Genomic DNA, 70,882 nt, shown 5'->3' with positions numbered 1-70,882 from the left:
CTGACTGCCCCTCTGAATGAGAGCTACTTCCCCCTTGCCTTCAAAAGGCATACCAGTCAAAAAGCTGGGAGAGAGCATCAGGGAAGGCCGTGTCTGTAAATTCTGTGGAAGAGACAATCAGGTGGCCTTGGGCAGGAATTATCTTATTAGGAAGAGAGAGCAGAGAAGGGTCCCATCACCGGCTAAGAAAGCGGGATGCCCTGTGTGTCCAGAACTGCGTTTGAAAGGAAGGGAAGGCAAAGCATCTGAGCCAGTGCCCCCCTCCCCTTCCCGAACGCGGATGAAAGCAGCTCAGAACTCCCCCACGAAAGAGCAAATTCCTTCAAGTACCACTCAGGAGTCTACCAGGCTGATGAAAGGCAGGCAGCGCAGACAAGAGGGAGCAAAAGATCAAAAACACAAGAGGCCTCCCAAGCACCGCAGCTTTAATTCAGAGCTAAATGACTGAAAAGAAGCTAATGGGCAAGCACCAGTCACTTATGGGAAAGGCCCTGCTGAGCTCCATTGTCTGGCCATCTGTCACTGCATCCACCCAGGCTAACCATGCGGCCTGCTCAGCTCAGCTCCCATCTGACATCCTGCGACGGGGAGGCAGCTGCCAGGCAGGCCAAGGCCACAGAGAGGAGCAGAGAGAAAACAGAGCCCATTGCAGGGGTGCATGTGCGCGTGGTGGTGGGAAACGGAAATATCTGTGAAGGGCTGTGAGGAACATTGAAAACACAAAAAGCACTGGGTATGTTATTCCCTCAGGACCATGTACCCATCTTGAAAGGCTTCTGCAGCTTTTCTAAAATACATTTTAGGGATGACTAACTAGGGAACAAACCTGGCAGTTCGAAAGAACGTCAAAGTGCAAGTAGATAAATAGGTACCGCTCTGGTGGGAAGGTAAACGGCATTTCCGTGCGCTGCTCTGATTTGCCAGAAGCGGCTTAGTCATGCTGGCCATATGACGCGGAAGCTGTACGCTGGCTTCCTTGGCCAATAAAGTGAGATAAGCACCACAACCCAGAGTCGGCCACAACTGGACCTAATGGGACCCTTTCCCTTTCCCTTTAACTAGGGAACATGTTTCATACAGTGGAGGGGAAGTAACAATCTTGCAATGCGTTGTTCTGAAATGTCAGTCGCTTCACACAGATAACTTTTAGAGCGAAGAAACCGAGAGGGGAATAGAGCTCCACTAGCCAAGAAGGAGCTCTTTCCCAGTAGACTAGACCTGGGGAACATCAAGCCCACGGTTCAAATGTAGACTGTGAGGTTTCTCTGGTCCTCCTCCTCTCCCCAGGCTACGCCCCTCACAGATCCTGCTTTGCCCCCCCCCAGTGTTTCTGCAGGCTGGAGTGTGAATTTTCAGGCCACATTCAAGGTTCTTGTATTAAGTGACTAGGCTCTTGACATCTTGGGTCCAGGGTACCTCAGAATACCACCTGCTCAGTCACTGAGATCATTGGGAGGAGTCACTGATAGTGTTCCCTCACGGCTCAGAAGATGTACAGCTCATACCCGCGAGGAGCCAGGCATTAAGTATTGTGAGTCCAATTTTGTGGAACTCTGCCCCACTTGAGGTCAAACTGGCACCCTCCCTGTTCCAGCACCTCTCAGGTGGGCTCCATTGCCATTCTAAGAGAATGAGGGAGGTATTCATGATGAGTTCCTGAACCTCTTTTCCTAGAAAAATCCATTGTTCATATCAATTGTTTCAGTGAAATTAAGCATGATATTCCCAAAATAAAAAGTGTTCATGACAAACTTTATCCAGCAGGACTTGTATCTCCAAGATGGCTCCATTATATCCCATGATAAAGAGTAGTCATGGCATTTGAATACAGGCAGCGACTGTTGCATTTTATATGTGCGCAATTGCACACACATGCATCATCCACACCTGAAAGTGATCCGAAAAAATCACAAAATGGGTGGGGCGGGGGCAGAATGAGGTGTTTGCAGGCTTTTTCAATAGTGTTTCAAATATACGCGATTTCACTCAAACGCACAGTGCCTTGGAATGTAACCCCTGCATAAATTGGGAGTTGCCTGTATGGTGGTACCTCGGGTTAAGAACTTAATTCGTTCTGGAGGTCTGTTCTTAACCTGAAACTGTTCTTAACTGAAGCACCACTTTAGCTAATGGGGCCTCCTGCTGCTGCTGCGCCGCTGGAGCCTGATTTCTGTTCTTATCCTGAAGGAAAGTTCTTAACCCGAGGTAATATTTCTGGGTTAGTGGAGTCTGTAACCTGAAGCGTCTGTAACCTGAGGTACCACTGTACTGTTTAGTGGAATCTCCTGCATATTTCCATTGAGGAAAGCCTTTACTTTACCCAAAGGCTATTAGCAGTTCAAGACTGCTGTTAACACATTTATTTACTCTGCAACTGTGTTTGCAGAGAATGTATTATAATGGGTACCGCATATTAAAATGTTTCGTTTCTTCCTCCCAAATGTAACGAGACGTGTTTTCCTCATTACTGCCGGGACAAGCTCCTTGATCCAGCCAACAAAAAATGTAATATTTGCTTGCAATACAAGTCAGAGGACACAAAGGTTATTTTGCCCTGGTGGCAACAAGATGTCAAAGTTACTTTGCTGCTCGTGCTGTAAACTGTAAATTGGACAACTAAGTTCTCTGTAGTACCTGCTACTGCAACTGCTTCCGACACATCTGACTTGCATGAGCATTCAGGTTTGGAGAAGCCTGTACCAATTAACACAATTTATATGGAGTGTCTCTCACAACAACTGCAGGAGGATATAGCAGAGACAGAGAATCCAATTTCCACTGTGAATTATTTCTACTGGGATTTTTTTTATTTTTTTAAAAAAATGCTGCCTATAAGAAGCCTTTGCAAATGGCTCCCCCTTGTGGATTTTTAAATTAGAATCATGCACTGGGTGGTTCTTCTACTCTTGGGGATTCAGGGGTTAATATGGTTAATACAGTCAGGGGTTAATACAGCACTCTGGATTCAGGCAATGCTGCCAACCCTTGTGGCAGTTGAGGAGCACAATATATACATAATACTGCAGAGGCAGAGGCAGACATGCATTACAGGATAACAACACTAATGAGGTGGCAACAGCACAATCTGCCATGCGTTGGCTCCAAGAAGATCCATTTGACACAGAATGCCCCCAATGACTTGTGAGGGGCAGGTGCTGTTTTTCCTAAAGTTGTTTCCATGCGACTGTCAATCATGTTTCACGCGTGATCAGTTTTCAAATGCAGAGCCTCTCAATGTGAGCTCTGGTATTCTACAAAAACGAAAGCACAGCTTAGCTCCCACCAATCCCTACTGGAGAGTCACTTGCAAACAAATTGGTACCCGAGGTGACAGTTGCCCAGTGCTGCATTGTGTGGATTGCTTTTCTACCAGCCTGTGAAGTAGCCAGTAGTGTGGGGTCTTCCAACATTCCTTCATTTACTGAAGTGGCAGCTCTTCACACTGAAGGAAACCTCTTATCAGGTTTGCTTATCAAGCATCTCAGGGAAAGTAGCGTTAACAGCAACCCGATTTCTAGAGGTGAGGTATCCTGGCATTTCAGATTGCTAAAGTTTTAACCACTCCACCTCACCTTAAACAAAAAAAAGCACAAAAAATGTTTACCTTCAAAGATAACACCCCCATATTTGTTCCCTGCATTTTGGTAGACTTTGGCATTCTAGCATCTAGAACAGACATAGGCAAACTCGGCCCTCCAGATGTTTTGGGACTACAATTCCCATCATCCCTGACCACTGGTCCTGTTAACTAGGGGATGATGGGAGTTGTAGTCTCAAAACATCTGGAGGGCCGAGTTTGCCTATGCCTGATCTAGAACAAAGCATCTCCCAATGTGCGATCTTTGCTCAGATTTTATTTATATTCTGTTCTACTTAGGGTTATCCCCCAACATCTCTATATACTATTTTCCCTCATTAATGAGTTTCTTGTCTCAGGCTCCTAGCAACTTGCATCCAGGGGCTTTCATCTATCTGCTTTCTCTCTTCTAATCATTTGTGAGGGAGCTTCCTTCTTTTGCACCCAACCTGGACTCTTGGCTGCTTTCAAGCACCTGCTGGTTCCACTCTCAGCTATAAAGGCTGCTTTAACCTGGAAAGGGGTTCTTTTCCATCAAGCAGCCATTCCCATCTTGGTGCCCTCTAGATCAGGGGTCACCAAACCTTTTCAGCAGGGGGTTGGTCCCCTGTCCCTCAGACCTTGTGGGGGGCAGACTATATTTTGAAAAAAAATAATGATGCAAGAGCACCATGAGCCCTGGTGGCTGCTTACCTGTGTCTTGCGAGCAGCAGGGGCTGGCGGTGGCGGCGGGGGCGGGATGATGAGTGGCGCGTGAAAGGGCTCCGGAGAGGGGCTGCTTAAAATGGCAGCCGTTCAAGTACTGCTGCTACTGGCACCAACAAAGCCCAGCCCCCTTCCTCCTCTAGGCAGGGCAGGGAGAAGCCAGGAGGAGGGAGGGAAGAGGCTGCACTGCCGTGTGAGGGAGGGAGAGGGAAAGAATGCACGCGCTGGCAATCCATGCAGCGATTCCCGGACCATCTGTGGGCTGAATTCAGAATGCAATTGGGCCTGATCCAGCCCGCAGGACATAGGTCCCCAGATGTTGTTGGACTACAACTCCCATCACCCCAAGCTAGCAAGGCCAGAGCTCAGGAATGATGGGAGTTGTAGTCCAAGAACATCTGGGGACCCACAAGTTGAGAACCGCTGCTTTAGATGGTTTTGGATTACAACTCTCATCACCCCCACCCATTGGTTATGCCAACGGGGAGGTGTAGCTCAATCTGGATGGCACTAGATTGCAAAAGGCAGCATTCCTCCCCCCCCCTCAATCCACGTGGCATTCTTTGCATCCTCGTATGAAATCCATTTCTTCTTAGATGGTCCATCTAGATTGGTCAAGTTCACAATGCAATCCTATACATCTCTATGAAGAACACAAACTTGTTTCTCTAAGGTTAAGTTCATTTAGGATTTCAGTCACAGCTCCAAGGGCTCATTTATAAAAAGATAACTGTACTCACACATACTCCTTCCTGCAAACCTGAATGCGTGCACTTATACATATTTCATACACACCTGCACACCTGAAATATGTGCCAAGAAGGTACACATGTGACTGATTTGGTCCTCAGTAGGACTTGTCAACTTAGTTGTTTCAGAGCACTCTCTCGAAATTCAATACAAAAACCATCGCCGTTACAGGCTAAAAATGCAGATGGGATAAAACGATAGAGCGCTCTTTCCCAAAGAACAGGTATGGCAGCTAAACGAAAGTGTGAAGCAGGGAGCTGCAAAAGATAAATATCAGAAGCAAATGTGCAAATCAGAGATGGATAGGAAAGAGCCCCTGGTGTGAGAAATAAGACACCCTGGTGTCAACATTACTATGCAGAGCGAGCAGAAGCTTGCTGGGGAATGAAGACGTGGAAAGTGTTTTGTTTCTGCTCTACTTCACCTGTAATCCTTACCCATTTTAGTTACTGTGCCGCTAAAGGACAGTGAATTAGGTTTTCAGCTCAAACATCTAAGATCAGAGGAGCTATTCCTTTTTCCACTTCCAGAGTCCTACCAACCTAATGCCAGCGGTGGCTGAAATTTGTTGCTGGTTCAGCAAGATCTAGGACTGTCCATCACTAGCAAAGTTATAGACACTGTCCAGCAGCGACCCAGATCACTCGGGCAATCATCTTCTACATAGCAAAGGAAGCACTGCCTACAGTGATATGGTGGTGATGTCTGAAGAGCAGAAGCTCAACATAATAGGCTCATAACAGCAGACCCAAGGAGTGTCTTAAATGCAGGAGAGAGAGAGAGCACAGTGTCATCAAGGAAGGACTTTGGGGCAGAGGTTCAGAGACCCACTCAGCAGAATGAATCAGAATGGCCCTGAAATGCAGCAGGGCTGGCTTACCACACCTGGAAGGAAGTGAGTGAAGTAATACACACCACCAGCTAAAGAGGACTTTATGGGCTTATCCACACTTGGCCTTTGCCCCGTGCTTTCAAGGCACAGGTCTCCACTTTAAAGCTCTCCCCTAGTGCTCTTTTTTCACCCTGGAAACCAGCTCATTAAAGCTGAAACACAACAAATGACAATTCAGATTTTCCACAGATTGCTGTTTGCTCCAATTCAGCAGTAAAGACCGGGATTTTGTGCAGAAAGCTCAAAAAAGAAGAAAAAAGAAGAGTGTTCTGACATGGAGGTTTAAAGCATGGACCTTGCCTGGAAAGTATGGAGGAAAAGTAAGTGTGGAGAAGCCCGAGCTCATTCACTGATCAGAGCAAGGAGGGTCTGTCAATTACCCTGGCACTCCGGCAGATGACATCACTCCTGCCCTGAAAAAAATCCCAGAGCTGTGTTCCCTGGCACCATTACATGCTAATTAGCTGATGAAACAAGTTGCAAAACGTTGTTTAGTGCTGAAAAAATATGAAATTCCTGCAAGATATACAGTGGTACCTTGGGTTACATATGCTTCAGGTTACAGACTCTGCTAACCCAGAAATAGTACCTCAGGTTAAGAACTTTGCTTCAGGATGAGAACAGCAACTGTGCTCCAGAGGCACAGCGGCAGCAGGAGGCCCCATTAGCTAAAGTGGTGCTTCAGGTTAAGAACAGTTTCAGGTTAAGAATGGACCTCCGGAATGAATTAAGTACTTAACCCGAGGTACCACTGTACACAACCCTTAAGGAAAGACACCTAGAACATATTAAACACGGTAGAAACAAATTTATTGTGCAAAATATTGACCAAATAACATGGTAGCCTTAGAAAATGACTGTGTTTCATTTGTCTTGTGAATGTGCATAGAAAACCTATAACCTGTATCTAAAAGCTAGATTTGGATTTTACTTTTATTTCCTGTTTCCAATAATAATAATAATAATACCTTTATTGTCAATGTACAACCTGTGTACAATGAAATTAACCGAGCCTCCCTCCCCCCTGCCAAACACTCGCTCTCATTGCACTCTGTGTGCTTGTCGCTGTTTCCACACAGCTTCTTATTCAAACCACCAGTTTCTCATCGGGAAACCTGCTGCATGATGAAGACCACCCTAGTAAAGGTTTCTTCCTGGCTTCAAAATTGTACTTACTTAGTCCAATTCTACCACAAAGAATTCCCCGAACTTCAAATCCTGGCAGCAAGTGCGTATTCCCAAGCCTCAACCATGAATTCTAATTCTTCTTCTATTTTGGCGATCACTCATAGCCGAGTAAGATTGTCTTCCATAAAAGCCTAGTTCCAGCTGCTTACCTGTGAGTCAGGTCAAGAAACCTAAGAAAGTAGCACCCTACTAATAGTTCCTTTAAATGAAAAAAGATATTGTGCCACATGTGACGGCACAGGCTGTAGCCTGGGTAGCAATGGCTGCTTACGTAGCAAAAATGCCAAGGCCTTTGAAAGGCACTAGTGGTCAGAGGGGAAATCTCAACAACATTTCTGAGCCATGGAGAAAAACTATGCAGCTCCAGAATTTGTCTAACCGACCCCAAGACAGAAGCAGAGGCTATTATAGATTCTGTTAGCTAAACTGCACACTTGTGATGAGGAAGCCGATTCACCCAAAGGACTGCATTGCCTCATGGACCACTTTCTGGTGGCCACATGCTAATGGTGGGCAGGTCCAACAGGTTTGATTGGTCCAAAAGTTGGTCAACCTACCGATGCAACTTCGTACAATAGACTACATTCCAGCTATGCAAACAGCAGGGTTTCTGCACTAACACCATCCCATCTCTGCATTCAGGAAAGCAAGGGGCACTGCCACCATTCAAAGGCACATTCTAGCCAGGCAAAAGCACCTGAAGGGCAGGTAAGAAATTTAGTTTATCAACAACATAAATATATGGAGAGCAGGAAATTGATGTTCAGTGTTGAGCAATGGGTATTCAGCACAGGCTTGGTGCTGCTTTTGAGGGAGAGCTTAGTTATTACAAGAAATGGAAAATTGTGGAAATTTTGTGATGGAAGCAAATGGGGTGGGGAGGGAGGTGGGGAGGGAGGGTTGTTGTTCACCAGAGAAGAGAATGCATGTTTTCTCTCTATATAGCTCACTATCAACAGAGGTGGTACATTAAGCCAAGTGTGAGATATGCTATTGCTGTTAGTACAGGAATAAAGGAAGTTGCCTTATACCAAGTCAGGTTATTTGTCCAGCTAGCTCCAGCTCAGACTAGCTTATTCCAGAAATCCTTGTCTTAGACTCTGTGAAAGGATTCTGTGGAACTGTAACAACCCTTCATGTGGATCATTGGACTCTAATAACAGACAGGTGGAATAGATACCTATACATGTATGGACCTTATGCATGAACTGACTAGAGAATGAACTGATCCACTGGGTCTTCTGCTTTTTTTTGTTGAACTTTATGAGACTTCCATTGAAATCTACAATTTGATACAATGAATAGTATACCTTATTTATTCAAAGTACACCCGGTTACGTCCTGTGTGTTTATTGAGTATGTTTCACGTAACCATAGGTTTGTTGTTGTTGTTTATCTACTCTGACTGACATCAGCTTTCCAGGGTCTTGGGCAGAAGTTTAGTCAGTAGAGCATGAGACTCTTCATCTCAGGGTCATGAGTTCAAGCCCCACATTGGGCAAAAGATTCCTGCATTTGCAGGGGGGTTGGCTAGATGACCCTCATGTTCCCTTCCAACTCTTCCAATTCTGTGATTTGTTGCCTGATCCCTTTATGTGTAGATGCCAGGGATCGAACCTGGGCCTTCTGCACACTCATAATGTAAGGTAAAGGTTGTGGGATGTAAACACAGGAGCAGTCAATGACAACATTCCTAGAGTGTACATGTTAGAACATGGGGAGGGATGTCTGTCCAGCAAGCAGGTAAACTTCCTGGGGACGGACTTCCTCCGCATGTGACCAGAGGTGGGTGTGGCCTCACCTGTGCAGGTAATGATAAAAGCACAGGGCAGGCAGCCACTCTCTCTCTTGCCTCTTGCCTCTTGCCTCTCTGCCATCTTCATCTTCTGAAGGAGCAACATGCCCTCTTGGCTCCCAGCCAAGAGAGGACAGTACTATCTTGCTACAAGATAGATTCTAAGTGCATGTAACCTTTTTAAGCCTGCCTACCTTCTGGGATCATATTGTGAACAGAACGTGAGTAAACTCTTTTATACTTTTATAAAGACTGTGTCGTGTCTTGTATTTTAAGAGGGAACAAAGGGGAAATTACCAGAGTAATTATTATAGAGGTTCTAGCGAACCTGTGCAAGCGTTACCGTTGCGAACTTAAAGGGGAATGTCTATAAACTCTGCTGATATTTTGGGAACTTGTTAGCACAAGTTGGATAAGGATATAATTAGTCAATATATCCTCTCCTGCGCCCCAGAACATTCCCACAAAGGTAAAGGGACCCCTGACCATTAGGTCCATTCGTGGCCGACTCTGGGGTTGCAGCGCTCATCTCGCTTTATTGGCCGAGGGAGCCGGCATACAGCTTCCGGGTCATGTGGCCAGCATAACTAAGCTGCTTCTGGCGAACCAGAGTAGCGCACGGAAACTCCATTTACCTTCCCACCAGAGCGGTACCTATTTATCTACTTGCACTTTGATGTGCTTTCGAACTGCTAGGTTGGCAGGAGCAGGGACTGAGCAATGGGAGCTTACCCCGTCACAGGGATTCAAACCGCCAACCTTCTAATCGGCAAGCCCTAGGCTCTGTGGTTTAACCCATGGCGCCTGCCACTAATCCATGCAGCCAGTCTGTGCTGCTTCTCAATTCCCAGCAGGGGGAGGCTGCCCTGCACATGCTTAGAGGTATTCAAAATATTTCCACTTTCTCTATTGAGTCACTGACTGATTTTGGGCTAACCACTTAACCCTGCTCTTTTGTCTTCCAGTGAAGCAATGACCTCTAACTTCTATAACACACGCACACACATCATTCCTTAACAACAACCCAGCCTTCACCCTTAGGTTCCAGGGCAGGTTACAATTAAAACTTAAAAACAATTTGAAACAACTTAGGGTCACAGAAATAAGGTGGGTCTGCTTCCAGGGACAGTTCAATGTGTGGGATATGACCTATAAAGCCCTACCCAGCTGAGGTCCAAGCTATCTGCTGCTTCAGCTGCTTAAGCAACAAGGTCTAAGAGCGCTCTCATGTTGAGTCATCAGTGGGAGTGATGGGAGGCAAAGCTCGCTCCATCAGCTCTGCTGAAAGACAAGCTCCCCCAGGCACCTCCTAGTCTTGAATGACGCCAGCTAGTCATTTTAAGAACTGGTGCCTGAGTTTGATTCCCTGCCCCCTTCCTTCCACACCCTTTTTTCCTTGTGTGGCATAGCATATTCTTTTTAAGATTGTAAGCCTGCAAGGCAGCGTCAAGGCAGGGGCTGTCTTGTTTTAATGGATAATATATAAGCCACTCTGGGAGCCTGGCAGGGTTTTGAGATCTTCGGGAGAGACCCTTCTCTTGGTCCCATCACCCTCCAGGGCAAACTTCGTAGGGGCACAGAAGAGGGTATTGCCAATGGCTGCTCCCAGACTTTGAAACTCCCTACCCCCCACAAGAAAAGGTGGTGTTAATGATGATGGTGGTGGTGGTGGTGGTGGTGGTGATGATGATGTTGGACTAGATGACCCTTGGTGTCCTTTCCAACTGTACAATTCTATGATTCTAAAAAGAAAGAAGGAACTGGTGAGGGAGTGAAGCACCATGAGGAGAGCACAGGCATTGGACAGGTGAGGGAAGAACAATTCCAGAAGCACAGAAACCAGGTGAGTATAACTCATGAAGTTCCTAGCTTGTGGGTGGCTACACATCTAATTACTGAAGCATTTCAGAATCTAAGAAACACAAGAAACTATGAAACATTGCTCAAAACCAACCCCATTGTTTCTATGCAATTATTTTCGAAGACACAGTAGTCATGAAGTCCTACTGGAAACATGCAGTCAGCAAGTTGTTGATCCTGTTTTCTGGAAAAGCACCCTAGATTCAAGCATGAGGCTCAGCCAAGCACTTGAGTCTACCTGATCAATGAGCTGGAAAATTGAATCAGCATATTTCCAGAATGCTGGAGTACTAGTATTAGCATGTACTTGACCTAAAACAAAACAAAACGTCACTTTGACAAAACATGGCGCAGCACATAAAACACAGAATCAGGTGTCAACAGAAGGCTAAATTCAGCTGTTATAAACACTATGCATAGGAGAAAACAATGGGGGTGTGATATTGATTCCAGTGGGTTCTGATGGGATCCAAGACTCAAATGTACTGTCTCTTCTTACGAGTTCTAGTAATCTGTTTCACAATAACCAAAGCAGGACAGAAAGGTAACCCCAGGCAGAAGTACCAAGCCACCCCTTTAATCTGGGCCTGAAACCAGTCAGAATAAATGCCCAGGGCCACAGTGAAGGTGGCTAGCAGATAAACTATCAGTCCGTACGTCATGTGGATGAGCCGGAGGCGACCCACGGACGAGATCCTCAGCAGCCGAGGAAAGCGAAGGCAGAATCCACACAAGACCTGCCCACAAGCTGCCAGGAGAGTCAGGAGTCCCAGAACACTGTGCCAGGAGACCAGGTGTGGAAGCTCACTCCGGTTCTTGCTGGAGACAATGAAGGCCAAGCCCAGTGTGGCAGCCACAAGGGCCAGCGTCTGGGCAGTCCAGTGCAGCTGCACTTTCATTTTGTGGGAGCAGGAGCAGAAGAGGAGACCCTCTGGCGAGAAGATCAGGATGGCTTCCGTCAGGCACAGGCAGAACTGGTAATACAAGAACCCATTAGCAACCTAGCAGTGGAGCCCGAGTGACCTTCCCAATCAAATAATCTTCAAAATAACAAACACAGAAGCACAGCCAAAGCTTTGGAACCAGTTATGTACTTAGTCACAGCAGGCAGTAAGCCTCTTCCTAACTGGCACCACTTCAGAGTGCAGACTGGATGGTTTTTAAGTTAAAAGTGGAGCTATACCCTACACCTTTCATTCATTCACCACTCAGGGCAGCCAAGTGTCAAATAATGCATGCTTGCAATGCTCCAATAGCTAGTAAACTCCCTGTACACTTATGACTAGCAGCTCAGGGGAAAGTATTCAGCCCAGCCTTCTCTCCTGTATGTTGTTTTTCCTATATCCAGGTATGGGTGTTGATGATGGGGAGTGTTGTTCATTTTTCAAGAGCATTCAGGACACACTTCTCATTTGCAACCTGAATTGACATGGTCTGGTGTGGCAGGGGGAGCTCTTCTGCCAAGTACATAAATGGGTCTCATGAGTTGGTGTTATCTAGGGTGGCTTATAACGTACCAAGAAGAGGTGCACAGGGTTGGCATTGGGAGTTAGCACCACTGGGCATCTGCTGAGGCTGACATCCTTGTGCAGAGGAATGCTGCTGACCCTGAAGTTTCCTGGCCCAGGTGGTTCTCCTCCTCCTCCCTGTCCCTGCTGGTTCACCTACCAGCAACATCCTTCCCTTGCTATGCATCCTCCCTTGGGGTGGTTGTGTAGATTGGGTCCAAAGGGAGCGGCTAAGCAAATGGGCAGGACTGGCAGTGACCAGGAGGAGGGGCATCCTCCCACTGGCACTCCAAAGCCTGGTGCTGGTTCTGAACTTGCTGGACCATTTTGGGCTCCCCTACTGCTTCACCTATTAGGCCCACTAATAATAATAATGATGATGATGATGATAATGATGATGATGATGATGAAAAGATCTGAGGATTGGTCAAGATGCCAAGTCTGGCATGTATTGGCTGCATCCATTTTAAAGAAAACATATGGTCAACCTACCATTGAAACTACCTATCTGTTGCTATTTGCACAGTGGCCCTGCAGTGGAATACAGTAAGTCATTTTCCTCCAGCAGAGGAAGAACAGAGAAATGAGATGTACATCTATAGTGTATGCTTAAAAGCAGTTTTAATTTGGATTAACTATCACAGCTCCCTGAACACTGGGAAGTACAGCTTTACGGCAACAGCTCTGTAAAGGCATTGCTAGCACATAACATTAATCCTTTGCATATGCACTCACAGCACTGTCTACAGTCATGGTGGGCTTTCAGCCATACTTCTCTACATGCCTGAATTAGATGGCTGGGGGATCTGCATGAAGTGTGCAGCCCTACACATCTAGCTTTGCTCTTGAGATTTGTGGACATCCCACAGGCTGGAGAAAGAAACCAGTTTTTCCCCAGGACACTTTCTCTTTACTTCTTGGTATGCACTTTAGTGCTAAATCAAAAGAACAGGTCACTATCATACTGACCTGCCTTACCAATCCACAGCTTCTTTAAAAAGCTGCATAACGTAAGACGTTGTGGCCTTTATTTGAAATCCAAACGTTATTGGCTCCTGGCTGAGAGCAAGATGTTCACAGAGAAGCTTTGATATAGGGCAGCACTTTCATTCTTGGCAATGATAGGCATATTTGACTCTTCAGATGCAGCATAACTGCTGAAGGAAGATTCAAGGGGCCAAGCTAGGAGGAGCCATTTTGCAACAAAAGAAAAGTTATTTATTGCAAGTGCGTGCAACAGACTAGCTGCCAAGACTCTAGAATGGTTCCAGTCTGGGGTTTATTTATGAGACCATTTTAATCCCATCTTTCAGTTCCCAAGAAACCTCCAAGGTGGCTTGTAAAAAAATAATGCACAAATTAAACACAATAATTTACTAGAATATAGTTCAGTATTATGAGTACAGAGACTATCTGCTAAGGAAATGGCATGTGCAATCTTAGGTTACGAACAGCTAATCACTTTGCAGAGTTTTTTCTTTCTTAAAAGAAGCACAAACACCAATCCGCTACAGCAGATAAAAAGAATAGGATAGGACAAAAAGAAATGTTATTGCAAGAACAATAACCTCCCCAACTTACCTTTATTCTGTTTGATAGCTTGATAGCTCAACACAATCCTGTGACATAATACCCAAGAAGCACATGAAGGGGAAAAGTGACTCAAGGTCAGAAGTGAAAAGGCTTAGGGGGTTGGGGTGATGTGACAAGGAGAATGATGCTGGCCATAGTATGTCATTGTAAAAGTGTGGGGGAAAACCACAAGGATGGGGAACATGTAGCCTCCCAATAGTCAGCAGGGTCACTGGCCAGGAATGATGGAAGTCCAGCAACATCTGGAGGGTCACAGATTCCCCATCTCCGCCTTAAAGAAAACCCCACTAAGCATGTGTAAGAGAGTCCTATTGGAGCCATTATCGTAAACGTGCTTGAAATATAGCCACAACGAAAACACACGTCCGTTTAGAAGTGCTGGCAGAGCTTCTGGAGAGCATTTTGGATTTTAGCAAGTACCTCCCAAGGCACTGCAAAAACAGGTTTATCTGAAAGGCTCACTACAGGGAGAAATTAATGCGTGCATTGTCAGCTGCGAAAGGAGGACAGAAGCCCTTCCACCTTTCTAAAAGATTAGAGTGTGTACGCATCTCTAGGCTTTCTGCTATATTCTCCCTAGGCAAAAACAGACAACATTCCTCAGATGTACTGAATAAGCAGGAAGCAACTTACTGCTATTGACATGAACGCAGGGTGCCAGGAAAACAAACCTATAAGAAAGAGAGAAAATGCTTAGCCAAAACTGTGTTCCAGTCCAAAAACAAACATGACTTCAACAACAGATTTGATTGCAGCTGCCCCTTCAAGCTAGGAAGTCTGATCTATCATAACCACTATCCATGTATATTGCTCATCACTGCAAGTTTTCCAAACATATGGCATGTGGAAGGAACTCTCGTTAATGCTTCTTGCAAGAGTTTCAGATGAGGCGGTATTTGCCATAGCTTGGACCAACCTGATCTGGACTTATCAGACTCACCTCAATAAAAAGTCAGTACCTGTAACGGCAAACAAACTTTCCTGGTAGGCAGCTTACCCATGATGGCCACCTCTACTGCTCCCCCCCCCCCCCCCGCTATAAGCAACCACAAGGGAACACAAAATGAACTTTTAATTTGTGCGGGCGTAGCCAGAACCCTGTATCTGTGGACTGTGTCCCTTGAAGCATCCTTTGCAACAGTCGGGGATTCTATGGCAGAAGTGGAGGGCTTCTTAAAAAGTCCAGTGAACGTACAAAGACTTCTCCAACCATACGAAACTTTAGAACTTCTGCTCTATAGTAGGTGGATTTTCCCCTCATGTTCCTGTTCTATTAAGACTAGGGTTAGAAAAGATGTTCTAATTTAAAAGCTGGAAGGAGGAAAAGACTTTTCCCAATGGGCAGGCCTCAGCTCTTCCTTTCTAGTTCAGGAGAAACAAGGGGTGATATCCAACTAAGTTTTACCCAGAGTAAACCCACTGAAATTAATAAACATGGCTAAGTTACGTCCATTGATTGTAAAAGCAGTGCTCTGAATAAAAAACTTAGCTGAATACCACCCAGTCCTCCTAAGATACAGCATGAACCACTCAAACTCAGTAGGAATCAGATTGTAATTGCATATTAATTGCCTTGTTGGTTTTAGTGGAAGACCTATGCATGTGCTCAATTCCAATAGAAGCTCTCCATTTAAAAGTGCTTAGCTGTGGTTGACTCATGCCCAGTTATTAAAAGCATGTATAAAAAGCTCAAACCTAAAAAAAAAATGCCACACTATGTTAACACAGACAGACACAATAGGACTGCCGGATCAAAATTTCAAAAACAAGAGCCTGCAGAGATCTGGTGTGTCTGCCCTATAAAGTTCACTGAAGCTGCTGGATTCTGAAATAAGAAACATCCATTATGTACTATAGAGCTGTCATGTTCTAAAATAAGACTTCCAGCAGCCAGAACGGAAGATAAAAAACCATTCCAGACTTCACTAGAAAGGACTCGCAAAACACCCACACTGGCTATTAATAAATTACAAAAGGCAGCTATAGCATTTAAATGATTGCAGAAAACTAGGCAGAATATAATGCTATGTTAAAATATATGGGAACAAGCTTGAGTAGCTGTACTGCACTATGAAAATGGGCCAGACAGAGTAGCTAGCTGGGAAATTATGACCAGAATGTTGGCTTCCCATTGAAGTAAATGGGACTGAATTGCTCAGTTAAAAGCTTAAGTCCAATACCTTTCACGAGGTTACAGTCATGGATTTTAGAGAGCCAGAACATGGATATCCTCGCTCACTTACAATACAAAGCCCCAACTAGCTGTTGTATCCACCTCAAAATATTATGAACTCCTGTACTTCCATGTAGGAAAAGACATGTGTATACAGGTATTGTCATATGCAACAGTTAAGCACATGCATTTTCTCTGTGTGTATACGAGTCACTGTGATGTAGTGGTTAGAGTGCTGGACCTGGGAGACTGGGGTTCTAGCCCCAATCACTCAGTCATGAAGCTCACTGGATGACCTTGGGCCAGTCACTGTACGTCAGTGTAACCAACCAGGGTTGTTGCAAGGTTAATATGGAGAGTCATGTATGCCACCTTGAGCTCCTTGGGAGAAAGGTGGAGCATTCAGAGGCCATAAATTAAGGTTACCAGATATTTTTTTCAATGAATCCGGAGACACTTTTCAACTTCTTACTAAATAGATGGATTTTGTCAGGGAACTGATTTATAAATCTGGGGACTGTCCCCAGGAAACGGGGATGTCTGGTACCCTTACCATAAATGGCTTCAGCTTAGCACAGACCCACAATAATCAGTGAAAAGATGCCCACTGTTGCTGCACATGCAAATCAATATGGGGGCTGCACAATTTTACATACACCAAACTGTTTTTTATATATTATTATTATTATTATTATTATTATTATTATTATTATTACATAGGTTAATAACATTTAAGTAGCTCCACAAAGTGGCTTATGCAAGGGTGTAAGATCTTTACTCCAACAGTTTTTGAGCTCATTGCAGAAACTGACAGGGATATCTTGAAGCAAGCTTGGTTGGGATTAGTGTTTCAGGTGAACTACTTAGACAATGTTCCATTTAGAATTACCTGTGCATTATTCAAATGTAGGTTGCACAATAATTGTGTCTGGGGGTTGTCTGTCCGTTCACAAGTGTGAAACTGCAAATGGAGCAAGAACATATGGCTAAACTGCTACTACAGCCAAGCCAATGCTGTGTGCACATTTGTTTAATGCTGTTTCGGTGGTGATAGTGGCAGGTCTCCTGCCTGTGTGTGTAGTCGCCTTGTTAACATCCCTTCAACCACCCTGTCACATCACTTGCAGTCCGCTCATTTTTACATCAATCATCGACCTCTCCTTGCAAAGATCGTAGAATCCCTCGTGTGTGTAGCCTGGAAAGGTAAGGGGAACCTAAAGCTTTCAACTCTGCTAAAGCCAAGCCCATTACTTTCAGTGGGTCGACTCAGAGCAGGCCTAACCATGGAGGAAACGCAGGGAGCAGAAGCTCCAGCGCAAGAGCCCCTTAACCTTGCGAAAGCGAGCCATCGGGTCCAGCAATTGGGTACCCTAAAAACGTGGCCGTGGCGCACGTCTTCCAAGGCGCATCCTGGGCCAGGAGAGGAACCGGTGCCCTTTCCACCCCCCTTCGTCCCGTTACTTTGCCTTGGGAATGGAAACGGGAGGGAGAGTCAACTCACTGGTGCCGGGCCTGGAGAGCAGCAGCAGCAGCCCGGTGGTGCCCAGCGCGGCGAGGTGCGCCAGGACCCCGCAGCCCCGCCGCAGCCAGCGCAGGGCGCGCCGCTCCGCGCTCGCCGGGGCGCCTGACATTGCAGAACGCTTCCGCCTCGGGCTGTTGTTACAGGCGGGGAAAGGAGCGGGCAGGGTGCGGCTCGCTGCCGGTGGCGACGCACACCTGTCGGGGAGGGAGGCGGAGCCCAGGCCACGGGGCGGGTCTCTCGGGGGGAGCTGAAAGGGAATCGCGGAAAGGGCCACTTGTGCTCACCCGTTTCGCCTTGAGGGAAGGCAGCAGAGGTGGCTCCGTCCTGGGGCAGGCTTCGTCTCTCCCCATCCGCAACCCATCTCCATCATAAGGCTTCTAGGGGAAAGGGTGTCATTTTCGAGTAGGGTGGAAATTCCGCGATTTCTCACCTTAGGAAGGATAGAGGTGGAAGGATACTAGTCCAACCCCCTGCGATGCAAGAGTCCCAGCTAAAGCATCCTTAGAAGACAGCCATCCAACCTTTGCTTAAAAACCTCCAAGGAAGGACCGGCCTCTCACCTTCCGGGAGAGTCCGGTCCACTGTTAAACAGCTCTTACCGTCAGAAAGTTCTTCCTGGTGTAGCTATGCAACCATGGGGAGAAAGGGGGCTCTACTAATGCACTGCCCTATATGTGTGGTTGTTTCCAGAGGACCCAGAGCATTCAAACCTGATTTGCTTGCCTAGGTGGGGCAGACTATATTTAATGAGCATCTATTCCGAGTTGTTTGTGGGGAGGTTAGACAAAATTACAACAAGCAAATGTCGTTCCATACTTTTCAGTGCATTCTCCCATTTCCCCCCCCCCCCCGAAAAGTTCAATTTCGGGGGAAGCAGGTTTCCATTCTGAAGATACCAGAGAACTAAGGGCACTATTATGGGATCGGTGCTGCTTATGCACATGGGTTTTTCACACTGTCCACGTGAGATTGCCATTATAAAAATGCCAGCCTGTACTCTCCCCCCCCCCCATTTTATCAGGATTTCCTCTTGTACAGAAATTTTGTTAAATAGAAATAGCCTGTTTTACAACCGTTCCACAGTGTGTTCCACCCACTGTTCCACGGCGCGGGTGGTGCTGTGGTGTAAACCACTGAGCTTTGGGCTTGCCAATTGGAAGGTCGGCAGTTCGAATCCCCGCGATGGGGTGAGCTCCCATTGTTCAGTCCCAGCTCCTGCCAACCTAGCAGTTTGAAAGCACGCTAAAAAGTGTAACTAGATAAATAGGTACCACTCCAGCGGGAAAGTAAACGGCGTTTCTGTGCGCTGCTCTCGTTTTGTCAGAAGTGGCTTAGTCATGCTGGCCACATGACCTGGAAAAACTGTCTGTGGACAAACGTTGGCTTCCTCGGCCAATAAAGCAAGATAAGCACTGCAACCCCAGAGTCGTTCGCAACTGGACTTAATTGTCAGGGGTCCTTTACCTTTACCTTTACCTTTACAACTGCCCTTACTGCTGGTGTGGGAGCTCGTAGGTACTTTTTGAAGCATGAGGGCAGATTGTAATGTGTGTGGTGAAGGTATAACAACACAAGAGGCATTGCACAAAACCTCTTTATCAGAATTACAGTATAACTGGGTATCAGTCCTATGCAAGACCTCTGTATTAATGAAAAACAACACTGATGTTGCCCTTCCTGTTCAGCTCCTCCAAAGCACAAGCCTCAGTTTCCCTCATGGCAATACATGAGAACTAGGGATTGGTAATGTTTCTCCTGATGCACTTTTGTGTGTGTGTTTAAGGTCATGCAAGCAAGTACCGATTTATATGCATGCATGTGGTGGAGGGAAAGAGAGTAGTGATTGAGGGAGCAGTCAGGAAACATTGCACAGAAACAGGTCATCAAGGACTGCACACTGCTGTGGGAGAGGAAGCGGAATACATTTGAAAAATCTAAGGTTAAAAGAGGTGTGTGTGTGTGGCCATGTACCGACAGGGCATAGAAAAATTGAATCTTAATGACACATTAGTGACATAAAGTCTCTGTCAGGAAGCTCCAGACCTCAAATGGCACAAGTCTATGGTAAGAACAGCCAATCTGCACTTTCAAATACAACAGGTACCAGATACACCTGCAGTCTTAGCAGTTGTGAATGGCACAAATACATTTAAATGGCTGGATTTTATTCACAACAAATACTGAAGCACGAGTCTAATTCTTTGCTGGTCGCCATTTTCATGTTTATTGCAGAAGTAGCCATTTAAATGTGTGCCGTTTGCAACTGACAACTCCACAGGTGTATTTTGCTCTTTAAACAAGGCTTGTGCCGGAATTCAAAATGCAAATTGTGAACCAGCTTTAAAGCCACAGCAGGGGAAATGCACAAAGGCCTGCTTCGCACAACCAATGGGTGCATTGTGTGGGTCTGGGGCAGTTTGTCATGCAATGGAGGCTGCAACGCTTGGCATGTTTAGGAATAAAAATGCATGAGATCTGGCTGAAAGCATCTTGTTATTTCCCCCTCCATACTATGGGGAGAATACAGCCAGTAAGACACCAATGCATGGATGTAGGCCCCAACCTGATGCACATATGCACCACAGCACCTTCAGCCACTTCCCTTGTGACCCACTCAGCCCCCTTCTCAATTTTATTTTTAAAGCTGAGCTGTTTTTGTTTGGGGTGATTGTCTTTTCTTGTGGAGAGGCACGATGGCTGCTTTTAAAAACTGTTTCATTTGTTTGGGGGCAGCTGAGCATCACCAGTCTTTCTTCAATGAAATGGGTGTTTTGTGGTACCCACAACAGTTTCTTAGATTTCAAAATGCATCCCTGGACCCAGAAAAGGCTGCTGCCTCCCCGACGAGGCCTCATATATCTTGCCCAACCAGGTGGTGAGAATTGTCTAACACTTCTGCACCTGATTAAGAGAAAAAGGAGACTGGTCTGCTTCTGCTAACCACTTGGCAAGGCAATAGATGGGCAGCTTCCCAAGTGCTCCTATGCACAGATACATTAAGTTGTCACTTGGTTAACTGGCCATCTGTCCTGCCAAGTGGAGAATCTTACCACACTTTTGCACCTAATCAGAAATCCTGTGGCCCTCCAGGTGTTGCTGAAGAACTACAACTCCAATCATCTGTGACCCTTGGGCCATGCTGACTGGACCGATAGTTGCTGTAGTCCCAACTATTCTGTGGCACATCTCACCTTGCCGTCCTTGGGGTGGGGGCAAAATGGCTGCTTGGCCACAGTGACTGCCCCATATCTCTTGACCATACCCTATGGCATTCAGCAGTGCCCCACAACGGCCAGACAGCAATTGAAAAGCTGTGGAAGAGCTCTCCTTTGTCAGTTTACAGGTGACACTCAAATCCCTGATTCATCATCTCACATCACTTCAAAAGCCATAAAATGGCGTCCAGCAGCAGCCAGAACCAAGAATGTAGTGAAGGTGCTTCAGTAATACCCCCCAATGAGTTCTTTGGGCCTTGCATGTTTTTCCCAGTGTGTGTGTGTGTTTTACAGCTCAGGATTATTACCAGCAGCAATGTGGGTGTCTTTTCACCTCAGGGAGGCAGAGTAGGCACATGAGAGGATGGCTGTTCTCTCAGAATCAGCCCAATGAGGCCTAAAAAAGGCTATGTACACACTGTGCTTCCGTTCCGCCCCCCCCCCCGCCAAGAATCCTGAGAACTAGTTTGTTAATGGTGCTGGGAATTGTAGCTCTGTAAAGGGTAAACTACAGTTCCCAGGATTCTTTGCAGAGAAACGTGCTTTTCATGTATGGTGTGTTTGTAGCCTAAGTGTAGTTTAAAATATGCCAACTGTACTACCGATAAATGGAGGATTAATATTTATAGGAGGGGGGGTACCTGCCACCTAATAAGAGCATAAGAAGAAGAAGCCCCTTGTGTTGGTGAAGAGGATGGATGTTGAAGTTGACTGTAATAAGTGGCTCTGGGCTTCACACGTTTCCCATCCTTAATAAACAGCCAGCGTCCTGCCTGAGAAACCAGCATCTCTCCTTTAACCTCCGCTGCAAAATTAATTATTGCTGTATTTGCACTATAGGCACCAGCCGCCTTGAGCGGTGAAATGGTGAAATGTCAGGATACAAATTTAACTAATAAAATACAGTGGTACCGTGGTTACAAACGCTTCAGGTTACAAACGCTTCGGGTTACAAACTCTGCTAACCCGGAAGTACTTACCTCAGGTTGCAAACTTTGCTCCAGGGTGAAAATAGAAATTGCGCGCCAGTGGTGCAGCTGCAGCAGGAGGCCCCATTAGTGAAAGCGCACCTCAGGTTAAGAACGGTTTCAGGTTAAGAACGGACCTCCGGAATGAATTAAGTCTGTAACCCGAGGTACCACTGTACTAGGAGAACCCCTTTGAAGGCTAAGCGGGAGAACAGAAGCTGTATTTTCATCCTTTAAAGTCCCGACATGCTGTCTGAAGACATTCTAGTACTTTGCTAAGACATCTGCTTCTCTCTTCTCTAGTCCTAAGAGAAGGAGTGGGGAGCTTTATTTGGCTTGAGGGACACATTCTCTCCTAGGTATTAATCTGGTCAGTGGTGCCCTGCGCAAGGCCAAAATTTTCCCTCCCCCGCCTTCCATTCTGCTTGCTATGTGACAGTTGTGATGCCCTGTGACTCCCCCTTGGCTTCAGCGCCCAGCACAACGGAACCAGCTGTGCTGCCCTAAATCCACCTCTGAGGTATCCGTTGCCATCAGGGCCAGAAGTAAAAGTGGGCAGAGCAATGAATGATTTGCCTCTGTGCAGAAGACTGGCTTCCACTTACACACACACACACACACACACACACACACACACACACACTTTTCTCTCTAGCCAGAGAAGCAAGAGGCATTATCCACGTTCAAGGATACCCTCCAACCAGGCAAAAAGATTGAATTATGGTTCAAAGCAGGGCCACTAGGGGGTTGGCTGACAGCTAGGGGAGACCTGGGCCTGAGGTTCCCCATTCCTGCATAATAGAAAGCAGGACTTAAGGGCCAAGGAGAGACAGGGAGAGCCGCTGCACAGAATCACAGCTGTGGTGGGATGGCAGAGGAGAAGCAGCACAGGTGAGCGGAGCAGGGATGCGGGCAATCACCATCCAGGAGCATGTGAAGAGCTGGGTTAATGCCCCCTGGCCCCCCTGAGCAGATTGCCAAGGGTGTCTGCATGGCTTCACAAACCCTTTCAGCGTTGGGCTCCCACCCTGCCTTCACCATCTCATGGAGCAACCATTTTTCTTTGAACAACCACACTGCCAGAAAACATTCCCATTTCATTATGGGCATTGAAACGGCTCCCAGCCATTCCACCTGCAACCGCATTTACAAGCCGCATGTTGGCTGCATTTCTATTGGTTTCCCTTGTGTTCAGTTTTCCCTTTCTCCTTCACATCCCAGCCGGCCCCTTAAAAAAAATAAATTAAGCAGGAAAAGAAGAGGAGGAGTCTTGAGGTATTTTAGAGGGGTTTTTTTCCTTTAAAAAAATACTATAAAGTTATAAAAAAAGCAAAGAGGCTTTGAGTCGGACCCAGGGCAGAGTTCTCAGGCTGTTGGCTCCTTCTGCAGAATGCAGGCACTTGCTGTTAATGCGCTTTTGACTGCAAAAGAGAAGAGAGAAGAGAGGGTGTCAGTGCAGAGGGTGACAGTTTATGTAGCACCATTCACAGCAAAGTGTCTATTACAGCCAGGGCTGTAACCAGCACCTATCTGAAATTACAAAGAGCAGCAGCCATGCTTCTAACTTCATTAGAGGGGTATGTGACATGGCAACCTTTTATTAATTGGGGGAAAGAGCTTTGTATGGGATTGCACGGCACCATGGGAGCTACGTTGCCCCCCTCCACTGTCAAAGAAAGGGCGCCACCAAGCACCAGTTTCTGGGAATCACAAGTGGGAGAATACTGCTGCGCTCAAGACCTGTTTGTGGGCTTCCTGCAGGCATTTGGTTGGCCACTGTGAGAACAGGATGCTGGACTAGATGAGCCTTTGGCCTGATGCAGCGGATGCAGGGTTAGATGTGCCGAGGTTCTAATAAAAGAACTTGGAAATTACAATTCCACGGGTAGTGCAAATGGAAGCTATCATCCCGTGTGATATCCAGGGTTCTGCAAGAATGGATCAAAGCAGGAGTCCCATTTTAAGATGCATCACAATGGCATGCGAGTGATCTCTCAGCAGCTCCTTCCCACGTGGCTGCATAAAGCCAAGTGAGCAATGCCTGGGGGAACTAGAAAGGCCAGAGGCTGCTACAGCCTCCTGCTAGGCAAATTTGACAAATTCATGGAGGGTGAGCCTTCAACAGCAGGGATAGGGACTGCGTGGCCCTCCAGATCCCATCATCCCCAACCACTGGGGCCAATGGGGAGTTGTTGTCTAACAACATCTGGGAGGCCACACATTCTTCATCCATAGTCTTATCAACAGTTCTCAGTCCACTGGAAACTTTGCCTTCAGGGGTAATTTCTTGCTAGCTGCTAGATACCAGGGATAACAACCTTGGTCATGCCTGCTAGGAATCGGAGCTCCGGGCTACCTCTGGGATTGAAGGTCTTACGCCTCTGAATTCCGCTCCTTGGTAAACAAGCGCAGGAGAAGGCTGGTGCGCTCACATCCTGCTTGTGGGCTTCTCAGAGGCATCTGCTTGGTTACTATGAGAACAGAGCGCTGGACCAGATTGGCCTTTAGTCTGATCCAGCAGGGCTCCTGTGTTCTCGTGCTTTGCTTTGTACTCCCTCCATCACTACAGTTTCATTTTTGGGAATTCGTGGAAACTGTCCCTCTGAGCAAAACCCAAATAGCATCAATATAATCATCATATCTCCTTCCTAAACATTCGTACCCTTTATCTTAAAAGTGCTCCTAGCTGGGGTTTGCCATCTTTCCCTCCGCTCCCCACCCCCGCCCAGGAGATCTGTGTCCTTTAAGTGCAGCTTAGCAAGAATTTATTCAGCAGGCAAAGCTAAATCAGTGCATCTACGTGCTAGGAAGCTGCTTAAGACTAAAGAAGTGGAGGAAAGGTGTCACTCTTAGCTAATATATTATTTCTCTTTTCCACCCTCTGCCCAAGCATTTAAAAGGTCTTCTATGCAGCTTGAATACTTCTAGTATTTCAAATTAGCTGAATAAAAGCATCAACTCACTTACTGTGCGTTTATTTATTTTTACATAGGATACCAGTGGCCTCACTCCTAAGGCTTTGATAAAAATCAGAACTGGTCCACCAATGAAATAATGCTAAATCAATCATTTGCCTTTTAACTGATTGCAAATTTATTTAAATTTAATTATGTTTCCATGAAGCAATATTAGATGCATGTATTAATAAATGAAAGAAGTATGATATAACTGCTGAGACAGGTTTGTTACTCAGTGGTATAGAAATTTATTAAGTGCCATATAATCTAATAAACCAAAGCTTAAGCTCACTGATAGGAAAGCCTGCCTTTAATGGTTTATTTTTCACCCCCTGTTCCACCAGCATACCTGAATCAAAGCAACCACAAACATGTGCATATACAACATCCCTGGGTACTTAAGATCTCAGACCCACAGATCCACAGATGGAAATTGGCCCTCACGGATCAATCAATTGAAGGTTTAATTGACTGAGGCACTGCTCTCTCTCACACACCAGGATACAGCTGTAGAAATTGTAAGAACACAAGAGCAGCTTTGCTAGATCAGACAGCTATCTAACCTAGCTGCCCTGTTTCCTGCAATGGCCACGTAGATCCCTATGGGAAGTCCATAAGAAGAAGAGGAGAACAGTATAGCCACTTTGCAATCCTGTTCCCCAGCAAATGGGCTTCTGAGGAAGGAGGAACTACAAAGTCATACTGAGTAGAAGCCACTGGAAACCTTATCTCCATGCATTTGAACAAAACCCGCTTCAAGCCATCAAAGTTGGCTGACATCAAATATTGAGGCAGCTAATTATCCTGTTTATGATGAACTGTGCAAAGTACTTCCTTTTGTCTATGCTGACTCTTCCAACATTCACCCCAAATGTGGTTACACCATAGATCTTTATAAAGGCGTTACAATACTGGCAGTTGTATCTATGACCTCTTTCCTAAGGAGCTCTAAGAAGGACCTTGACTTTTCCACACAGCGGCTGCACATTGGGCCAACATTTCCTTCGAACTATCTGCCACAGACCCCATGAGGAGGATGTTAGCCAACAAGCTACAAAAGGGAGCATGACGCAACAAAATGTCACTGCTGAACGTTCCTTACCCAACACCATTTTAAACGCACTCTCTTGAACACTACCCAAAACTTATCATACGGGCTACAACAGAGTTGGTGCGTGTGTTGCTATAAATTTATTAGCTTCTGGGGACCATTATATGCCATGTCATGGAGTTATGAAGCAGTCAACCTTGCAGCAGTAAACACAAGTGTGCAGACTTTGTGTCAAAACTCTGGCGAGGGAGAAAAAGAAGCCGACGCAATCCTTTGGAGACAGACGATCCAGTGTGGGGTGGTGGTTAGAGTGTTGGACTGGGGCCTCAGAGACCAGGGTTAAAATCCCCCACAAAGTTATGAAACTCACTGACCATGGGTCAGTCACTGTCTCTCAGCCTAACCTACCTCAGAGGGTTGTTGTGGGCATGAAATGAGGAGGGGGAGAACTATGTTGAGCTCCTTGGTGGAAAAGCTGAGAGATAAAGGAAGAAGAAGAAGGAGAATGTGCAAAGAACGTACCTTCATTGTGTTCTGCTTCTCCTCAAATCCCAAGGAGACAACTGGCTTCTTCCTTCGGACAGAGCCACCCAAGTCAGAGGAGGAAGAGGAAGGCAAGGGGGAGGGGGAGTGCCTGGCCTTCATCGGCCTACAGTAGGTGGCTGTATTCTTGCGTCGCTTGGCCTCCTCATCCGAGATGCAGTTGGCTTGCAGTGCCTTTGGCCCATTCAGTGAGGAGGCCCGGTTCTCCAGCTGCGACGCTTTGACTGGGACGTGGCCGGGAGCCCTGCAGTCCAGATGGCTGACCCTCTTAATCCTGGCTCCGGCCGAGACGGCTCCATTCAGGGAAAGAGTTGAGGAGGAGGAGATCATGGATGGCTTGGCCTTGGCGGGTGGGTGGGAGACCTGGCAGCCAGCTGCCTTGCTCTTGCCCAGATCGAGGAAACAGGTCTGTTTGTACGGAGGGCTAGCGGGGGCCCCGGGAGACTGCTTGCGTTTCCGGGCCAAGGCCTCTGGCTCCACGCCGCCAGCCGCCGCCTCCTTGGCTTTGGAGGACTTGCTGGCCTTGGTCAAAGGCAACTTGCTGAAGGACGGCGAAGGGGTGTTGGCCGGGAGTGGGGAGGTGATGGACTGGCTCCCGCCCATGCAGTCCGACTGGCTGCAGGCGGCTGCAGCGTGGGGTGACCCCACTGCATAGTTCATGCTGTGGTGGCTGCGGCTGTCCCTGGAGGCCACGGTGGCTGAAGCCGCGCAAGACACCGAGGTCCTGCCCGGGAGGCTGTGGGGAAGGCTGCACACCAGGGAGGAGCTGCAGTTCTGAGAAGTGCTGGATGTGGAGAAGCCCAGAAGAACAGGGGGTGGTGTGGACAGGATTGGATGGTCAGCAGCGGGAGGGATCCTTCTGGTTGGGCCAATGAAAAGGCGGGGGGGGGGAGAGAGAGAGAGTTAAGAAGACCTGACTTTGGAAAAACCCCTCCAACCCTCAGCTCTTGTTCCTTTTGCCCTCCATGCTGGATCGTAAAACCAGAATCCTCATGGGCTCCCTTGTTTTTTCAGGTTCCAGATATGACGTCGCACCCTGCTGCTCTCAAATCCAAAGCCTCCCTCTTTGGCTTGGGTGGCTATCCTGTTCTAAACCCCTTACGTCAACACCTTCAAACACACGCATCCACGAGCACGCAGACAGCCACCACCCGCCCTCCTCTTTCCCCTTCGCCAGAACCTGGGTGTTTGTTTTCCCTTTGTTCAGATGAGTGCAGCCATCCATAAAGGATGCAGCGGCGTCAAACCCTACAGCCCAGCGCCACCTGCTGGAGACGAGGGGGACCAAAAGCCCCGACAAAACACCACGACTACGAGGTCAGCCGGAGGAACGCAATGCTTCTCTCGGCAACCGTGTGCAGAGTGATTGATGGCAAAGCTGTGGACTGGGAACATAATTGCCTGCGCTGCTCTTTTTTACACGGGTGCTTAATAGGTGCTTAAAAGCACATCCACATTTTACGTCCATTTGCAGGGGGAGGGATGTCAAACGTGGATTTCAGCTGCAAGCATAGGCTCGCTTATTTTGGAGAAAGTCACAGTGGGCACAGTGGGGCTTCCTTCTTAGTAAAGCAACATAGGATCTGGCTGCGGGGAGTGGGGGTGGGGGGCTTTCTGCATTCCCATCTCCCCGCCACCAACCACACAAGAAGCATCCTGTTGTTTCTCATTTGAACTCCTTAGAGAAAAAGGAGGGAGATACGAATGCAGTCGTTAAGCTATTGCCAAGGGTCCAGATGTCCCTTCTCTAGGCACCACTTCTGCCGAAGAGATAAGGAATGGGAAAAATGCAGGAAATGCAAACACCCAATCTGTCACTTCCACTGCTCCAGCAAGTCCCATGTGGAATGCAGCTGGGAGACGGATGAACATTTGCCACGGGTGACAAACCTCAGGCAAGTCGTCCTCCACTACCAGGACAAACAAACCCTGAGCGTGGGTGATAGTGAATGGTTCAAAAAAGCCTCTGAAGAGACCAAGTGCTCTTTTGCTGTAGCTCTAAAGCCCGAGAGAAGGGGCCATTGAAGCTCAGTGGCAGACACCATGGTCTGCACAGTCTCAGGTCCAATCCTTGCCATCTAGGAAACAGCACTGCCTGAAACCCCAAAGGACTAAGGCAGCCAATCAGTGCAGAGTGCTATACCAGGCGAGATCAGCCCAGGATTCTGCCTCTGTATAAGACAGGTCCCTATGTTGCTGCATCTCTAAATAATGCCCATGTGAGCAGGATGCAGGAATGGGCTGGACCCTTATCTCCCTCACCCCTACACCCATGGGGCCACCCATCTGTCAGTCACCTGACACCTCGGTAATGGCAGGTGACCCATTTTCACCTGCGTGGTTTGAAATTAAAACGAGACAGGCATAAGCACACTGCGCGAGATGCTTTGAAGCCCCGACAGTTGGCTGGTTGTTGTGGCTTCAAAGCCCTGTGTGTGGCTTTTTGCAAGCCCTGATGATTGTCAGGGTTTGCGAACAACAGCGCACGGGGCTTGGCAGGCGGCACGGATCAGAAGTGCCAGCAATCCCCCTTTTAACCCTTGGAATACAATCCATTTTTTAATGTTGATTTATAAAGTTGCTGTTCTTAGCTCTTTATGCACTGGCTACTTCGTTGTTTTAGTATGAACCAGCCTGATAATCTGATGCAAAGGCAGGTTATGAAAGGAAGGAGATCTCAATTTCTGAATCAACTAGGTCAGTTGATTCCGTAACAGGGGGTTAGATTTCTGAACACCAGGATGGGAACTTCTAGGTGGTGTTGGACTCAGAAACTCCTATCAGATCCAGACAGTGTGGCCTATGGTCAGGAGGTAATGGGAATTTGAATCCAACAGCATCTGGAGTGCCTATCAGAACAGAAAAAGGGATAAACACAGACAGACATGCAAAGGTTGGGGGGGGGGACCACACTCCAACAAAATACCACATCTCATTGAAACACTATGTTTTGTAGCCTCCATTATAAATATATTTAGACCTCACTGCTACCCTGCTATGGCCTGGTAAACAGCAGCAATGTCAGTGTCGGGAAGATAGCAGGAGACAATCGGGAGTTGATACCACAAACAATCATACAGTGGTACCTCTGGTTGAGAACGGGATCCGTTCCGGAGGCCCGTTCACAACATGAAAAGAGCGCAACTTGAAGCGCCGTATCTGCGCAGGTGTGCTTTGGCGCTTGTGCACATGCACAAAGCACAATTTAGCGCTTGTGCACATGCGCAAGTGGCGAAGCCCAGAAGTAACCCTTTCCGGTACTTCCAGGTTGCCGCGGGACATAACCTGAAAGAATGTAACATGAAGCAAACTTGTTTCTCTGAAATTTGGTTTGTTTTCCAGTTGCTTGTGCCTCAGAGGACTTTCTAGCGTCCCGAGGTGGGGTGGTGAAACAAACCATGGTTCAGAAGGGTTCACAGTAACACCAAGCCATAGCTAAAACAAACAAAGGTTCATAAGCCAATAACAAACCATGGTTTCAGACGTGTTGGCAGTAAACAAGCTGCTGGGCAGAGCTCGGATGATCAAACAAACCATGGTTTAATAAACCCAATTTTAATCAGCCATAGCTTAGTGTTAAGCACAAACAAGGGCAACACACATGCCCATCTTCAGCCACAATTCATCACAGGATTTTCTCTACTTCCCCCTAGGATTACTTACTTCCACATGTGTGAGCTGAGATGTCTCTCCAGCATGGAACTGAGTGCAGAGCAGAACCGATCCAGGCGTCGACTGAAGACGTAACATCCAGGGCTCACCAACCTGCTTCCGAAAGTGCAGAACTGTTGTGGGGAGATGGAAGCAGGGATAAAAGGCATTAAGAATATTAAATCATGCAAACGGCACGTTCTGAAACCTCTTGCAAATGGGGATGGGTTGCTAACACCAAGAGAGTTTTTTCTTCTGCCCACCTCATCTCCTGAGCAAAGGAAGGCAAAACATCGCCACTGACACCCCTTCACACCTGGTCTCATTGATATCAACAGAACAAGGGCAACTAACCTAATCCTGGACTGAACCCATAGGTAAGTAGCAGAGGATTTGTTTTGCATGTGTAAGATCACAGAGTTTAGACCTTGGTGTATCCAGTTAAAGAGCTCTCAGAACTCAGGAATACATCTTCTTGGAGCCTTTGAGAACTGCTACTAAATGTCATTGGGTCAGATGGACCAGTGGTCTCACGCAGTATAAAAGCAGCTTCATTTATCCAAGCATCCGACATTCCCCTACCCTTGGCATTCTTCTTGCAAGATATGGGGCAAGCATTTTTCTCCAAAGGTGTAAAGGACCCATTTCACAGAGCCACACCAGTTTTAGCCTGGTACTTACCGCCTGGGGGCGTGGCGACCGCGTTGCATAATGGCAGTCCACCTTGCGGGAATCATCCACTGCGTCATCCTCACTCTCCTCGCTCGAAACCCGGCCGGTGCTCTTGGGTGCTGGGAAAGGGTAGAGCCCGTGGTCGACTTCGCTAGAGGTGGTAGGCAGGTCATCGGTCTCACTCTCTGAGGAAACCCTAGACCTAAAAGCAACACAGGAGGTCAAAGCCCTCTTCAAGGGGAGAGTTTCCTGAATCTGTGGCAGAGATATTACTGGCTTCCTTACTAGGACATGTACGGTATATGACTAGCAGCCATATGTCCCATGCTGCTAAGGAATTCTAAGAAACTTCAAAATTAGTGCAATTCTGAAAGATTCAGTCTGCCATTTTGATTGAAAATGGCACCCAACTATATCCAAACAAACAAAAACCATCTCCTTGATCGCAGGAACTATTGTACGAAAACTGGTTATATCTTAAGAAGTGTCCAAATGTATGGCTAACAAACCACTTCCAAAACATATAGTAGATACTGAATATCTGTGGATAGAGTCTGCTTTTGCAGTGGTACAGAAGGTGGTACAGTGCCACCTTTTCTGAGGTCCTGTCCACATCTGTGATTGAGCCAAAAAATATCCCAGGCAACTTTAATTAGAAAACTACCCAGTCAACTTCCTTCCCGTGCTTTACCTGGGACACTATCTGCCCTTGTTTTACCTGGAAAGTGCACAGTGGGAGTAGGGTTGCTTTATTCGGCAAAGAGAGGTGTTGGGCAGGACCAGCGATGGCTGTGAGAGTAACGAGGAGTCCTGCGAGAGTCGTTCAGAAGGCGCTTCCTTCCTCACTGGGCTCTTGTCTTTGGGGGACTCGCCTTTCCTGGCGTTGGCCTTCAGCTCGGCCACTAAGACGTCAAAGTCCTTGGCGCGGCCCTGCACCTCACGGCGCTGGTGGACAGAATGGATCTGAGGCACAGAGAATGGTTAGAGGCATCAGCTGACAAGCGACAAGCACATCCACTGCTGCAGGACTTCACGACACTCGCTTATGGAGGTGTGACAAGAACAGGGCTTTTTCAGCCGGAACTTGCTGGAACTCAGTTCCAGCACATCTCACCTTTGCCATGATAAGAGAACAAGGCTGGTGTTCATGGCGAGTTCTGGCACCTCTTTTTCTAGAATAATAGCACTGGACCAGAGCATGAGAAAAGCAACAAGCTCAGAGAAGAAGTCCATTTCCAAGCCTATTTTATGAGAAGGCAAGCTCTGATGGGGGATGGGAGAGACTGTCACATGGCAGGTGGCTTTTGAATAAGAAATTTCCCACATGATCACTAAGGTGCTACAATGGGGAAACTGGTGCTCTCAACCACTGAACATTTCAATAAATCCAAGCGGCAGGCTCTTAGACAAGTGCTGGATGAACCACTGGGCAGAAAACAAGAGCTCATACAGTTATTAAATTGGATTTTAAACAGGCCCACCTGGAATAAATCTGACTTATGGGTAGAAGGCAGCTGATCATCAAAAAGGTTAACATTATTTACAGTGGCTGCAGCAAAAAGCACACTGTGAAATTACCCAGTGTTGTCATGGGGATGACTTGACACACTGTGTTTAGCTTGCTTATGTTTTGCTGTCCTGGCTACAACTTCTGCTATGCCTGGATTTTACTAGTAACGCTTCATTATAGCACGTATCTCAAACTGCCCACCCAATATCCCCTCTGCCTGAATCAAGTGTCCTGAGTGTTTGGAACAGAGAAACCCCAGTTCCGATTCTTCACATGGGGTAGCTGGCTGTGAGAATACAAAGCTGTCTATATGGAGCCTTAAGGCTACCTCAAACAAGTTAACTTGAAGTTACAAAGTTTTCCACCTATATATGATACCTGGCTGCCTTCCAGAGAGAGATGAGAGGCACAATTCCCCCGGGGGAAATTCTCCTGAGCACGCTTTATTGCAATGTGCAGGAGCTGAGCAAGACCATCCTCAGTCTTTCTTTTCTTTTAGAACCTAGTCTTGCTCCTATGCCTGACAGCAGCCAGAGACAAAGCCACAAAGCAGGCATCTGTGCTGGCAGACTGATGTTGATGGCGCAGCAACAGGTAAGCCGTATCGCAGCACACTCTAGCTTTCTTGCAAATGCAGAAATCCTTCATTGGCAACTTGCTTCCAGTAACTCACAACAGTCTTAAGAGGAGGGTAGGCAGCCCATAGGGCTCAGGAACCTGAATAAAGCTGGCAGACCAAGGGCAGCCAACTTTGTGCCCTCCAGATGTTCTTGAACTGCAACTCCCATCAGCTCCAGCCAGCATGGCCAATGGTCCAGTATGGTGGGAGCCACAGCCCAACAACATGATGAACATCAACACCCAGAACTGAAGCTATGCTTGCAGCAGGGGACGGGCTATGCAGAAAGGCCTCTCTACTTTGGAAAACCACAGGCAGTGGCGGAGCAAGCCGATCGGGCGCCTGGGGCGGTGCACGTGCCCTGCGCCAAAGGGTGGGGCCAGTCACCCACGGGGTGAGGCAAGGAGGCAGGAAGCTCCATGGGGCCTCCGAGGAGTCTGCCTGTCTCCTCCCACTCAGCCGCCCTACAGCTGAGGGAGAGGTGGAAGGTGGACTGTTTGGGGCAGCGCGGAGCCTGCAGGCCCCGCGGCGAGTGCCGCCCAGCATTTTGTCACCCCTCTGAGTGGTGACACCCGGGGTGAACCGCCCACACCGCACCCCCCTTCCTCCACCCCTGACCACGGGCACTCCAGCAAGGTGTGTTGACCAGGGAGGCAAAGGAACAGGCCCATGGGGCAGGGGGAGCAAAGGCTGGTCAAAACTCTTTCTTATGCTGAACTACTCTTTTGCCCCCATTTCACGCCAGTTTCATCACATGAAGCATCATACCTTGCAGGTCAGTAACCGAGTGCAAACCTTCTTGGTTTCGGGGTTCACCACCCCACACTGCCTGTTTAGGTCACATTCTTTCCCTGTGGGAGCAAAACACAGAATTAAGATGCAGACGGGGAAACAGAAGGCAAGGCACTCATCCTGCCCCTCCCCTCCTATGTTTCCTGAGGCCTGGTTTTATGCCTTCCCCCTTCCAGTGCCTCAGCTTCCCTCTCATCCTTCAAGGAAGCCCTTATTCAAAAACACCATATTTCAAGGAACTCTTGACACCTGCTGTCAGAATAGCACAACAGGTTATTTGTCCAACAGTATTTCTTTTCCTGCTGCTTTTTAATTTTATTTTATGGGCATCCTGTGAGGAGTTGTGTCTTTAGCAATTACTACTTCTATGTGGGTGGCTCTCTTCTTATTCAGCATTTATTGTCCTGAGAAGACAAATACTTTGGGGACGTGAGAAAAAAAAAGATGGCAGGAAACTCCTCTTCCTGTCTCCCTTGGTCAACTGAGCCCCAAGTCACAGACTATGCCCAGTGTTCCCCTTCTTCCCAGTCACCTGGAGGCCAAGTACACAAACCTGGTCAAGAGAGGGATCTGACATACTGGCTATGCATACCCAGCTTCAATTTGAAATGGGTCACTTCCCCTTTAAAAAAAGGGTGCTACTGGGTACATACACCTGGCCAGAGACTATCAAGCTGGCAGCTTGGCTTTCTGCTAACCCTTTCCCCCGCTCTAGGCACCCAACGAAGTAGCCCACCCAATAAGGGAGATCAATCAAAAGCATGCTCCAGATAAAAGAATCCAGAGATATGAGTCTGGTGCACTTCAGAGTCCAATATAAATGTTCTATCCTAGTCCTCAAATACCTCTCTGGGGAGTAAACCACCCTTTCTCCCAGCGGAAGCTTGGAAGAACCTGGATTTTGGGGTGTGGCATGCCCAGGCAGTATTCCCTTTGATGCCCACTCTTCCAGAATTTGGGAAATTTGGAGATAATGTCATGTGCAGAAATGCTACCAAACTGTTTGGCGATATCAGAAGCCAGGCCTGCTCTGCTGTGAAATGGAGTACAGGAAGGAACCCCCCTATGCCTTGGCTAGGCAGTATGTTGCCTCCAGCTACAGGATACTACGATACTCACGCGGCATCTTCTTCAGAGATTTCACAGCACCAGTCTCTTTCTCTCCCAAGGCAGGAGCATTCTCCATTTTCCTGCTCAAGCCGTCAGCGGGTATGATGGAGTTGCCACTGGCCTTGGCTGACGTTAGGGGTTCTTTCGGTGACGCCACTAAGGAGGGCTTGCCCAGCATCTCTTTTGAGCTGGCAGAAGACTGTCTAGGGGTGGCAGAGTCAGAAAGCTTTGGGGGGGCCTTGATCCCATCGCTGTCTGACTTTGGAAGGCTGGAGATCTTCTCTAGGTTCACAACAGGCACAAACAAACTGGAAGAGAGCAAAGCAGAGCCACAAGTCAGAAACATCGGAAAAATTTGTCATCTCCCACTTCAGTTGACCAAGGTGACACTCTTACGTCTTCGTATTGGGTTCTAGCTACACTACTAACAGTGTCTGGAGGAACATTAGAAGAAGCTGGGCTGATGCTCCAAACATGAATACTGGAGCCTTAAGATGCCAGCCAAACAGACAGAGTGAATAAAAGGAGAGGCAAAGACAAGAAAAGAGCAGGTGCAGTTTCCACATTGGTACCACATGAATCTTGGAAGGCACCAACAGCCAAATCTCACAGGTCTTCCCAGTGTCCTGCAACAACAATGTGTCTGGCCATCAGCAATAGACCAAGATGAAGAAAGCAAACTCTGAAGTGCCTTCAGATCATTCTTCCACTAACATTGGCAAGGAGTAGTGGACATTGAAGGGGGCTCCTTTAAACTTTAGTGCAGCCTTTAAACCAGGATTACTCCACTGTGGTGGCCACCTGACACTCATGAGACTCTAGAAATAGACTGCAGTTCCCTCAGTAGCAAGACCCGACCCTATAATTAACTAGTTAAGTTTGCTTAATTCTGCCTTGCTTTCCACAACAAACCTAGAGTCACTAAAAGTGACTAAAACCATCAAGGGGACAAAAATTGGGGGAAACAGATTACAGTGGTACCTCGGGTTACATACGCTTCAGGTTACATACGCTTCAGGTTACAGACTCCGCTAACCCAGAAATAGTGCTTCAGGTTAATAACTTTGCTTCAGGATAAGAACAAAAATCGTGCAGCAGCAGCGCAGTGGCAGCAGGAGGCCCCATTAGCTAAAGTGGTGCTTCAGGTTAAGAACAGTTTCAGGTTAAGAACGGACCTCCGGAACAAATTAAGTACTTAACCCGAGGTACCACTGTATATTCCTTCTCTTGCTTTTCAGATTCTTTTTTTGTTAAATTTGTTATTTATTGTTGCAATTTTTAGTGAAGTTGTAAATGTCTCGGAGAAGGCATTTTAATACAAACAAATAAATAAAATAACCAGATGCAACTTATCAAAATCCATAAAAACGCTCCCCAAATATAACCTCAGTAATAGGATTCATTCAGACCCATCTATGTGTCTGTGCGCACACACACACACACACACACACACACACACACACACACACAAAACTACTTCTGGCTTCACAGGTCTAGAGGTTAATTTAGCCCTTATCTTTTTATACAAAGAACAAAAAGTAAAACTTTAGCATCCCTAGATAATAAAACTTTAGTATCCCTAGAGCTGCATGTAGATTTCCCCGTACCATCTTACAAAATGGAGAATTACAGCAGGTTGCACCTGCCATTCTGAAGGGTGCAATTTCTCCAATACCTCTCCCCCAGCCACCCCAGTAAGCACAGCACTGGGATGCTTCCCCCAAAAGCAATGGAGTGAGATTCCATACAGCCCAAGAAGAATTGTTTGGGCTGTGCTCTGTATCCTAAAGCTCAGAAAGGTCCCCTGCCAACAAACCCAAGCCCCTCCTTACCAGAGGTTGTCCTTTGACATCTTGTCTGTCCTCTCAGGCATGTGCTGGGCTTGACTGAAGGAGCCCTGGGACCTCTCCCGCCAGGACTTGGTGGATCCATGACCTCCACTGGCAAGAGACCGCCCATTGACCGCATGGCACTTTTGTAAATTTGAAGAGGTCTGCACCCGGCCATAGAGCTTGCTGGGAGGTCCATGTCGTCTCTCTAGGTGGGAATTAAGATGCTGTCACTGAAAATATTGCAATCAACTAGCCAATGCGGGAATCCGGATGGCAGCCATCATACTGCAAATGGCAAGTACTGGCCTGGAGTACAGAAATGGGAAGCAAAAGCACCCAATTTATGGATTTTATTCTAATATGAAATTTGGAGGGTTACTATGCAAATAGTGCTCAGTGCCAAATTTGTGATCCCCTTAAGGTCATGGACAATGCTCTAGAAACCCCATACTGTTATTAGAAAACTGTATCCACACCTCCGTCTCTCCTTTCTGTTGGGAACTTGCTGAACCAAAGTTAGTGGCTACATCCAGAATTTCACATTTAGAGCTTCCTAGCTCCAATTTACCAAGTCATGCATTTTGGAACTAATCCTTTCTGCACCACAGAACTGTGAGAGGCGGGCTCCAAAAACACATCCTTTCAAGACCTGCTCCAAAGAGTGGGTAGCAGACAGCCAAGCAGCTACTCTCTCATATCGCCATTTCCCACTTAGGGAGGCCCATAACCTGATCATAGTCAATCACCAGGAAGTAGGCACAGGGTCCAAAAGGGGGCAATCAGGACCAGCTGGAAATCTGCCTAATCTTAGCTGTCACCACCATCTATGTCTTGCTATTCTGTTCCTCGAGGCCTGATTCATAAAGCCCAAGGGAAGTTGTGGAGGCAAATAAAATAAACACAGTTCATTTATATGCTGCTTCTTCTCCCATGATGGAATTCCAAGATGGTGTGGATAGGTTTCCCTCATCCAGGTGTTCACCAGGCCTAGACCTGCTTGGCTTCAGCAGAGCTGCGGCATCCTGCACCTTCGAGCCATGCCCTAGGACACAAATACCAGCCTACCTCACCCTCTTGGCAGGTTCCTTGGCAGGAGGTCAAGACTGTACATTGCCTGCCCCCCTGATCCGTAGGGTGAGTTGCTCTCCAGCTCCTCCAGCTCCAGCCCCTCCGCTCTCCCCGCTTCTTGCTCAACAACCCCTTTCAAAGGCAGGCGGATGGCCTTGGACAATCCCAGCGAGATTACTGCTCCCCCCCCCCCCGCCCCAGGGCACCAGGCCAAAGGAAAAAGTCTGGATACGGACAAATCATTCACAGATGGTGGCGAGGGGAGGTTGCCTAATGTTAGATTTCCTTCGTTGTGCTTTAAGAACTTGGGAGGAGAAGCAGCTAGAAAACAGCTAGGCCTAAGTCACTAGTGTAAAGGCTGAAGGGAGAGAAGTCTGTTGGGAGGATGGGACGGAGGAGAGAAGGAACAAACAGTCCGTTTAGAGTAGAAATGACCCATCTGCAGGGCAATGGTTTTCAGGCAGAGATCTTATTGCCAGATCCTGTACCTGTTACCCTTCATGGCAGCCTTCCCCAAATCGGTGCCCTCTGGACAGGTCCTATCTATGCCCACTCCCCTGCTGATGGGAGTGCTATGCTAAAACATCCAGGGGGCGCCGAGTTGGGGAAGGCTGAGTCAACCAAAGGTTCAATTTGAGACCTTCTCCCCAAAGCATAAGCTTATCCACTCAGTTATGGCCTGTCTCCTTTCGAGATGGGACATCACAGGAACATAGGAAATCGCCTCAGACCGAGTCAAACCAAAGGCCCATCTAGCTGTGAATGGTCAACACTCTCACAGCCCTACCTGGAGATGCTAGGGACTGACCCGGCAAGGCAGATGCTCTACCCACGAGTTAGGGCTCTTCCCCGCGGCTCAAGTGTCTCTCCATTCTGATGTTACCTGATGTGTGTACGACCCTTTCCTAACTGCCTCCCCACATTCTTTCCCCAAACACCAAGGGCAAAGTTGTGACATCGGAAGCGACCCTAGCATGACCAGAATTCTGCCTTTCCGTCTCTCGGGCTGCTTGCTGCCCTCGCAGCGGCTTCCTCGCTGGTTGAAAAGAAATTCAAGGGAAGACGACCTTCCTCTTCCCCCACCCCGCCCCCCATTTTCAGGAGGAAAACAGAAAAGGGCCTTTCAAGCCCAGGCACCACCCACTGGGACGGTGCCTGAGGCGGCAGCAAGCAGCCCTAATTCACAGCTCTCCATCCAGAGGCCACAGAAATTCAACTGGCAGTTTTTGGCTGCTTCGCTTACCGCAGTGCTTCTGAAAGGCTTGAGGTTTGACCACTTGGCCACAGTGGTTACACACCACCAGGTAGAACTCATCGTGAGCTGGGCAGTGACCAAAGATAGACATGTCTGAAAGGACAAGAGAGGCGAGTGATGAGAGAGAACCCTGGAAGAAGCCCCGTGAAACTTTGTCTGTTCTTCAGGCTCAGAAACACTTCAAATAATAGCGGCAACAACACCCCACCGTTAATTCTGACAAAAGATGGAACAAGAAGAAAAGTCCGCCATGTAGCTTAGAAAGGAAGAGAGCTGAGAGGCCCATGTTTGCATCCCTGCCACAACTGTCTGGTGCAGTGGCACGAAGCATGCCTCACACTTCCATCCTCAGTTTTCCCAGCTGCAAACTGGGAATAAGTACCAGGCTGCTTGTCATGCAGGATTGAAAGATCAAGGAGACACTGACTGCAAAGCAGGTCATCCATTTGTAATGCCAGAAGGAGCTTTTATACAGACTTAGACCATTGTTCCATCAAACAAAGCCCTCTTTGGCTGCCTCCCCAAGATTCTTCAAGCACAGATACAAGGAGTTTCATACTGGGCTCTTATAAGAGCAGAGCATGTGGTATATTACTGAGCCAATGCAGCACCTAGATGTGAATTGGGGGGAACCGCTTGACTGGCAGCCCAACGCTCCAATGGCACCGAGCTGCACAAGCAAAGATATACACAATTATTTTACATGTGACTTATGTCAAGACTTATCTGCGCAAATGGCTGTCTAGTTCAGAGAACAGCCACTGGGCAAGGCAGCCTCCCCCATCCAGCCTGCTGGTTTAGGCACAGCCCACTTCTCCCAGGCCTGAGACGTGGGCTCACGTTTTAGCAAACACACACAAAAAGGCAGCAGAACAATCGCTTATCCTTGGGTGATGGGGCCGTCACACGCTCCAACTTTGTCAGGAGGCAGCCCCACCTCCTAGCACAGCTGGGGTGGCAGAAAAAAGGGGAAACAAAGAGACACAGACAGGCTGGGAAGCAATGAAAAAAGACTGAGGGCAGCAGGGCAGGGGAGGGGAGCTGTCGGGAGAGACGGGGAGGGGCAAGGCTCAAACTAACTATGGGCTGAGAGTGAGCGCAGAAAAGAGCAGGACGAAAGCCCAGCAGAAGCTCATCTGGAAACTCTGGCTTGGGAGCTCAGTGGAAAGGACAGGTGGCAGCTCACATTTCCAAGGGCTCTGCCGAAAAAGCCTAGGGAGGGAGTTAGTGTGACCGATTTCATTTAGGAAAAATACAGGCCACCATGCAGGGGTCCCACAAAAGACCTGATATCCTTGGGGAAGCCGACCCTTCTTACCTTCTGCTGCAAGCAGGACCTTCCATTTGAGTCTCCACCCTGCCCCCACCACCCAAGACTTGTCTGAGAAACACACACACACAGAGGAGACTTTCTGATCTCTTGGTTGAGGGTAGACAGATGGTGGCTCAGGGTCTTTCCCCCCTAACAATCATTAAGAGAGAGAGAGAGAGTGGAATGGGGAGAGTCAGCACATCTTCACCCGTCCTACTATATTGGAGTCACACCTTTCTTTGCGATGAGCTGGTGAGCGTGTTTTACTGGTGGCCAGAGCACGGCTGATATTCCAGCTCAGGAAAGAATTTGGCCGGTGCGGCGCAGACAGAAACATGGTGTGGCTCTTCTCTGCCGCTCGGCTCATTTGCACAAGTCCATCAGCAGCTATTGCTCTGTACCAACTCTGTCTGCTTTTTGTGACACGCTGTGGTCTAAGTCATATGGGCTGATCAGGAGGGAGGCTGTGGGCAGGAAGGGGTGGAAAGCCAAGGGCCTTTTGTTCTGGACGTCTCTTAACATCATGTTGCTAGAAACCATGGAGGCAAAGGGTTCTCAAAGCAAAGAAACATGTATGTGAAAGTTCCGCAGCTTTCGGTTATCCCGAAATGCTTGCTAAATCCCTATAACTAAATGTTGGGTTAGGGGCAGGGCTGCAGAGGATCATGACAGGACTCAAGGCAAAGTCCACAGACTCATTCATGGGTCATGGAAGATGCAATGTATTCAAGTCTAAGCTTGGAAGAGTATGAATTTCCTGATGAACTACGAGAGACTTCATCCATCATATTCCAAGACGCAGGCAAGGTTTTGAGCTCTAGTAAGGTATAGCCAGACTAGCTCTTGGGTCCAGAATACCAGTCCTTGGTGGCATGTGCAAATGCAGCTATCAAAAGGGATAGTTGTCTTCTGCTTTTGTTGGAATGCTTTCATCTAAGGGTCACTTGCTGTGTGAGAATGCAATGACTGCTACGCTAGACAGACAGACAGACAGACAGACAGACAGACACACACACACACACACACACACACACAGAACTCCCAGCTGCCCTTGCTCTTCTCTCTTCTGCAAAGCATTCACCAGACACAGGGCAGAGGTCTCTACAACTCAAGTCAGACTCACAGAAGTCTGTTCTTACCTTCTTTAATGAGGGTCATTGCATCCAGCTTCTTGCTCCCATTCCTACCGTTTTCTTCCACATCTGACCCTAATAGATACATAGAAAAAGAAATCCCATCAGCAACACTAATAACCCTTTGCAGATCCATCATCCAACAAAGCTATTGAGAACCCATGACATCTAGACACATTAAGATGAATCATTCTCTCTCCCCCCCCCCTTACCACATGATTCGAAGTAACGCTTACATAGAAGCAAATCAACCTGAATGCAATGAGACTTACTAGGAAGTAAGCATGCTTAGGACTGCAGGCCTTAATAGGCTTGAAAAGAGCTCAGGAAAAGCATCTATTCCAGTCACAGCTTCCTCAAACTTGTCATGTAGTGTTATGTAGGTCACATTGTGACCCAGAACAGAGAAGATCCATCTGCAAGCTTGAGCAGACAGGACACTAGGACCAGGAAATCTGTAGATCAGGATTTCCCCTCTTCGAAACCCCATAATAATAAACACAGCATGCATGGTCCTGACCCCTTTGAAATTTTTTACTAGACATGTATACAGGCTTTGAGGAGGTATGTGCAGGGGTATTCTAGTTTATCCTCACAACAACCCTGCGAAAAAAGGTTAGGCCAAGTATGCAACGTGCCCAAGGTCACTCAATGAGTTTCATAGGGGAGCAGGTTAAGAACAATCATTTCCATTTGCCCTAAAACTCCAGGTCTTAAAAGTTGCCAAGAGAACAAGGATCCCTAAGAATCAGTTCAGCTAACATGGCAGATGTTCCAGGGCTTCTGCAAACATACAGTAGTGGACTTGCTGAGTCTCAGACTGCACTGCCTGCTGCTTCAGCAGAACTGCTCTGCCAATCCGTATCAATCAAGAGGTGTTTGGAAGACAATGACAAGCACACAGCACCATCCCCTGACTCCTTTCCAAAATACAATGTGCAGGGTAGAAACGTGGCTCTCTCAACTCCACTTGAGACTAGCTGCTTTACAAACTCTTGTTTTCCCATTTCAAAGGGTGGCATTCAAATATCCACGGCCCACCAGAATTCTGTACATGCCCAGGTGTATATGCACGCAGAAAAGGGGCACACTTGCATGACAGGGGATGAGAGACAGCTCTCTCTATTCCATATACCTTTCACATGAGCTTTTCTGCTCTGCTAGTTGGGAACACAAAACTTCAAAGAAAGACGCCCCAAGATGGGCTTTGAAACGGAATCACCAAAGTCTGAGTTAAAGAGATACCCCTGGTTTTCAGTTCCGGAAGCCAAATCCTTGCCAATGCCAAATTATATTATAGTTTCGATCACAACATCAGTGATATTTCCCTGGAAACATGTTAATGTTGTCAAGCTTTTCATTGTAGCAGAACCATTTTCTTATTATGCTGTGTTTGTGTGTGTAAGCAAATGCCTAGAATGATGTGGTTTGTAACCTAATCCCAACATGCATATAAGAAATCTAACGCATGGGATTCAGAAATAATGTCCCCCCCCCATTCAGCTTTCACCAACCTGGTACCCTCCAGATTTTTGGACTACAACTCCCTGTGTAGTCTGGGGCTGATGGGAGTTGTAGGCCAAAAATCTGAAGGGCATCAGGTTGGCAAAGGCTGCCGTAACTCCTTCTGTCTGCTCATCGACCTGAAGCTCACAGACATTCATGAAATGCCTGCAAACTCCTTGCGATGCACATCAAATGCTACCAATTGTGGGGAGGGATCTGGCACAAGGGGCTGATTTGTCTCCAAATTAACAGTGTGAAAGCAAGTAGCAGAGCTGGTCCCCAAAGTCCTGACTCCTGTGCTTTAACCATGACATGATACTCCACTTGCATTTAATAGATTTCACACCACATGGTGCCCTCACAAAGACAAGATGTACCTGTTACAATGCATCAACTCTTTCAGCATCAAAATACAAAACAGAAATCCAAAATAGCTGGGCGTTTTTTTTATTTAAAAAATTGCATTGACACCAAGAACATTAATCTCCCTCTCTCTTTTAAAAAACAGGAAAAAACCTAACTGAATTAAAATGCACATACAATTAATCCCATACCACAACCTGTCAAGAGACGGGGGGGGGGCAAAAGGTGGAAACTAAGCAAGCTCTCCCCCCCCCCCCCATCTAGGAAATCCTTACCATTCCATATCTATTAGCAATAAATAAATAAAAACAATCCATTCAGACAGCAACAGGAAGCTGTCTGCAAAGGACAATTTACAACCTGCTTCTTAAATCCCTGAAAACACAGGAGTCATTATGTAAACTCTGTTGGAGCTGGAAGTAGATGAGGAAACATTCGAAGCACTAACTATATCAAGTGCAAAGGGAAGATAATGGAGGGGGATGGGAGAAGCTCAACAATATAAAAAGCATCACCAGGGACAGCTCCGTTGAGTCTCACCGCCCCTTCTAGAGTCTGCCATCAGGCTGCACTTGAGAAAGTCAAACATTCTAGGGAGGTGCTCCCAAGCGGTTTCTAGGATTCCAAGGACAAAAATCACAAGGGGCCAATCCATCCATCCACCATTTTCATACAGATATACCACCACCCCCTTAGTAAAGGAGGGCAACAGAGCAAGGGACAAGACAGAAGGGGGGGAGGAGCATAGGGATGCTGAATCAGGATTTCAGGGAGGAGGATGTGCAGTTTTTCCGAGAGAAAAGGGGAAATCCTAGCGAGTGGTAAACTGAGTGGCCAGGTCAACAGTGCAAAACAAAAAAAGAGCTTTATGTAAAAGACAGAAGAGAAGATATAAGGAAGGCAAAGCAGATGGATGGGCTGGGACCAGTTTCAAAGGCCTAGGCACAGATCCTAATGGAAATGGAACAACTTCAACAAGAGGAAATCCAGAAATGCAGCACAGCTGGGGGAGAAGAGCAAACAGTGGGTTGCTGAAAGCACTTTGAAAGGAATCAGTTGAGGAAAACTGTAACAGGATTTAAAGATCAAGACAGATGGGAAAATGTGGTTAAAGGGGGGGGGTTGAGAGAGAAAAAGAAAAGTGGTCAGGGGTCACCTAGAAGATGATCAAGACCCATCAGGGATATCATACTATCCAGGGAATCACAGAAGATCAAGAAAGCTTGCTGCCCACAAGTGTTCCAGTGGCACCTCAAAAGTGCATATTATTTGGGGAAAACGGAAAAAGTGAATATGTGGAGATCAGGAAGAAAGAATGCCCAGGTGAAATGGAAGCAGTCGACATGAGGGCTCGAGGTGCACGAGAGTCAAGGCGCAAATGTTAGGAAACCTGGTGAGATCACTATGTAATAAATAAATTATAAACAGACAAGTCACGCAGCCTTTACATAGAATGTTTCGGAGACAATCGTGGGCTTGATGACAGAAGACATCAAAAGTCCGGGGAATCTTGCGAATATGGCTTTAAAAAACAACACACACAAAAAGCCATGCTCGTGTAATAAGGGATCAAAGTAGGAACGAGAAGCACATAAGGAGCTGGGAAACGCGTGGGACAAAGATCCTGCCTTGATCACAGCATGCCCCTGGCGAAATCAGGCTGGGGGAGAGGGGATCCCATTAGGGGGACCGAGAGATCCTAGGAAACCCGGTCGAAGCGGCAGGAAAAGGAAGGCAGGCTCCACCGGGCGGGAAGCGAGGCGGCGCTAGGACCCGGCGGCTCCTTTGTTTGGGGCGGGCGGGGTGAGGGAGGGGGCGCGGGAGGAGGAGGAGGGGAGGCGAGGGAGGGAGGAAGCTCGACGGCGGCGGCGGCGGCGGCAGCAGAAACGGCGACGGAGGGTCCCCTGCTCCCCGCCGCCTGCCGCCGCCTCTGGGCCCGCGGGCAGGGCGGGCGCGCTCACCTGTCTCGGCAGCGGGCGGCCCGGCCCTCTCCACCCAGGCGCTCCAGCTCTGCCCCGCGAAGTCATCGAGATTCGGCAGCCGCCGATCCACAGCAGCCATTGCTGCTGCTGCTACCACCGCCGCGCGTCCACGCACCGCCATCACCGCACGGGAACGCGCAGCCCTCCCCGCTGGCCGCGGCCGAGTGCGCAGGCGCCCCGCGCTCCGCGCACCACGGGAAACGTAGTCCTCGCAACCCGCGGCGCGCGCGCTCTGCGCATGTCCGAGAAAGGCCAGGGGCGCGAGAGTGGCAGGTTCGAATCCTGGCCTCCCTTCCTCGGCCTTCCCGCCGTCCTCCGCCGCCAGCCATTTTAGCAGGACCGGGAGCAGAAAACGCCCCGAGTTGATGCCCGGGCTTCTGAGCCTACGCTGGAGTCTCGCCCCGAGAAACACAGAATAAAAGCCAAATGGAGCAGACCGAAGGGTCTCGCAGTCTGGCGTCGCTGCCCACAGCGGCTGCCAAGTGCCTGCCGGGCATGATCAGCATCACACGCTAATCCACGGAGCTATCCAGCTGATGAGGGCAGGACTCCGATGTACTGCCTCTGACCCTGGAGGTTCCGCTAGCTGCTACAAGTCAAGAGATTGTTCTTCTAGCGGTCGGTAGTTAACTAATAGCAGAGCCCTACTGAGTTTATCAAATTCCCTTTAAAGGTATGTAAGCTAGTAGCCATTTCTCCATCTGGAGGAAGCCGATTTTGTTTGTTTATGCATTGTGAGAAGTGCAGGATAACTCTTGCACACATTTAACTTGCGTGCATTCAGCTTTACACGCTTGGCAAAATAATAATAATAAAGGGTGGAGGAAATGACTTTGGCAAGCCCCACCCACCATTGAACCCAATGTGTTTTGACTACTTGTGATTTTAGCTTTATGCACTTGCCCCAGAATGCAACCCTTACATAAGTTGAGAGTCGTCTGTACCCCATTTTGTCCGGCTTGAAATGAATCTACTGCCAACCACTGTTGTATGGCCGCAATTTCTAGCATTAAGAATGTATCTCCGCTACTGGATTGGTCTAAAGGTCCATCTACTAGGCCAATGTTTTCTTCTCATGGTAGCTAACCAGATGTCTATGGGAGGGCTGCAAGCGGAGCACTCTCCTCACTTGTGATTTCCAGAAGCTGGTATACAAGAACATACCATCCCCAACGCTGGAGACAATATAAAGCCATTATGGTTAGTAGCAATGAATGGCTGTTTTCCTCCACAAATTTCTCTATGCCCTCATTTAAAGCCATCACTACATCTTATGGGAGTGAATTCTATAATTTTAACTATGTACTGTTTGAAGTTCCTTTCAAAGAGAAAAACTGCTCTCAATCCACTTTCTCTACATCATGAATAATGTTAGAATCATGTGCCCACCACCCAAATCCAGTCACTTCCCCCTCTTCATAAACCAAAAATACCCAAAACAAAAAATTCCTTCCAGTAGCACCTTAAAGACCAACTAAGTTAGTTCTAGGTATGAGCTTTCGTGGGCATGCACACTTCTTCAGATACACAGATTTTTTGTTTTGACTATGGCAGACCAACACAGCTACCTATCTGTAACCAAAAATACCCAGGCACTACAACCTTTCCTCATGAAGGTGATGGTCAATCACTTGTTTCAGGTATCTTTTCTGTACCTGTCCTAGCTCTAGGATTTACGTTTTGAGATGGGACCATCAGAACTGTACACTGTTTGAAATACAGACACGTAATAGCTGGCTGCTTTGTTTTCAGTCCTTTTCAAGTAATTCTTTGCTTAGAATATGCTTCCTTCCTCTCATAGGACTCCTTTAGCCATAAAAATGCCTTGCATTTCTTCACACTAGGAGGGTAAAGATATATGCAACATAAAATATATGTTGTAGACATGCAGTTCTCTCTCCCACACATAAACATGCTGGGGACATGCTGGCGCCACACAGTACATGGTAGTGTAAAAGTCCCTATGCATAGCAAGACAGTTTATATAGGGCAGCTGAATTATGTTGCTGGGAGCTGGAGAGGTGTGGATAGAGCAGGGGTCAGCAAACTTTTTCAGCAGGAGGCCGGTTTACTGTCCCTCAGACCTTGTGGGGGGCCAGGCTATATTTTTTTGGGGGGGGGAATGAACGAATTCCTATGCCCCACAAATAACCCAGGGATGCATTTTAAATAAAAGGGCACATTCTACTCATGTAAAAACACGCTGATTTCTGTACCGTTCGCAGGCCGGATTTAGAAGGCGATTGGGCCGGATTCGGCCCCCGGGCCTTAGTTTGCCTACCCATGGGATAGAGAAACAGTAATGACTGAAGATTAAGGCACTTGGGAACGCCCCAATCCTAAGTGCATTTACTCTGAAATATAAGTCTTGTGCAGTTAAGTGGAGTTTACTTCCACATCCGTGCTGCAGCCAGAGCGTGCCTGCCAAGCAAGGTGCGCGCTCAGAGACGTCTTTCCCATAGAGCTTAGTGGGCGCTGCCCCACAGCGCCGCCCTCTAGGGGCGGCCCAGCGAGTGGGGGAGTTGCGCGGCTTTGCCTGCGGCCTCCCTTTTCCCTGCACGCCGGAGCGTGCAGCTTGCCTCCCAAGCCCCGAAGAGGGTGGGTGGGAACGGTTTCGTCGGGGAATCGGAAGCCTCTCCCAGCAGCTCCCTGCCAAAGCTCCCCACCAGCAAGCGAAGACCCCGCCTCTCCCTTTTCGGGCGGCTTCCCGGCAGGCAGAAGGGAACTCCAAAGCGTTTGCAAAGACACTCCTCCTCACCCAGGAGCAGAAAGAGCTGCTGCCGCTGCGACTCAGTCCATGCTCTTTTCGGGAGACCCAGCTGAACTCTGAGCGAATTATTTCATGGGTTTGGCTACCCGCCCCCCAGACCCGTCCTTAGCTGTGCCCAAGTGCACTTTTGTTTCTCCCTTTAAGTAGCGTGGTGAAATACAGCGGGCTGCAAACGCTCACCCCGCACGCTGCGTGTGTGGTCGTGGGCGAGGACAATCTGCTGCTGTCCCGCCTCACCCACTCCGAGGGGATCAGGGAAGCCTGCGTGGGCGGGACGAGAGACGCTATTTCTGCCCCGGCTCAGCTTCCTGACCCCCACCCTCCTCTCCTCTCCGTCGCTGGGTTAAATGCCCTCTCCTTTCTGCTTTCCTCTGTCCCACTTTCTATCCAGTAAAGGAAGGGGTAGGTTCCCCACCCCACGCCCAGCTCTTGCCTCTCCTTCCCTGTAGTGAAATCTTGTGGAATTCCCAAGTTCAGGTCAACAACTCTGGGGAACCTTTCCTTAAAAAGGTCAACAACTTTGGGGTCCGCCCCTCCCCTTAAAAAGGTCGACAACATTCTGTTCCTGAGAGCACTAGGCCTGCTCAGCTGGTCTGGATCTTCTGCCACAGAGACAGAAGGCTCCCACGGGTATGGGAAGAATTGCAAGCCAGGGAACCTTTTGCATCCCTGAAAGCTTTTCCACTGCTCCACAGACTCCCCCCCCCACCCACACGTGTAGATCAATATCTTGCGTGCCAGCCAGCATCCTCCCGTCCAGCCTGCACAATGAATTCATCCATCACTTTGCTCTTTTCCTAATGAATATTTTCTCCCTTGTAAGGGTTGTTGCTAAAGTCTCTGCATGGCAATATTTCTCCTTCAGCATGTCACTCTGCTTAGGAGGCTGTGGTAGAGTTTAATAACAGGGCCTGCTGCTGCTGCTGCTCCTTGGTGATTTTTCCCTCTCCCAAATCCATGCTCCTAACCCCCCATCTCCCCCACTTCAGTGCCAATATTTAAAATAAGAGTTATAATACATCTCCTCTGTGAGGTTTTCTGCCGTTAAGAGGTTATTATAATGAATCAAGATGGGCTTCAAAACGCTGTGGAATGCCAGAATTACATTGCAAGGAAGGTTTTCTTGCTTATATGCCTATGCACACAAGGTGCAAGGAACTGCTCTAAGTCCCTGCCCTTCTTACTAAGAATGCATATAATGCTGCATTTTGTATTACCTCGTGAAACTCAAAAGACAATGCTGTTCAGTACAGATGTTATTTCGTTTACGTCTTTTGAAGGCACCCACATTCTAACAATGGGGTTAGCCTGCAGTTAGGCCTTTTAAACAGCAGCGGGAGTCACCTGCAGAAAGAACAAACTGAATTTATCTGAAGAGGGTTTCGGGGGATGAAGCACATGGTCAGAGTTCATAGTAAGCTGCGGGAAGGTTAACATTGTAACAAATACTTTTAAAAATGTGCCACACAGTTTAGAGATGGTGATAGTGCAGCAGTTTTTTAGACACTCATGCACGCAATGTCCTCTGGCCATGACACAAACCACATTATAATAAGGGGGGGGGGACACCCACATGCATTGTAGACCTTGAAAGTTCATGCTATAATAAATTTGTGATTCTATAAGATGCCCTCCTTTGCTATGAACCACAACCACAACCCCCCAGATTATTTTGTATTGTGATTTCATTATGGTTTGGGGTTCCTTGGTTGCTTTTCTTGTTGTTAAAGTTCATTGTGCTGTCCGTGTCATATTTATTCTGTAAATGCCAGTCATTCAGTTTGGAAAATTGGAAGGAAATTGACACATGGCAAAGGACACCCTAATTGTTGGGATTCTTTTGTTTGTTACGAGGTTTAAAAATATTTCACACAGAAAAGGCAAACACGTTGTCTTTTTTCTTTTCTGCCTAACTCCCCCTTGATGTTTTAAATTTATATCCCAACCTTCCTCCCAAAGCTGCTCCAGGGTGATTAGCAACAAATGATAGAAACAATAACAATGTTTTAAAAACTTATTTTATTGGATGATGTGAAAGTGTCCTTGATTGTACGAGAGAAATGCCTGCTAATGACTGTTGAAAAACATTTGTACATAAAATCTATGGATTTCTTTCTGATAATCAAGCTGTAAATTATCAGAGTAGGCAATAGGAAGCGTTTCCTCACACAACCCATAACAAACGTGTATAGCTCAGTTGGTTAGAGCGTGGTGCTGATAATACCAAGGTCACAGGTTCCATCCCCATGTGGGACAGCTGCATTTTTGCAGGGGGTTGGACTAGACCTTTCCTTAGGGTCCAACTCGATGATTCTGTAACTCACTACCACCATATGTACTGATAGCTTTAAAGGAGAGTTACATAAATTCATAAAGGAAATGTCTCTGAGTGATATAAAGCACCAACAGTAACTGGAGCCTCCAAGTTCAGAGGCAGTTTAGTTTTGAATAGAAGATGCCTGGGGAGAACAGTTGACCTTCATGCCCTGACTGTAGCCTTGCCTCATGGAAGCATTTGCACAGCCACTGTTGAAATCAGAATGCTGGAGAAGAGGGACCATTGGAATGATCCAGCAAGTCTCTCCCTCTGTTCTTATGCAGTACCCTGTGCCTGACGGAAATAAACTACACATTCAGGAACACAATCGGATAGGCCAGATTGGATTACTGTAATGCACTCTACACGAGGACGGTTTGAAACGTAAGAGCCCTGCTGGATCAGGCCAAAGATCCATCTAGGTGCACTCAGGTCCTCCTTGCAAATTTCCCATAGGCAACAACAATCGCCCCACTTGCAATTCCCAGCAGCTTGTTCAGAGGGATATTGACACTAGTAGTAAAACATAGCTGTCATAGTGAGTAACCCTCAATAGCATTATCCTCCATTAATTTCTCTACTCCTCTTTTAAAACCATCCAAGTTGGTGGCCATCAGCACATTGTCTAGGAGCAGATCCAGTTTAACTGACTGTGTGAAGTACTTATTTTGTCTGACCCAAATCTTGCATCCTTCCACTTTATTGGATGCACCTGGCTTATAGTATCATGCAGGAGACCAGATTTGAGCAGAACATGCAAGTCAGCATGTTAACCAGAGTATCTAAAGCATCACTTGAAGCCCTTCCCCAACTGCCCCTCCTGTAAAATACATCATGGGTGGACAAAACAGGCCAGAGCCTTTTGGTTGAACTGCCAGAATTTGGAATAGCCTCCCAAGAGAGGCCTACCTGGCTTCATCAGTTTACCTTTCAGCAAGCCTTTTGGGATGCTGCATTTAAACAAGATTTGACTTTTTTACCTGCTTGTTTTTAGTGATAGTTGTTATTATTTTTTAAATATATTATAAATTGAACATGTTCATTTCCCTGATTAATTCTCATAGACAGGCAGGATATAAATATTGGAAACAATATAAATAGGACAACCAGGAAATTTCCTAGCATGCCAAACTTCATGCTAGGGATTATTATGAAAGGCACTGACACTGGAATTAAATTGCTAGTTTTGTAATGCCTTGAAATAAATCTGCCCTACAGCTAAACATGGAATCCTGGTCACTCCCTTGCACAGAGTTGGAAGATGACAAAATTATCCAAATGGAAAATTCATCCTCAAAACAGCTACTATCCTATACACACCTACCCGTGTGAGTATAAACCATTAAAAAAAATTGGGAGTTACTGCACGATTGTAGGCAGGTTTTTGTAATTAGCATTTTGTGTGTGTTTCCTCAGGATGGCTTCTGCTACACTATCTAGCCCTAATGTGCTATAAAAGGGAACGTTTATAAATCTTGGGTACAGAGCTGCAATGGCACCCCATGCAGGCATTGGACTGAAATTTCCCTAAGTGCACAAATACAATAGGAGACCAGTCCCCTCTGTTTCGTTGCTCCACTTTTTGATTTCCTGATAATATTCTGAAAAGCAAACTAAGATAATAACACGCCTTGCCAATGTTGACACAAGCTCAAACTGCCCCAGGTTTAAGGGGGCAGGAAGAGATACCCATCAGCACACAGGATGTTGCAAAGCCACCAAGGAAAGCAAGATATATTTTTCTTAGTCTTTAATGGAAACAACCTCAACGGCTTAAGCATGTAGAAAATAATACTGTCAAGTTCTCTTTTCCTTTCTTCTTCCTCCTCCACCCCCTTTTCTTTGTTTAGGAAGGATGATAATACAGTTGTTGCATGCTGGAAACTGTACATTGTATAACCACCAAACAACAACAAAAAACAACAACCCCAAACCAGAAATGAAAGCAGAAACAGGATATCCTTTACAATGAGGAACATGCAAGAATCAAGGTTAGTGTTATAGAGTTCCTCAGCAGAACTCAGGGTTTTTAATGCATTGCTCAGATTTTGATTTTGCCCCTTCTGGAAGAAGCTCATGGTGCCAATAATGGTCTAAATGTTCTGGAGCAGCAAGGACATGTCAACATCTTCACTTTTTAAGGCACGGATAATACTTTCAAAGGCCACATGAACGTACAGGAGGGCAGGCATCTTGTTCCTTTCATGCTGGCAGCTGTATAAACAAAGCCTGATATTCATTCTCTAAATATTAAATCAGATATATTTAAGTTCACAGCATTTGAAAAACCTGTAGTTCTTTTTTTTTTATTTGCCTTCTTGCTTCTGGGTGTGGCAGGTATGTACACAGGAATACGATCATCAAGATCATCTTCACAGGGTTTAAAACTACGTAATTTTATATTAAAACAAAAAAACTCCAAAAGCTCAAGCTCTCAGTTGTTTATAACAAGTGCTAAAAGGTGAGCAATATTTTCCAGGTTAAATGTTAATACATGGGGTCAAAGTAATGGGACAAACCCTTAAAGATACAACTCCAAGACACATCATTGTACTCACAGAAGATTTACCTGATAATACACACATTCAATCGAATCAGTACTGTGATAGAATGACCACATACAAACAATTGAAATTGGATAAAGCTATCATGTCAGTTAAAAAATCCAGAATATAAAAAGTCTCTCTCATTTTGTTCAGAAAATCTTTTCCTTTCGTCTAAAGTTTCCATTATTCTAAAACTTCACGAGAGCAGCAACACCCTATTTACTTATTTACAGTGCTTTTTTCTGGGGGTACGCATACCCCTAAACATTTTGTGAATCTTTGTACTTTTGTCCATTAACTGTATTTATTTTTCCCAGTTTGAACTATAAAATGGTGCTTTTCTTGAGTCAAAATGACAGTACCCCTAAACTTTTTTTTTTTTTAAGAAAAAAGCACTGCTTATTTATATATTAAATTTGTATATCTGAATCATGGGTGATCCTTCTTGACGGTACATTGAAGATGATGAAGACTTGTATACTGTACAATAGCAGCTAATAGGAGCTGAGATATATTAGGCATTTCTAATGGGACCAGGCTGATGTTTGTGACTGAACTTGGGATTGTTTGATTTCTAAACTATTGCTGCAGCAATTGTTTACCTTTGGATTTTTTTTTTTTTTTTACAGACTTGATAAGCAATTGCCAGTTGCAATTGTATGTTTATATATGGATATTAAATTTAAAACGATCAGGCTAGATGTGTATGCATTATCGTTGCAATCGTTTGTGTATGCTGTACAAATAACATGCCCCCTTCTTTCAAACAGCAATGCTGCTCCAAACCAGTTTGTAAAAATGAATGTGGGAATTTGAGCAGGGAAACCTGGGCTGAAGACCCAGCTCAGCTGTGAATGCAGCTGAATGGACTGTGACATGGTCATAATCTAACCTAAGTTCCCACATGGAAATGAAGCTGACCCAATAGAATCAATATCAGAACGCATTTCTTGTCAATGTGCCAATGAGACTTTTTGTTCTCCTTATTCAGTCATCATTTCTCCTTGCATCACAGGAGCGAAATTAGCCGAGGTAGGGAAGATCTCTACATTTCTCTGGAAAGCAACAGGAGACAGAGGATGCAGTAGAACACAGCATTATGTGAACCATTTTGCAGGGAAGCTGATAACATACACAATGCCTATTTATGCCGCAAGTAAAGGAATTTGGCATCTACAATAGCATCTGTAAAATCCTTCAGAATCCTTAAAATTTCTTACCTAAAAAGAAAAAGAAAAAGCAAGTTTCTAGTCCTCATAATACTGATTGACTTAAGAGTAGTTATGGATTTGCTGGTGAGCCAGAAACCAGAGGTAAAATTGGTTGAGGATTTCACTTATTTTTACAAACTTTCTTGCCCCTCTCTTGTTACTTTTCAGTTGCTCTAAATCAGTTTCTCCTCTTTCCCAATTCTATATTCAGCAAGAGAGGGAAAGAAATAAAACAGATTTAAACCTATTTTAACAAAGCAACAATATTTATCCACTTCAGTATTTGTAGGCGTTTTCTCGGTTTGATTTTGTGTGTGTGGAAAAATCAGTGCAGTGTAGTACAGAAAGTAAAGACGTTGGTTCAGATCTCCTCACTTAGCCTTGATGACCCTTGCCTTGTCTTTCCTTCTCTCCCACCACTCTATGCCACCGAGTTATTGTAAGGAAAAGAAAGGATAGCCTTTCCTCCACGTATAGGTCCAGTGCCGAGGAAGAGTAGGACAGAAACCTGTAAATGGCTATCTCTTGTTTATTCACCTCTCAGATGAAGTTCTGGTGGCTTTTGAAAATCTCTGGATCTGACTACTAAAATCATTCCAACATAGTTATCAGTGGAAAAAGAAATTGTGCTTTCAGCTGAGTACAGACAGTTATTTATCTAGAAGAACAGGACCTATTCTTCTTTACCACTATTGCAGTACTAGCCCTAGTCCAGCATTGAAAACTCATGGAAGAGCTGCAGGATGCACCAGTCAGGGAACTAGACAATGAATTTACTGTCCCCCTTGGAACAAGAACATTCCTAGGAAACTCTTTACTCCACACAGAAGCAACTAAGCCCAGTGCCACCTAGTGGCTACCCTTTATAATGACACTATCCACATGACAACCATACAAATCTAAAGGGTGCATGGGAAATGCCTCTCTGCAAGTCAAAAAGACACCTGAAGTGGTTAAAGTAGACTGCTGCAATCAATTTCTAGTGTAGTCAGTTTCACATCTAAGAAAAATCTGTATTTTTTCTTCTTTCCAATGAGGATACTCAACTCCCATTCAAAAACAAACCCTTCAATCTTTAAATTTCCCAAATGCTCTGGACATGGAAAAAGAAAGGATGTGTTATTTATCATGGATTCTACTCACTAAGCATCCCTATCAGTCACACATCTATCTACTGCATCTATCTAATACTAACATTTTTGCGGGTTGCTGACCTCTCTGTAAGCCAGCTTGGAGTAAGCGCACTACTACTCAGCAACCTACTAAACTAGTTTGAGCAGGGACTATGATGGGACACAGATTAATGGGTGGCATCCAAATAAATTGTAAGTGTCACAGAACCTCCTCTCTCCTTCCACAGATTTGCTTGGTGGGTCCTCTAAACCAGGGGTCAGCAAACTTTTTCAGCAGGGGGCTGGTCTACTGTCCCTCAGACCTTGTGAAAGGCCGGGCTATATTTGGAAGAAAAAAGAAAAATAATGAATTCCTATGCCCCACAAATAACCCAGAGATGCATTTTTAAAAGCAGCACACATTCTACGCATGTAAAAACATGCTGATTCCCAGACCGTCCGCGGGCTGGATTTAGAAGGTGATTGGGCCGCATCAGGCCCCCAGGCCTTAGTTTGCCCACCCATGCTCTAAACCAGTGGTTCTCAACCTGTGCGTCCCCAGATGTTGTTGGACTACAACTCCCATCATCCCTGAGCTCTGGCCTTGCTAGCTAGGGGTGATGGGAGTTGTAGTTCAACATCTGGAGACCCACAGGTTGAGAAAGGCTGCAAACCCTCTGGAGTAGATTAGGGGATGGTGTAGCAGGCATGTGGTGGAAGATGAGGGAGGGGGAGTTCTGTTACACACGCATAATGACTTAGCTGGATTCAACCAAATATATACCACAAGCAATTGCATGCCTACAATATCACTTTCGGGTCTTTATTACCTATTGTCAGCACAGAGTCTTAGAAAAGGCAGAAATCATCCGTCAAAGAGATATGAAATGTTGGGATGTCCATTTGTTCTCTTACATTAATATCACAACCTTTCTTCTGTCATGGAACCCAAGGCAGTAAATGCATGGCGCCTTCCAGGCAATGCCCAGACCTACACCTTCAGACCATGTCATATGTTGGTATAATGTATACAGTGCCACCTGCGGTTGGTGCAGAAGAAATGAGGGCTCCCAAAAACCTTTCATGCAGCTGATAGCCAGCATAGCAATAAATAATCAACGAGATAACAGTATTTTATGAACCGGGCTGCAAAAGAGATCGAAGTAGAAACAGAAGGCAAGGACAAAGAAAACCAGCCCAAAGTCAGCTCTCCCTCAGAGCAAACTCTCTCGACACTTTATTAGAACCATACTAACAATCATCAGGAAAGGAGAAAAACATGCAACATACCGCCACTAGAAGAGGAAATGATTGAGAGAACTTGGAGACCATGCCCAGGGCTGCTGGTCTCTACTCCACATGGTGGCATTTTCAGGACAGGACAGAGTATATTTTTGGCATTCCCTTCATTGAGCATCACTAACCACACCACTTCTCACACTGAGCTCTTGTACAGATTCCACACCTGCTCTTTTCTCACCCCTACTCAAAACAAATGTGTGGGGGAATCATAGGCCACAAAATGCAAAGCTAGTACAAGCTGAGACTGACCCTTCCCCTTCTTCCAATCACAAGTTCTGCTGGTCCCCAGTCATCTGCTTGAAGTCTGTTTTGTGGGGGCTCCATCACAGAGGAGGGATGTGTCATGTCTAATACGCAGCTAGGAGTCTGAGAGAGTTAGTCATACGGGATAACTGTGGTTTCAATGCATCGGGTGTATCCAAAAAAAGTAGAAAACCCACAAGGGTGTGAAATATCCTGCACCTGCTGTCTGTTCAGCTGCTCCCAACAGCCCTCTCCTGTGCTGTGCCAAATGTAGTGCTACGAGGCTACCCTATATATTATCTCTCTTATACATAGATTTATAGATAAATACAGAGAGAAACAAACTCACAGGAACTTGGGCCATGTGGAAAGTGATTTGCATGATCAATGGTATACAATTACCATTTCTTTTCCTGGAACTATTACTGAGGCCTTTATTCCTGCTTCTAGTATCCGTCTACATAGAATATTTCCCATGTCTGAAGCAGCATTCTTTAGGCCTTGCCCACGGCTTAGACACAAAGGTCAGGTCTTCAGCTGGTTTGCACCACACAATGTCAATTTATACTGGCTGGCCAATTTATACCTTGGACAAATCTTTAAGAAATTAGAAAATATCCCTATAAGACACAAATGTGATACAAGATACACGTATCCCAACTTGGGGAGATATGGAGGGTTGATCTGTTTGTACACTCAAGGGCTACAGTGACTGATTCTGGGACTTGCTGTAATGGTCAGTTATGGAAAACACTACCATGCCAGAAGCTGAATCCTAAGCCTACTATTATGGAGTAGTAGCTTGTGGCCAGAAACATGGTGTGAATGGTGATGTTCGGTGAGTGGTTTTTAAAAAAGAATCACTGGGAAAAGTCCTCCTAAAAGACAGTTGGACTGAAAACTGGAGAAAAACTGCCCTCCTACTAGCTAGTCAGCTTTCTTTTTGTATTGTACCAGCCCTTATGCTGCAAGAAAATCTGGACACTGCAACACAAGGGATGATTGTATGCTTCAGTCTTTGTGGCTTGACTGCAGACATGCCAAAGGATTCCATAAAGGCTGCTGTTCTGTAATGCTGGGGCAATGGCAATAATTAAACTAGGGAAGAAGAAAATTACAAAATGTACAAAGAGGGTCTTCTTAGCGTAGAGGTCCCACACCTCATGAAGCACCATTTTCCTTCTGCAGGAGAGAATTCCTCTCTCTCAGCACAAGGAGGAGAAAGAGAATAAGGAAATAAGAGAAAGTCAAAGACCTAACAAGGTCTGATATGAAAGATTTAATCAGCATAGAAGAACTCACCCTGCAACCGGCTGCACCCCAACCTCCCAAAAAACTAGTTTTCCCCATCCAATATTAGACACATGGAAGCACAGGGATTTAAAGATTTGGGGTGCTTCTTTTCTATTTATTCATATAAGTTTTAGAAAATAGGCAACTAGTAGAGTTTGGAGTAAATGGCAGGCCAGGCTCCAGTCCCTTGTTTATGTCAACGGCATGATCAAGAGAGGGAAGAAAATATGACAGCTCTCTTCACCTGAAAGTATCTGCTTCATATACGCAATAACAAAGAGTTTCTATGATTAAAAAATGTCAGATTTAATACTGTCCTAAACTGGTGGTCCCATCATTTGCTAGAGGGACATCCAGGGATACTGGAACCTTCCTTAAAGATTCTCATCTTCACTTGGAGGCCTGGGATGCCTCAAGCCTCCATCAGAAATCTACAAGCAGCTGCCTACTGCCACACTGGAGTTAAAATGGGCATTGGCCCGAGATAGTGGCATACATGAATTCACTGACAAACAATCCACACCACAAACTTGACAGCTCATCTGTTCCTGTTACCAGAGTGTTCAGAGGCCAGAACTAAGGTCATTAACCACACTATTCTCAACAAAACAACAAGTTGTACAGAATTCCACCCTTCCCCTGCATCTTTGTCAACCAGAAACGAATGCCCCAAGCCTCTTGGGCCCAAGTTTTATATCAAACTATCCTAGAAGCTGAGAAAAATTCCTCTAGGTTTTCATATTTAAAAGTTTGCATTTTAAAAATAGAACAGGACCTCAGAAGACACTGAAACAGGTAATCAGGGTTTACATCCTCTGTGTGAGGAAGGGTTTGCCTCCACTATACACAAAAAAACACAGGGAAATGGAGACCAAAAGCTGCCGATCAGCTCATGCTGGTGGGAGTCAGCACTTGTGGCTCAATATGGACATAGTATACATCTGTGCATGACCTGAGAGGAAAAAAATAAAGGCACCCAAACTTTGCTGCTCAAGAGTGAACAACCCATCTGTGGGCAAACGGCAGCTCCAGCTTTCATCCAACTGAATTTAAGAGAAGCAGAGAGATATTTAGCACATTCATACCCCACTATGCAACAGAGAGAAACACAACACACTCCTTCCTTCAATTGTATGAAAGTAAAAATATTCCCTTTGTATTTCTCCTTTATTTTGTTGCTAAGCCAGGTGGCATATTGCCGCTTCTGCTTCTATTATGGCTGCAGAGTCGAAGGTGTACTTACTCTCAAAGGTGCTTAGATGTCCCAGGTTCTGTAGCACTAATGCCTTGGTTATCTCTTTGCTGTTATCCAAATCTACCTGCATTTCTCATTATAAAGTGGTCAAAATGGGAAGGAACAATGCCACACACCCTAGGACTGGTAGTAGCCAATGTTACAATGCACAATAATATATGTTTGTAAAAAAAAAAATCTGAAGGCAGAAGAGTTTTTTTTTTTGTAACCATGTACAGTTTGTGTATCTAGGACCACAAGAGGACCCCCTGATTTCAGCCAGAGGAAGGCATTCCAGAATAGTCAGGAGAGAGAGATGCCAGTATGACTATTGGACAGCAGCAACAATTGGCAGAGAAGGCGTATTTCCTGCCCTGCTGTGAAATGGGATGAGCATGTCCATGAGACAAGGCACTGTTCCTGGTGGGGGAAGAGGAGGCTTCAGGAGTGAAGGAAGAGAGGTTCCTTATTGCTTATCAACAGCTCCTTGTTCAGCAGAGCTTTCCTTGTTGGTGGTCTGAGCATGCCAAGGGGTCTCTTTAAAAACAAACCAGCAGTTTCCAGCCCACAGTATAAAGTTGACAAAACCAAACAGCTGAGAAAGAAAGAGAGAAGTGCAGAGTTAATGTAGAAACACTTGTAGCCGAGCTATCTGAGCAGACTGTATGTTGTAGAGGAGTGCAACCACTCTGGGCTGGAGCCAAATAATGAGGCAAATTGGGTTGATATGGAGCTCTTTTAACCCTTTCGGAATCAAACTGCGATAGCAATAAAATGCCCTAAGCTGGATCAGTGTGTTACAAAACCTCATGTTGCTCTGTTTTTCAGTGCCCTATATGCCTATGTTTGTCTATGTTTCTCTACTCTAGGGTCCTTGGGCTTTGCAAGAAGCGAGTTTGTCTAAATGCTGACCTTGGAGCACTGAAGAGCTGTGGATGTTTTTGGTGGTTTTGTTGTTGTTAAAGCAGAACAGTGGATTTTTAAAAAGTAAGTTAGACTCTGTTTCACACACACGTCTGCTGCTCTGTTTGTGGCGGGGGGGGGGGGGAGTAATCTGGAGCTCCTCAGCACTCTGCAGGAAGTATTAAGGACAGCCTCACCTTCTACCTCCTATTGGAGGACATAACATCCTAACACAAACAAGCACTGGGAAAGCCAAGCTGGCCAGTGTGAAGATGCTAACATTTTCATCAATGTACAAGCAAGAATATACACCATTTGGCCACCTTTTCATTATTTTAAGGTATGAAAGAACAAGAGACAAAATCACCTCCCACCCTCAAAAGATAACTAGATTTTGGTGTTTTAGCTGGCCTTATAAAAGCATTGCCCTAGTATGGCGTATGCAGGAAAGTGAAACCCTTTTACTTTCCCTATAAAGGCTCCTGGGCCTGCAGTTTGGTAGACTTAATCCACTCTGGAGGGGCTCCTGTGCTTTCATCTGCTTCTGCAAAAAGGGGAAAAAAGTTTATAGCCATTTTCAGATTTCCCATAAGAGTGAATGGGGAACACAGAGCTCCATTTTATACAGAGCAGCATAAAACCCGAATGACAGTTTGAAGTGGATAGAGAGAATCAAAAACAGATCCTAATTGTTTTTATAAGCAGATACAAAGCAAATCTTAAGGCCCATGCAAAAACTTAGTATGCTCACGTGTTCTTCCTTAATGCCCTTTAATTTTCTTTTGTCTACTTCATCACTTTGATCAACAAAGAATAAAAAGTCAAATTTTCACTAGTTTTCAGTAAGTATTTGTGAACAGTGGTGACTGGTGATTCTCATCCACATTTGTGAAGGCAAGGACCAAATGAGGTCAATAGTTATTTTAGAATCAATTAATCCATTAAAAAATGGCCTTGAACAGATGCCCTGTCTGTTTGTCTGCTCTTCAGGGGCTGAAATCTGTAGTTAGGTCATCACTAAGTTGCATATATTTTAGGCACTGCTGTACTCCATCACATATGCAATTTAAACCAGCAACCGCTGTACTAGTACTTATTTAAGTACAGATTTGACAAGACTGTTGCCAGTGCTGTAGAAAACTGTGAAATGCCCATAATTAAAAAAGAATCAGGAGCTTTATATTCAGTACATGCAGACAGGCTGTTCTTCATTGGTGTGCACATCAAGAAGGGCAAGACTTCTGAAAGATGTACTTGGGAAATAAATATACCAACTGCCTTTTTTTTTAAAAAAAAGGTTAAGATCCATTAGTTAGTAGTTGTTTGTTGTGTCATTATACATTATGAACAGAATGGAAGCTGAAAACTGCACCTACATCACTATTTGTAGCTTTAAGTTACTCAAAGGGTATGAATGTATGAAGTTATGAATGTGTATGAAACTAACCGAGCTCTATTAAAATCAGTGGAGCTACACTCTATAGGTTCCAATGCAGCTGAAGCTCTGCCATTCCCCCCCCCCCAACCACACAATATTGCTCCCCAGACAACTCTTACCACAGAGATGTTGGCCAGGCCCATAGAAGGTGTGGCCCCAGCATTGCATACAGCAGTTTTGAGTTGACACACTGACATGGCAGCAATGAGACTGGAAGGCCGCGTAGCTCCTTTCACATCTGACAGACCTTTGCCCCAAGCTGAAAATGCCACTAGCCAGAAAAAGGTAAATGAGACGGTCACACAGAAGTCCTAGGGGGAGGAAAAAACAGAGAAGACCACAATGGCTCCATCTCATAGAAGAGACTGCCCTCCCTATTCCACCCAAAAGATGCAAGCATTGAGGGCCCTCGATGTTGGGCCATTGCCCCATTCCATCTCTCAGGCCCTTCACATGGTGGGTCTACATGTGCCAAAATAGCCACATCCAATTTTTCCACAGCCACCTAAAACACTCTGAAAGGATCTGCAAGCGATATGGGGTCATCACAATTCAAGTGGCTCCATGCAACCCCAAGGGGAAGGAGTTTAATGACAGCATTAGATAGTTTTTAACTAGTCTTTGTGCCACTTAGGGGGGGCGGGAATGCTGTTCCAACTAAAGAAGGCCAAAGATTCCACCCTAAAATGAGGGGTGACCAAGGTAAAGGTTCCTGTACATTAAATACTTGGGTAGAAGCAGGAATACCAGAAGGCACAGCTTGTCATGTTACAGCACTGCAGGAAAATACTTGTACCTCGGGTTACAGACGCTTCAGGTTACATACGCTTCAGGTTACAGACTCCGCTAACCCAGAAATAGTACCTCAGGTTAAGAACTTTGCTTCAGGATGAGAACAGAAATCATGCTCCGGTGGTGCAGCAGCAGCGGGAGGCCCCATTAGCTAAAGTGGTGCTTCAGGTTAAGAACACTTTCAGGTTAAGAACAGACCTCTGGAACCAATTAAGTACATAACCTGAGGTACCACTGTATATCAGGCACCATCCAGATCCACTCAGTGCATAATATGGTTGTGTGAGCTGCTCCTCTGGATTGTCCCAAGGATAAACTGAATTAGAGAGTTTAGGGAAGCAGTGTTTAGGGAGAGAAGTGTCTCTTATCCAAGGAGCGTTTTAGACACTGGTTCTCCGGGGTTTAGGTCCTGCATCAAAGAGCAGAGGACCAAAGTGAAATCTTACCGCAAAAGGAAGCTTCTTATTTTCTTTGTAGAGTGAGTGAAACCGTAGATAGACTGCCAGAGCTGCCATGGTATACAGGAAAGAAAAAACACCCAAGGTCACAAAGAACTCAGCAGGTGCTGAAAAGTCTCCCAAGAGATGCAGCGTCCTTTTAGCAGTAGATCCTTCAATACAGTCTGGCATATCAAATGGAACCTTGTACAACCTGGTCAGGATGAAAAGGAAAGAGAAAGAAACATGTTTGGTACGACTTAGCACATCTGGTACAGAGCTACCTCTGACAAACAGGGGTGAGGGTTGAGACAGATGATAGCTTTTAAGCGAGTTAAAAGTAGTTGAGATTTATTTTGCCCTACTCTTTACTTCAGGTCAAATAGATTGTGCAAGGTTTTTGAAGCAGAACAAAACCCTGCAGCACCTGTGTATCAAAGTGAGATGAATGCACACACCAAACAGCAAACAAACCCCTTTCCAAAGTTCCTGTAGCTCTCTGGGGAAAAACACCTCAAATCAACAACCACAGCCTAGCTCCAGCCTTTCCATGATAGAATCATGTCACTCTTCTCATTGGGGAATAAAACCACATCTGCATCTTTGCTTATCCTAATCAGAACACACTTATCGTAAGGCCTGATGACAGGTGGTGCCTTCTCTATATGGCTTGCTGCGATAGTACATTTCACCCTTACTCTGATGGAGCAAACCTCTTGGGTACTGATACAGCTTTTAAAAAGATACATGTGTGGTAGAGATGCTTTGACATGACTTGAACAAGACATTTCCTTGAAAGAAAGATAAGTAGCACCTCTCTGTTTTTAATTACATACTTGAGCTTTGGGGTACACTCTGTAGGTTTCCTCTAAAAGTATTAAACCAACATCCTACCAAAACAGATACAAGGTGGAAACATCTATGAAAGACACCTCCTGTCTTGAAACTTACTGGGACTGTTCTGGCAGCTACCACTTTGCAGGATCAGAGTTTTTTCCACCTTCTGCTTTCCAAAGACTCAGCTTTCCAAAGCAGTGACTTTGCTGATGCACAGAATTGCAATTTTCATTTCATGGAGAAAATTGGTTGGGCTGGGACTTTGTACAAGTGTAGTACAAATATACATACCCCATCTTCAAAGAGACCGAATATATCAAGCGCATGGAGCGCATATTAGCTGTTTGGATGTAATTTTTGGTCACTAAGAAGAGCTATTACAGTTCTCCATCTAGCTGCTATCGGGTGGTATAACACCAGCAGCTCTCTACATTATATAAATAGCCTCTAGCCTTTTCCCACATGTGCCATTTGAACCAGGCTGGCACTGAAGTCAGACGTTCTGTAGCTTGAGCCCTCAGCAACAGCTTCCAACATAAAACTGTGTTTACTGACATTAAAATCAGGAGGTTTCCACGTTGCAGACAAGAACTATAAAGCCAATCTGCTTATCTGCAGCAGATCAAATGTTTTGCAGGTTATGTGAAGCTATTCTGCTTATTTTAATAAGCAAGAGCCCACAGAAATCATCTGATAATTTAGAGGGTAGAAAAAGGCAGCTATGATTCCACTGAAAAATGCAAACTTACCACGGGGCTTAAACAGAGAAAAAATAATGTTTCCAAGTCTGTCTAATCACTATCTTTTTATGTTTAACATACCTCTTAGAAAAGACATTGTTAAGCTCACAGGTTGTAGTTTAAGAAGGATCTAAGGACTTGTCCAGATAGTAATTTAACCATCAACACCTAAGTACCGGTATATAGGGCTCCCTGCAATGGAGGCATGGTCATGACAGAACAGGTGTGAATCCAACCCCCCCATCCAAAAGGTAGCAGGGTTCTGTGATATACTAAAACACAAATAATAATCTAGAAGTCAAGCAGCAAGAAGAGCTCAGAGAATGAGAGCAAAAGCCTCCTTCATCTAAAGTGCTTCTCAACTCATACACAACACAATTCATTATTTCAAGAGACTATTCACCAGATACTTCGTTCTGTGTTTTCTCTGTTAGAACCACTACCACTCCTCCCAATTTGTTCTTCTTGTCAAAGGCATCTCAATAGACTTCACAGTCTTGCCTCTATTTATAGCTATCAGATGTTGGCAGGGAAGCAAAGTTGCAGAGATAGAACCATGCTCATATCCTACATACACTGAGTGTAAGATTGATTTCATTCTAACTTTGGCCATGTCTGTACTCATCTGACAAGTCTTGTGGTAGATCCCTAACATACAAATCATTTAGTATTGCTAGCTTCTTACTTTTCAAGAAAGGTAATCTCCTGATTTGGCATGGCAAAAGGACCTATGAATGCCCCCCACAATCCCATCCAGTCTCTTGTTTTTTTGCAGTGGCATTGAACCCCAACACCACGTCAACTAGGACTTAGCAGAACATAGATAGTGGAAAGGGAAAGAGGAGAGCAAGCAGTAAAAAGGAAGGGAGGGGTTATTGGTTTGTGTACATTACTATCTTGTCTTTATTATGCCTTTTGTGCTTTTATCCTGTATTTTCATGCTGCGAACCGCCCTCAGATCTACAACTGAAGGGCAGTATACAAATTTAATAAATAAAATAATTTTAAAAACATATTTCACATGCTTATATATCTCTCAACAGATGACAGATGCATCAAGTCAGTTGCAGCTTTTAAGTCTGCTTTGAAGGGCATAACCCTCCTTCCCAAAACAAATCACAGAGCACTGAGAATTTACAAGCACAGTACTGTCCAGTCAGCTTTCCCTATGCACAATTAGGTCCTGCAGCAGTGATTTTGAAGGGGTGTGTGTGTGTGTAAATGACAGTCAGTGTGGGGGTTTTGCTTTGGATTAGTTCAGAAGACAAATTCCTGCTAGACTCTGATCTGCTATTCCTCTGCCCAGCAGTTATTAGCGCAGAGATTTTATTGTGTCAGGTGCACCCATTCATTTAACATTTATTAAACTCTCCAGTGGTAATGCCCTTAGAAAGCTCCTTCCTTATCATTTCAGCCCTGAGCGATCAACCCAGTATCAGTGGAAATACAATATAATGCATTTAAACCCACACACACAAAAAAGGAAGAAGGGGGAACTCAAAACACAGTTGAAACAACACTGGCTAGAGCTCCACCTGAAACAGAAGTCCAAGGCCAATGTAATCATCCAAGAAGTGTTGGTGTGTTGGGAAGAAAGCATCCTCATCTCCTCCTTGGTGGCATTGCAGCTACAAAATTGACTGCAACCAGGGAGTCTCAGGAACCTGTCCATTTTAAATAGCTATGCTTGGACAAGCGGGAAAAGGTGATACTTGCCTTAAAGGGCACCTAACGAGGGAAAACAGGGGAACTGGTTGCACTGTGGTTTAAACCATCAAGCCTCTTGAGCTTGCTAGTCATAAGGTTAGCAGTTCAAATCCGCACGATGGAGTGAGCTCCCATTGCTTTGTCCAAGCTCTTGCCAACCTAGCAGTTTGAAAGCATACCAGCACAAGCAGATGGAGAGGTACTACTGTGGTGGGAAGGTAAATGCCGTTTTTGTGTGCTCTGGCACTCATCAGTGTGTTTTGTGCACCAGAAGCAGTTTAGTCATGCTGGCCACATGACCTGGAAAAGCTGTCTGTGGACAAACGCCGGCTCCCTCAGCCTGAAAAGCGGAGATGAGTGCTGCACCCCATAGTTGAATTCAACTGGAGTTAACCATCCAGGGATCCTTTACCTTTACCTTTTTACCTGAGGGGAAATGCCTGGGACAGATGGACTCCTCTGATATGTTCTGGTGTCTTGGGGAAATGGGGCTGCCCACATTCAAAACACAACAATGAGTTAGGGGAAATTAGGATATGCCCAACAGGGAATTATGTTAAATATTAAACTAATGACCCAATTCTACAAACTCACTGCTTAGAAGCAAAAACATCCCAATTAGTAGTGTTCACTCATGAGGTTCTCTGCAGATCACCAAAAATGGCACATTAACACATTTTCTAACTTATCTTGCAATGTGACAAGAATTTCTCTTCACTGCTAACATGGCTGACAACTGATTTTGTCAAAAGCCTATGTCCAAAAAGGGAACATAAAATAGGTAAGCGTATGGCAGTCTCTTACAAGTGGATAGAAGCTGAGCCCTATGTATCTAAGGGTGCTTTCTCCCTTATATTCCCATTAACAGAACTATGTTCTACAGTATCTTCTTGATGGCAGTGTCTGTTTACCTTATGATGCTCACATAGATGAACATGTCAGAAAAACTAACAGTGTCTTTCTCTGGTTCTCTTAAACAGTATATTTAGAAACAAGTCATATTTGAACTTGCAAGGAACAGGTCTGATGCATTCTGTAACTACTTTCTTTTGTTAGCTTCCAAACAATGGGTGAGTTATAGTCCATATTAAAGCAAATATATATTCTATTTCATTGCTGATGCTTTTACTGTATTTGTTATTTGCTGTTACTAAATGTGTTGCTTTAATTAATCTGCATTTTAGTGTTTGTAAGAGTGGTGTGTAAATGCTTTGATTGGTTAAATAAATATGTTACTTCGCATTAGCAGAACGATTCTTCTGTGAGCACATTCCTACAACATTGGGGGTTGCTTAATTTAGGAAAAAGGTCGGGGAGCAGGACACACAATAGAGATGTATAAAATTAAGCATGGTGTAGAAAAAGCCGAGAGAGAGAGAGATTTCTCTCCCTCTCTCAGAATACCAGAACCCAAGAGTGGCTTGCCTGGTGGGGCAGAGGAAGAGCAATGCTGCTATGTAATGGCAGGGGTGAAAAGGCAGCAAGGTCATGGCTTGTGGACAAACCAGAAGAAGCAATTCAGGGCTCCTCCTGGTATGTCCTCACAACCCCAACCTCACCATCTCATTCCTACCGGTAAGTGGCAGCGACGCCACTGCCAGCAGGCTTCTGCAATGAAGATCTAGAACAACCAAAGGTCTAGTGGGAGATCTAGTACAAAGTAGCCCTTCCAACTCTGAGTCACCAACTTAGATAGCTTTGAAAGAGGGTTAGGCAAATTCATGGAGGATAAGGCTATCAGTTGCTTCTAGTAGCAATGGCTATATGCTACTTCCAATATCAGAGGCAATATGCCTCTAATTACCAGGTAATGGGGGTTATGAGTAGACAAGGGCAATTATGTGTGTGTCCTGCTTGGGGACTGAGTGAACAGAATTGCCCCACGAGATGGTCTTTTGGTTTGATCTAGCAGAGTTCCCCTTACATTGGAAGGACCCGAAGAACCATAAAACTAGTTGCATACACCCCAAGAGGGACTTTGTGTCTGTGTTTCCATATTGGTGCCCCTGTATGTTGCAGAGCAAACCAGTTCTGAAATCAAAGCAATTTACAAAATTGGTTTGAGGTGTTGCGTTGGGGGCGGTTGTTCAAGGTAAATTAGGGGAAAATCCTATTAAGCCCTTGGCATGCCTAACCCCAATAAACCACACAATTCTCTCTACCCCCCCAAATATGTTTTGAATCATTTCCTAAAAACCCAGAATTTTAGTGTTGGGATACTCTGGAGGTTATCCAGTACAAGCAGAAATTTTGCAACTGTTTCATTTCTTCAGGAAGCTTTTCCAAACACAGGCAATAGGAGGTGCTAGAAACAGAATCATAAGCACCATGGTGTATTTAGCTACAATGTCCAGCTCCACATAGTATCTCCTAAATCAACACTCAATAAGACCCCCATTTACCTGAAAGGATATCCAAACTGCACAGTGATAGCAGTTGTCTCTTTAGGACTCTCATTGCATTTCACAGTAGCCCCTGTTTCTGCACTGAAAGAACCACAGGCTCCAAAGGCAAATATGGCAAAGAGCTGGAGGAAAAAGCAAAGGAGTTTAGAACTAAATGTGTGCTAGTTGGTAGCAAACAGTGGCACAGGCTCTGGCATCATGCAGGACAAGAGATCTGGCATCAACTACTATGAACTATCCAAGACCTAAAAAAATCACAATCATCCAGGCTTGTCTTGCAAAACATTAAGATCAGCTCACATGCAAGCCACAATGATAAATGCCACAATCCATGTGCAATCCATGTGCAAAGCTAGCCAATTAATGGGGGGGGGGGGGAGAAACAGACAACATATTACTTTTCATTGAACTTTTCATCTTTAATATAATACAACCCAAGATAGTTAAATATGGTTTTTTCTTTTAAAAAATACACTTCTCATCTGGGTGTGTTATCAGTAACCTCCACAGTACTAAGTACCTCTCCACTACAATGACAGTAACAAATAAATGTCAAGCTGGATTATGCAGAAAACCAGGTTGTGCTAAGGTTCTTAGGTAGAACTTACTGGTTTAAAGAAAATGAATCTTGGGAGTTTATTAATTTCTACAATTATCTGGTACAACAACTGAAAGAGGTCAATTTTTATAAAAATTAAAAAGTAATTTGGTCCAAGTTCACCACCAAACTATATACCAAAGAACAGTTGTTCTCTACGTGTTAATAGTTTTTTATTATCAGTACCATTAACCCAGAGTTAAATGCAATCAGCTCAAAAGCAAATGCCAATGCATTACAAAGCAGAAGTCTGAAACTTAAAATCTCTCTAAGGGTTATTCCAGTTTAGCGTATCATGCCAACCAAGAATATACATGCACCGAGATCAGTATTTTGTTTTGCTATTAGGCCCAAGTATGTCTACATACCGACACAGGCCCATACAAAACTAGATTAGGCCTTTTAAGGTGCTTCAGCATTACAACAACAGCAAAAAGAATCAGCACTTGCCCCTGTTTTGGTGTATCGGTGCTGCATTATGACACCTAGGTGGTACCAGTGGACAACAGGCCCAGCAACAGCTCAGTTGATAGGATCAAAGCTGCTAAAATCATTGCATATAGCATTCTTGAGAATTAAATGCTCAAACATGAAAGGCACTTGCAGGCAAGGGATATAGCTTTAGCGCTAGTCACTCGTTGCACCACTACAGCTGAAGAACTTCAAAACTCGGCCGTCCAAATACAAGTGCAGGGAAAATGAAACCTATGTGAAATCTGCAAACAAATGAGGTGGGGGCCAGAGCTGCAGCTGTTCATATTTCGGACTATGATGGAAGCATAAATAAAAAATAAAAATAAATTAATAATGCATTATTATTCCACAAGGGAGCAACTATTTTCCATGACCTCTGTTTCTACACTTGTCCTGCCTTCTGAAAAGCCAAGAGGCCTGGTCTAGTGAGTTTGGGCCAGAGACACTTACAGGAAGTGATCACTATGCCATCCTACATCGCTGGTAGAAACTGAATGAAGCGTCAAGCTAAAACGTCATCGTTCAGCAGGGGTAGGCAACCTAAGGCCCGGGGGCCGGATGCGGCCCAATCGCCTTCTCAATCCGGCACGCAGACGGTCCAGGAATCAGCGTGTTTTTACATGAGTAGAATGTGTCCTTTTATTTAAAGTGCATCTCAGAGTTATTGGGGGGGGCAGCCTGGTGTTTTTACATGGGTAGAATATGTGCTTTTATTTAAAATGCATCTCGGGGTTATTTGTGGGGCATAGGAATTTGTTTATTATTATTTTTTCAAAATATAGTCTGGCCCACTACATGGTCTGAGGGACGGCGGACCAACCCACGGCTGAAAAAGGTTGCTGACCCCTGTCCTACAGTCTGTTTACTAGCCAGTCACATCAACCGACTCCTCCCTCCAGAACTATATAATCCTATCTAAGATGTACTTTCATTCAGCAGTTCATGACAGCACCACAATACTCATCGAAGTACTGTTTCCATTATTTCCAGGGGTGGAGGGGGAGCTAAGACCAAGCTGCAAGCATAATTGACTTAAGTTAACAAAGTAAGCAGCAATAGTCCAAATGCTGAACTGGTGTAGATTTGAACTACACCCAATTTGGGCCAAATATGTGGAAAAAGTATAGAAGGAAATAAGGGACTGAACTGAAAACAAAGGCATTAAGGGATATGGGACCTGTTTCTACTGAGATCCTGCCCTTTGTTTTCCAGGTCTATAAATTGGCAGGACACATAAGAAAAAGATTTTATATAGGATGGATAATGCTGCAATAGAGCAAAACACCATCTTCACCGTACCATCACCACAACAGATGGCCTGATCAAGCCATGCACAGATGCTTCCACACTCATTGGGGGTGGGGGGAGGACATGCAAAAAGAGATCCTAACACAGCACAGGAGAACTACTTATTTAATTAT

At 45.8% G+C, this 70,882-nt stretch overlaps 3 protein-coding genes and 1 long non-coding RNA gene across 7 annotated transcripts in view; 1 reads left to right on the top strand and 3 right to left on the bottom strand.

Moving 5' to 3' along the window:
- Positions 1-11,156: 11,156 nt before the first annotated feature.
- Positions 11,157-17,687, bottom strand: CYB561D1 (cytochrome b561 family member D1). The gene is made up of 3 exons (XM_081866868.1): positions 17,543-17,687; positions 14,502-14,539; positions 11,157-11,741 (listed from the first exon to the last, which is right to left on the bottom strand). The coding sequence occupies exons 1-3, from the start codon at positions 17,670-17,672 to the stop codon at positions 11,244-11,246; spliced, it is 666 nt and encodes a 221-aa protein (XP_081722994.1). The 5' UTR covers positions 17,673-17,687; the 3' UTR covers positions 11,157-11,243.
- A 5,335-nt stretch (positions 17,688-23,022) lies between these two features.
- Positions 23,023-45,302, bottom strand: ATXN7L2 (ataxin 7 like 2). Of its 4 annotated transcripts, none has more exons than XM_081866399.1 (11): positions 45,082-45,302; positions 41,258-41,326; positions 38,795-38,899; positions 36,484-36,688; positions 34,661-34,959; positions 33,518-33,600; positions 31,339-31,583; positions 30,630-30,822; positions 29,961-30,082; positions 26,277-27,156; positions 23,023-23,167 (listed from the first exon to the last, which is right to left on the bottom strand). In XM_081866399.1, exons 1-11 carry the CDS (start codon positions 45,221-45,223, stop codon positions 23,153-23,155), a joined length of 2,358 nt encoding a protein of 785 aa, XP_081722525.1. In that variant the 5' UTR covers positions 45,224-45,302; the 3' UTR covers positions 23,023-23,152. The 4 variants fall into 4 exon arrangements, with proteins under 4 accessions (XP_081722525.1, XP_081722522.1, XP_081722523.1 ...); XM_081866396.1 differs by having other exon boundaries at positions 26,277-27,153; positions 45,082-45,274; XM_081866397.1 differs by lacking the exon at positions 45,082-45,302 and adding an exon at positions 44,712-44,854.
- Positions 45,303-45,352: 50 nt separating this feature from the next.
- On the top strand, positions 45,353-53,717 carry LOC309344177. Its single transcript, XR_014157640.1, has 3 exons — positions 45,353-45,375; positions 46,185-46,302; positions 51,408-53,717. It is a non-coding gene; the product is annotated as an uncharacterized lncRNA (long non-coding RNA).
- Positions 53,718-56,255: 2,538 nt separating this feature from the next.
- SYPL2 (synaptophysin like 2) overlaps positions 56,256-70,882 on the bottom strand; it is a 17,526-nt gene continuing 2,899 nt past the window's right edge. Inside the window, 4 exon segments of the mRNA XM_081866431.1 lie at positions 56,256-59,725; positions 61,591-61,782; positions 62,710-62,914; positions 68,387-68,511. Of these exon segments, the coding sequence (XP_081722557.1) occupies positions 59,597-59,725; positions 61,591-61,782; positions 62,710-62,914; positions 68,387-68,511 (651 nt within the window). The 3' untranslated portion in view covers positions 56,256-59,596.

Source organism: Podarcis erhardii (assembly GCF_964252035.2).
Source record: "Podarcis erhardii genome assembly, chromosome: 6".
Taxonomy (NCBI): Eukaryota; Metazoa; Chordata; class Lepidosauria; order Squamata; family Lacertidae; genus Podarcis; species Podarcis erhardii.
This window is presented reverse-complemented; position numbering and strand designations above follow the sequence as displayed.

What these genes read in the sequence shown, in the direction of transcription:
- CYB561D1 (XM_081866868.1), bottom strand. Translation starts at nt 17,672, where the DNA reads ATGTCAGGCGCCCCGGCGAGCGCGGAGCGGCGCGCCCTGCGCTGGCTG. An exon ending in GCTCTCCAGGCCCGGCACCA is followed by an intron (nt 14,540 to 17,542) that starts GTGAGTTGACTC and finishes TCTTTCTTATAG; the next exon opens with GTTTGTTTTCCTGGCACCCT. An exon ending in CTGCGTTCATGTCAATAGCA is followed by an intron (nt 11,742 to 14,501) that starts GTAAGTTGCTTC and finishes TTGTATTACCAG; the next exon opens with TTCTGCCTGTGCCTGACGGA.
- ATXN7L2 (XM_081866399.1), bottom strand. Translation starts at nt 45,223, where the DNA reads ATGGCGGTGCGTGGACGCGCGGCGGTGGTAGCAGCAGCAGCAATGGCT. An exon ending in AGCCTTTCAGAAGCACTGCG is followed by an intron (nt 36,689 to 38,794) that starts GTAAGCGAAGCA and finishes ATTCCCACCTAG; the next exon opens with AGAGACGACATGGACCTCCC. An exon ending in ATCTCTGAAGAAGATGCCGC is followed by an intron (nt 33,601 to 34,660) that starts GTGAGTATCGTA and finishes TTGCTCCCACAG; the next exon opens with GGAAAGAATGTGACCTAAAC.